This window comes from Nymphaea colorata, chromosome 2 (genome assembly GCF_008831285.2).
Source record: "Nymphaea colorata isolate Beijing-Zhang1983 chromosome 2, ASM883128v2, whole genome shotgun sequence".
Lineage (NCBI taxonomy): Eukaryota > Viridiplantae > Streptophyta > Magnoliopsida > Nymphaeales > Nymphaeaceae > Nymphaea > Nymphaea colorata.
Window position 1 is genome coordinate 21751371 of NC_045139.1, and position 72089 is coordinate 21823459.

Here is a 72089-nt window from a genome sequence, read left to right on the forward strand (position 1 = left end):
ACATTTTGTTGTTTTGGAAAATCATCTTTCAATTTCTTTCCATGTGAAATTGAGGAGGAGAAGAGAAAAAAAAAACTACTAAAAAAAAAACTACTATTAACAGTCCTGAAAAAAGTCTCTCAAATTTTCTACCATGTGCATCAAACATGATTAATTTTACCCTGTAAATGTGCATCAAACATGGTTAATTTTACTACGTTAAATTCTACCATGTCATTAAACAGGGCCTCAAATGAAAGATGAAGAAATTTCGTACATGGAAAAAAAATGAAGTGCCTTGTCACTACTATAAGAGGAGGTCTATTTATAGTGCTAAAAAATGAACTGTACAACATTCTTACAAAAGGGTGTACGTTTTCACATGAAGCATCATGTCTCTTGGCAAATTCAAAAGAGACTTGAAGTTGCAACCATTCACGAAACAAGTGTCTTTGAAAGTACCTTTTCATTTTAGATGCCGTTTCACTTTTTGGATATGGATTTTGAATATCAAATCCAAAATATATTACAAATTAATATTTTAACATCTCCCTTAATTTCAAATTCTCAGCAAAGATCTGAAATATTCAAACTTGTCTAAAGGTAATGGTCATGTAAATATATATGCTGCTTGTTTGTTGTTTGGCACAAATTCGAGCACGATTTCTTCTTTCTCCACTAATTTTCTGATGAAATGATGACAAATGTCTACGTAATTAGAGTGAACTTGGAAAGACGGAATTTTCAATCATCGCAATCCTGTCACAATTAATAATAATTAGTCCTACAAGCTTTTGTTGCAAATCTATAAGAATTCTTCTTAAGCTAAACCTGGCTTGCTATTGTAGTTGCTGCAATAGCTTCTGCTTTTGCAGTTGACAATGCAATTGTATTTTGCTTCTTTGATAGCTAAAAGATAACTTCCCAATGAAGAGGTGCTGGGAGTTAGGCTCCCCTCTTGATATTAACAAAAAATATGATATTTACAAGAAAAGAATGGGATGCATAGCATCAACCATTAACACCCAGGACGTGGCAGTCAGGGTGCCCAAAAAACAAGCAGCAGAAACACTACTGCTATAGACAACAAAAGAACCCCACAAGATAGAAGAATGCTAGAAAAACAGAGCCTAGTAAAGAACCTACCCAAACAAGAGAGCAGGGAAACAAGAAACAGATCACCCTACGTCAAGCTTACATCTAAGTAATCAATTTTGCAAACAACACGAACAGCTTCCAGGGAGGGTAGATCTTTAGAAATAACCATGTGGTTTAAAATGAGAGAAATGGAGGGCCATCTGGGCGACACATAGTGTCGTCCTTTTATAATGCCCTTTAACCTACGTTTCCAACTCCTATTGTAAGAGATGATATGAATTTGCCCCTTCTTGAAGGAGAGTTATCTGCCCATTAACTAAGAATCTTCATTTCTACAGCGTCACCTCCTCCTGAAGCCTCCACCACTACCGTGCCAAGGTCGTCCATGTTCTCCCTCTGAACTGCACCCACCCATTTTTTCTTGGCCAAAGAGAAGCTAATAATGTGAATCTCCTGCTGCATTCCAACTGAATCGGCTTCAGGCTGCACACAAGGCTTGTTTGGATCCAAGTTCTAATCAGCCATTTATCCTGGTCCTTCCGATTCATGGCAACAATAGCATCTTTACAGGAATTCCAGACCATAGACTTTATAGCCTTCTTGGGCATTACATTACATCTATCATGGGCCATCATATTTCGAAGAGCCCACAATTTCCAACAAACAATCTAGAAACAGATGCACCAACTCCTCCTGAGCCAACGAGTTTGAAAGGATACTTCATCTAGATTTTGAATTCAGCAATTACTCTTTGCCATGGAACACGGCTTTTATGGAACTTCCTCACTATCCAGTCCCAAGTACTTTGAGACACAGCACATGTAAAGAAAATGTGCTTGAATGCTTTCAACATCTTTCCTACATAAATGGCACCTGCTAGGAAAGGAAAAACCAAACTTATGAAGCCGATCCTGTGTTAAGAGTCATCTTGCACAAGCCACATAAAGAACCCAATACGTGCTTGCTGGAGCATCATTATTCCAAATCAAGCATCTCCAATCCTCAACATGGTCTGAGGTTCTAATGTGTCTCCAAAGGAATGCAATAGAAATAAGCATACTGTCATTAGCAGCCCACACCACATAGTCCTGATCATTTAGGTTCCTTTTATGTTGGAGACTGGTCCAAGCACCATAAGAAATATGTTCCCTAGTGGTAGCATTTCTGCTGGCCTCCTCTATGGAAATGTTTATTTTTCCGCAATAGACAAGTAAGAAAGGGCATCCATATGAAGGATCAAAGGGTGCTCAAACCATTTATCTAGCCATAATCTGACCCTGCTTCCACGGCCCACTTGCCACTTCATTTTATCTGCAACAAGGTTCCATCCCTAGACATAGCTTTACCAAGTCCATGACCCTTTCCATGGCTTTTTGATAAGCCACAGACTTCTATGACAGGAATGATACCTCTTACTCAACCAAGAGAATACAAAGAATAATTATTAATAGTCCTACAGAAGCCATTCACAAGGACTCTGTTTGCATTCTCTAGCTTACGGAGTCCAACTCCTCCATTAGTTGGCTTGCATATATTATTCCAAGCAATTAGATGCAACCTTCTGGCCCCTAGAGAATCAGCCCACAGGAAATCAGCCATCCAGTCTTCAATTTTGGAGATGGATCTCTTTGGAACACGAAAAGCCTGCATCCAATAATAAGTAAATGAAGCGACATTGTGCTTCATTAAGCGTAGACGACCATAATAAAGAGAGGAGATTTGCCTTCCACGAGGCCAATTTTTTCTCCAATTTTAAAAGAAGCTTGTCACAATGCTCCTCCTTAAGCTTCCCGTTAAATAGGGGAAGGCCAAGATAGGTAGTTGGAAAGGACCCTATAGACCATCCTAGGATGCTGTCAAGTTGTTGACCCATAGGCTCTGCCATTGCTAACAGAATCACCACGGACTTTTTACGATTGGCTTCAATACCCATTTTCTTCTCCATGTCATCCAGAAAGGCCTTGATGCCCCTAAGAGACTTCTTGGTAGCAGCACTGAAAATAAGCACATCATCAGCAAAGAGGAGAGTGGAGATGCTAGGAGTCCTGAGTTAATCTGGGGGACAGTAATCTTTTTTGCTACTAATGTGATGCTTGTAGCACCCGCTTCCCCTCAAAACTTCTACCTGCCATGCCGTTTATAATAATTGAATAGGAAGGAGATAAAACACATTTCATAACAAGATGTACCCATCTTGGGTGGTAGCCCAAACACAACATACTGTTAGAGAGGAAATACCTGGACAGTCTGTCGTAGGCCTTAGAATGATCCATCTTAAGAGCCATAGCCTTTTTCCTTGATTGAGCCAGTAGGTGAACTATATCATTTGCCATAGCAACCTGATCATGAATGAGCCTACTCTTCACGAAGACCCCTTGATTGGGCCCTATAATACGTTTGAGAGACTCCTGCATTTTCCCCACTATAGCTTAGGAAATAATTCTAAGGAGGCTATTTTGCACATAGTAATGGGCCTAAAGCCCTCTATTCTAGTTGCACCATTTTTTTTCCGAATCAGCATAAGATTTGTGTGATTAATGCTTCAGACCATCTTTCCCGTCCTAAAGAAGGAAGATATAGCTTCGACAGTATCATAACCAACCACTTCCCAAATTCCTGAAAGAAATAGTTAGCAAAGCCAACTGGGCCAGCAGCACTATCCTTGTCCATGCTTTTCACTACCTTTTATACCTCTGCAAAAGACACAGGCTTCAGAAATCCCTCATTTTTCTGAATCTGAAATAAGCTCACCTTCCCACACAAGTTGAGGAATGCAACCTTCTGCCCTGTCAGCCCCCAAAATAGAGGCAAAAAAGGTGGTGGATGCTTCCAGAATATCATTTTGGTTATCCTAGGTGGTGTTACCTATCTGCATCAAGGAGATTCTATTTCTGGCCTGTCTGCCCTTTGCCACTGCCCGAAAAAAAAGCAGTGTTTCGGTCTCCATCCCTAATCCACTTGGCCTTCGCACGGTCCTGCCACATAACTTCTTCCCTATTGAGGGCTGTTTCTAGTACATGTCTGATATGAGATTACTCTCTAGAGGCCTCAACATCTCCATACTCAACCTTACTTTGAGCATCTGCCAAGGAGTGATAGAGACATTGAATATTGTTTTCCAATCTACCGAATTCCATGTTATTCCATCTGCTCAGTTTTTTTGCACCCTCTCCATTTTCTTGAGTATTATAATAAAAGGACACCCCGAGTCCCTTACTGCCCATTCATGACTGACAATATCTCGACACTTAGGCTGCAGTAGCCAGGGCTTGAAGAAACGGAACCTGGTCTGGTTAAAGGAGGTACCACCCTGAGCAGAACATTCAAAAACCAAAGCTTTATGGTCAGAAGTTAGACGAACCAGAGTGATGAGCGAGCACCAATTTCCTATCTTTTCCAACCAAGCATGATTAACGAAGCACCAATCCAATTTGCAGTGGATGTGAGCCTCCGCTTGCCTTCTATTAGACCACATGAAGTTAGAATGGTCACCGACCTCCTTTAAATTACAGGCTGCAATGAATTGACGAAATGTTCTGCAAGAGAGGGGATTTGGAGAACGGCCAGTCTTGTTTGCAGGAGAAATCATAGCATTAAAGTCACCCATGAGTAAGCTAGCGAAGGCCGATCCCACAACATCTTCCAATTCAGCCAGGGCGTTGCGCAGATTGAGGTCGGTGGGCAGGTAGATGCCAAAAATTCTAACTGGGCACGGCCAACCTTCAACTCTGAATAGAGCATTAATCCACCATCTACTGAAGAAAAAATCAATAAGGGTAGCCTTCCTAGGGCACCAAAGGCAGAAAATATGCCCAATTTCATCAGGAGCATCAACATTGGCAATAACTAGTTACCAGTTCTTTTACTAATACTAGTTATAACTGGATTAGAGACTAAAGCATATAAAACAAAACTAATAGCAGGCTTAACATTTTTTATGAGAGAAATGAGGTCTGATTGTAACGCAGCCTGAGCAGCACCCCTCATATTCCAGCATATGATCTTATTCATTTAGACACTGGCCAGCCATCAGCCGCCCCTTGGTGACAGACGAGAGCTTTTATCTTGGCATCATTTTCCTTGTCCACCATTAGGAAGGATTCAAGATCAAATTCTTGACCTTTGCCTTTCCGTCTTTTTCGGCTAACAGTGATCGATCCATCTGAGTTAATGGACAGTGAATGAAATTTTGCGAGGGGCCCTTTGTTCACTTCTTGAACGACTTTCTGCCTCCCTTTTGGAGGTGCTTTAGCCTTTCGGTGATTACCTTTTTCCATAATGAGATCACGGGTAGTCGTATCCTTGGAAAGGATAGGCTGATCCTCGTCAACAGTGGCGGAGAAGGAGAAGCCTGGTGGTGGCCCCGGCTCTCCCTCCCCATCCTTTTCATGACTAAGAGCTTTAAAGGGGTTATGAATGGAGCAGAGGAAGATGTACCTTTTCCAGTTCCAGTCGGCTGAGGAGAGGAAGAAGCTCCCTGCAAATCCCAACATTCTTTGAGGGAGGGAGGCGTCTTCAACTCCTTTGAGCAGAGCTGCTCCGAGCCATCGCTCGCGTGCTTTGAAGAGTCCCTTTGTTTTCCCTGGCTTGAGTGGGTAACCTTCACATTCATATTTTTAACTTCACCCGAGCGTCTATCATGAGCGTTGGATTGTCCATTCTAGAGACCATGATGGGGAACAAACTTAGGAGCCTTAGAGAGAACCTTTACTTTACTCCATGGGCCCTCACGAGGGACATTCTTAACTAAAGGATCATTAGGAACTTTGCAGGCTGATGTCGAGTGGGTCATAGCACCACAAGAAGAGCAGCAAAGGATTTTTTATTCGTAAACGAGTTCCGGTTGCAGGAATCGGCCTTCCCCTAAGTTGATCTTCACCCCGGCCTTTGGGGAAAAACCTATCGACACCTCCATGGCTATGCGAGCATAGCCAAGCCTTTCCCATTTTTTTGTGCAGGTGTCTTCCGCCTTGTACATCCTCCCCACACCATAACTGATACCTTTAAAGACATAGTCATTCCATAGCATGGTGGAGAGTCCAGGCAGCTGTACCCAAATCGTCACAGCTGCCTCCTTCTTGATTCCCATTTCCTTCCCAGGTTGCCAATTGCTAGCAATCATTCTTCTATTGCCCACACTCCAAGCTACCTTGCGCAAGACGACTTGAAGTTCATCCTCCGATTCAACTCGAATAAGGAATCGACCATTACCTATAACGGAGAAGAGGGGATTTCCTACCGCAGTTCATTGTTTTCTTAACGACTCAAAGACGTAAGAGACAGTCCAAACCGGGCTTGGTGCTACTGCCCTGTAATCCTGCTACCGCAGCAAACTTGAAAGGCTCCATGAGGAGTGTTAGAGCTTCTGGGTGTAAAACCACATCCTCTCTTCCCCACCGTCACAAATCGTAGCTTCCGGTATGCTAGAGAGGTCTGGCTTCCCGTGGCCACCAACAATGTCAACCCACGATTGATACCGATGCCCATTCCCTGGAATCGAAGAATCCCCAACCTGCTGAGGAGCCTTGGTCGCCCTTTCTCCAACCACCACCTTGTCCCTTGGAAGTTGGAACCTCCTCGCACTCCCTCTCGATACTCCACGCACTCTCTCTCGATATTGTATATCTCCACGCACTCTCTCTCGATATTGTATATTAAATTTGGGGACGAGAGGTTTCTTATATACAAAAATTGAAAACAAAAAAAAGTTCATTAATTACACTAAAGGGCCTGCAGAGGAAATTTATTGTAAATTTTTTTTAAAAAAATTAATTCATGAAATGAAAAAAAAAATTGGACCGTTGGAGGTGATTCTAGAAATATATTTTCCAAAAAAAATTTTAACACAAGGGTGAAATTTTTTTTGGACATTTTTTTTTGACATTTGAAAGAAAAAGGGAGGAAAGAGGAGGAAGGAGGGAAGAAGAGGGAGGAAAGAAGAAGGGAAGGAGGGAGGAGGAATAATGGACGGGGAGAAAGAAGAAGAGAAGAAGGGAAGGAGAAGAGGGGAAGAGGGCATGGCGAGGAGGGAAGGAAAAAAGGGGAAGAGGGCACGGCGAGGAGGGGAGGGGAAAGGGGAAGAAGGGAAGGAGAAGAGAGGAAGAGGGCATGGCGAGGAAGGAAGGAAGGAGAAGAGGGGAAGAGGGCACGGCGAGGAAGGAGTAGGGAAGAAGGAAAGGAGAAGAGGGAAAGAAGGGAAAGAGAAGATGGGAAAAAGGGGAAGAGGGCATGGCGAGGAGGGAAGGAGAAGAGGGGAAGACGGTTTGGGTGAGGGTTTCAGGTGACGGTTTCTTCTCATCCTCCTTCTTCCTCCTCCTCTCTTCCCTTCCCTTCTTCATCCTCCTTCCTCCCTTTCCTTCTTCCTTCTCCTCCTCCTTTTCCTTCCCTTTCCTTCTTCCTTCTCCTCCTTCCTTCCCTTCCTCCTTCGCTCCCTTCTTCTTCCTCCCTTCTTCTTCCCTTCTTCCCTCCTTCCTCGTTCTTCCTCACCATTTCCACCAAACTAATAATTTTTCTTTTCAGAAAAATATTTCCTTTATAACAAAGAGAAGTTGGTTTTGGAAAAGGGGAAAATATTTCTCATTCTTTAATTCCAGAAATATATTTCTTTTTTAAAAAATATTTTTCTAGCCATCAAACGGCCATTAAGGGACTGCAAAATAAAAGCAAAGAGGAAATATACAATATAACTCACAAAAAACGAAATAAAAGGAATGGGAAAATAGTGGAAGGGCAAAACGACACTATCACCCAGCCACAGAAGGAGGACGATGCCGCAGCCGAATGGCAAAATGAATATCTCAATGCACAAGAAGGGCGACAGACTCCGGCAAAGAGAAGGTGCCCCTGAAGACCCTGTTATTGCGTTCTTCTCAAATGCACCACCAAGCTGAAATGAGCCATAACCTCCAAACACGACCTCATGAAATAGTCAAGTTGAGGGAATGACATAAGAGGAAAAGAAGATGAATGAAAGGTGGGTCTGGAAGAATACTAACAAGGGAAGGCCAAGAAGAGGTAAAGACACTAAAGAAGAAATGACAAGAAGTAAAAAGGTGAACCCGAGACTCAACCACGGCGAGACAGAAGAGATACTGGTTAGCTAAACTGATGCCAAGGTGCTATAAGTGATAAAAAATGTTGATGTGGCCAGAAAGAAGAAGCCATGCAAAAGCAATGACACGAGGAGAAGGGCCAGAGAACCAAAGGGATCGGGGTGGGAGCGACGCCACGGAAGAACCAAAGAAAGCCAGGTAGCAAGAAGAAAAAGTGAAACTCCAGGAAGGTGAAAGAGGCCAGGAAGGGGGTGCAAAGGATGAGAGATCAGCAAGGCGAACGAAAAGAGGAAAGGTGAAAAGCAGGTACACCAAAAGTGAGAGGGAGAGGTGTGAGAGATGAAACTACTCCAAACACTAGGGGAAGGCAGATCAAATTTGGAGCAAATGAATAGGGTGATGAGACAGTGCTCAGTTGCTAAACGCCACCACAAAAAACAAAGAGAAGACTCATAAGCCCAACTAAGGTTGGTAATCCCAGCACCCCCAATAAAATGCAGAAAGGCAACCATATCTCAGAGAGAAAGAGAGAGGGAAATCGTCCACTGTCGGTTACATACTTCACGCGTTGATTAGCTAAGAGATAACTTTGGAGCCAAGACAAAGACATATCCGTAAGTACTTTTTTGTTCATCAATTGAGCATGCCTAGTCACTGTTAGTGTAGCCAACAAGTCGAGCCTTCTTTCCGCAACATCCTTGATTCCAAAATTTTTTTATCTTGCAAATACTTCAAAATTCTTTTTACTCCTGCAAAATGAAGTGTGCTTGGTTCCTCATAAAAAGAGATAGAAGACTAACAACATTTATTGCTAGCTCTTTTATTAGTGAGGTAAATCAATGATCCGACCAACTTCGATACATAGAGGCATCAACATTTTTAGCACCATCATTTTTTGCTAGCATCTCATTAATACTCATTGGAGCTTCATCGTTTTGCAATTCAACATGTTACATTTTTTCAGCAATAATTCAAGATATTTTTCTTGAGAAATAGGCATCTCTTCCCTGTTCTGCTTCACATGTATTCCAAGGAAATATGTCATAATATTCAAATATGTCGTCTCATATTCCCTCATCATGTCTTCCTTAAACTTCCCACCAATTTTGAATTTGATCCAACACAAATCAAATGTACATACAAGCAAATAATTAAAAAATCTTCTTCATTTTTCTATATATAAAGTTGGCTCACTTTCCGAAATCCCTTCTTTTGAAATTATTGGTTGTTTTCATATTCCATGCTCACTGAGCTTGCTTTAAGCCATATAAAGCTTTTTTTAACCTATAGACTTTTTTCTTTACACGTTTTTTTACAAAACCAAGGAGTTGCTCAACGTACACAGTTCCTTATTAAGAAATGTTGATTTTACATCTAACTGATAGACGAGAACCATTAAATCAACTGCAATAGCTCGCACAACTCGGATGGTCTCCATTCTTATGATAGGGGTAAAAGTCTTATTGAAATCTATTCCAAATTTTTGTGAATATACTTTTGCTACAAATAGTGCTTTGTAGTTTTGAACTAAGCCACCTTCATTGAGTTTACTTCTGAAAACCCATTTTAGGCCCGCTGCATCTTTTCCTTTTCGTCTATCTACTAATTATCATGTATTATTTTTTTCAATTGCAAAAATCTCTTCATTCCAGCAGTTTTCCAAATGTTATGTTGACTAGTTTTTTTCGTAACTTTGGGGTTTGGTGGCTTCTTGAAGGATTCCCAGCCACACCCGTTAGTCACCAAAGAAGCAGCACTCCATGGCTGTCTTAAAGCTCCAACAGCCTTGGACAGGAGCCACCTCAGGTAGGGCAGGCGGCCCAGCTATGACTAACTAGCAAGTGATCTCCTCTATGGATGCCTCCAGCAGGCAAACCTTGGGCATGGCCCAAGTTCCCCTTTGGTCCAAGGGGTGGCTACTCATCGCGATCCTGGCTTTGCAACTTCAGCAGCTAGGGAGGTGCCCATGCAGATAATATTGGCTCATAGGGCACTCGGCCACGAAATTGCCACGACAAACACAGAGGAGCCCAACCTTGTTCACAAAAGTCATAAGAAGGGATTGCTGACCTTGGCTTTCTATTGTTGAAGTCTCTCCTACCACCACCGCACCCACAATTAAGGATGTTGCTAGCCTTGGCCTAGGGTTGCTGGCTGCTTGTTCACTCCCAATGAGTTCCTATCGAGAGGTTCCCCCAGCAATGGTCAGATTCTCATGTTTGCCCTGGTCACCCAAACCTTCCGTAACTCAGGCAACTGTTGCTCCTAAATAAGGGATTTCGACGGACCAGAGGTAGAACTGAATCTGATGAAATCTCGTGTTTTTGGTGTGTCTAATATTCTACCAATGAGTTTAGTTGGTTTTTTTTTTGTCTACTACTCTATTAGCGTTTCGTATTCTCCTTCAAGTTTCTTGCTCAGGCTGTGCATCTTTGTCTGCATCTCACAAACATAGAGGCAATGCTCGTAGCATGCACTTTTATGTGTTCGTTCCACACAGTGCAAACTGTGAGACATTTTTATTGTTGAGTGGCTTAAGCGGACTCTTGTACCAACTTGATGCAACTCGTGTAGGCGAATCGTTAAAAAAAATAATAATAAGCTACTACTACTGCACTACCAACAAGGAAGACTCTTATACAAGGGACAGAGAAACCTAAACTTCATTGGTCAATCCTTCAAGTTGCTCGAAAATTCATAAAAAACATGAATTTAAACAAGCAAGACTCAAATATACTTTGATGTAACTCATAACACAAGATGCAAACTCTAAAATACAAAATCCAGATATATCTAAAGGTACTGAGATAAATAAGTGCCAGACTTATTTACGACAAGGCCCTGCGTCACAAAGCCGGCAAGAAAAAACTCCACACTATACCCTTTTGTAAGTACAGATCATATACCAACATCCCAGAACAAAGTTGGGGAGGCGATCTTTTTTGGCATAAACTGGAAGAGATCTGTCTAACCTTTACTTGCCTCTCAAGAAAGGATTCATAAATTTGGACATGCAAATCATTGAGTTTGATACTCTCTGTTCAACCTTCTCTTACCTCCAGAAAAACGTTCAACAAATTTGGACTTGGAGGTCGTTCTTGGATTTTCTCAAAACGTCTCAGCTCAAGTTATATGTTCACCAACTTTCGGCAGCCTTTATAATCCAAGTCATCTTTACTTTTATTTTAGCCGAACTGGAGATAAGTGGGTTGGCCGATGTGTAGGGTTGGGTTGACCCATAATGACCCGGCAGGCATATAAGAGCCTGAACAAAGCGCACCCATGGACTAAACCAAGCTTGAGATTGTACAGTTCATGGGCACGACAATTTGACTAGTACCCATCAGATTCAATTTAAATAGACTTTCAGATTCAATTTGATCACCTAGCAAATGTTCAAGTGTGCTGTCAAATGCGCCAAACTTGAGCATGTATGGATAGAATAGTCCCTACCTTAAAACTTTTGGACAGACTTCTAAATTTTTTTTCAAAATGCACTCAGCAAACAGGGGTGCTTTGGACTTTTAGCATAACGCTGGCTAAATACTGATGGTGTTGTGAGGACGAGGGAAAATAGTATGTAAAGCTCTCAGAAAGGAATGCGTCAGGGCCCAGACCACTTAATGACCCACATCCCAGGCAAGCCCCCACATCCCATCCTTCCACGAAAAAAAGGGAAACAGAAAAAAAGGGGTTTGCTTCTTAAAGTGGTCAGCATCCATAAAATAAGGTAGTTATGGCTTTCACATATTATAAAATCTAGTAAATCGCATGTCCTCTATAGAAACCCAGAAAGAGTGAAACAACACAGCGCATCCTTTCTTCTAAATAACATCATGCATCTTTAAAACTGGCTACACGATGGTAGGCAACAAACAAGTGTTAAAACCCCAGTGTCCATGTCAGTCCATCATCTATCTTTATTGACAGCAAAAGGTGCGACCTGTTTGACAGACATGAAATTAAATGAGGGCAGGTATTACAACCAAATGATATGGACATCAAATTGTACTTTCCAGATGCGGTGAATGATATGAACGGCGCCTCAGTTGCGATTCTTGCGTTGACTGCTGCAAGAAAATCCTAGTTGGATCGTTTGGATCAATATACCTGTAATAAAGATACAAGAATTACAAACTCAAGAAGTCAAAAGGCCCTCTACCATTTGTTTATGCAGTAAACTAGGAGGTGCACCCTTCCAACTACTGAAACCAGGATCCATGGAAAATTAAAGAGGAAAAGGTTGGAAAAAAAAAAGGTTGGTAATAGTAGGATAAACAGTGAAACTGGTGGAATTAAAGAGGGATAATAGCAGCCTCATGTGGCAATGCAGATGAAATGAATGATCAGACGGTGAAGATGTTTTCAACATAGTCACAAATAACGTTTCAAAGTTTTAAACAAATGAATTATCATACGTTGAAGATGTTTTCAGCATAGTCACAAATAACGTTTCGAAGTTTTAAACGGTGAGGTTTTTTTCGAGTATAATACGACGAGCTTGAAAAAAGAGAGAAAAATACGGTAAAATTTTAAAATAAAAAAACTAAAAATAGGAAAAAAATAAAATAAGTGATAAACTAATAACACAAACATCAAAAGATAAGTAGATTTGCAACAAATAAAAAATAGAAAATGAAAAAAACTGTTTGGCATTAAAAAGATAAAAATATAAAAAATATGAAAAAGGTGAAATAAATGTGAAAAAAACACATTAAAAACGCATTTAAAATGTATTTGTTTTCGTTTTTAACGTTTTTTTAAAAATCGTTTTTTTAAGTTTTAAACAGCAATTTAATTTATCACTTTTTTTTTTTGGAAAAAAACATGTTTTTTGTGACTATGCTCTTTTCAGTAATGATACAAATACTGATGGTGATAACGGTTGCATAAAGGAAATGATGTTGATAAACAATAGTAGTCATGAGGGCAGTTTCATCAATGATCACTGTGTAGAACGGGCAATGGTAATAAAGCACTGAAAAAATAGAAATAGACTTGGTGATGGAAGGTCTTAAGAGTGGAAGACAAGACACATAACATGAAACTATGAAAGACATAAAATAAGGTGGAAGGAGAGAGAGAGAGAGAGAGAGAGAGAGAGAGAGAGAGCATTCCACCACCATCAACCCACCCCCTACTCCTAAAACCTAATAAAAGCCTTCAGAAGGTTTCATGTAAGCCTGTTGGAGGATAGGCGTCCATCCATTCACTACTGAAAAACCAACAAAATCGCTAGAGCAAAAAAAACATAGCATATTGGATCTCTGAGGATGAAACCCCCATTGGAATTCATTAATATCAAAATAATTATTTTCAGTACAATGATAGGAGGAGTATACTCCTAGTAGTACACAAGTGGGGTTGATGATCCTGGTCATCAAGTCAAGGTGAGAATGGTTTAAATGGTGACAAGGAGCTTTGGGAAGGATGATGCTGCCTGGTCATACTGAAAGCAAGTAATAGCGATGGCAAATGAAATACTGATGACATTGTCACTAGTTATGGTGCTCGAAAAATTCTGGGATTGTGTGGAAGGATGAAAGATAATTAGTAAGTGAAAAGAAAAACATAGATCGCTACAACCTCCTTTTTAAGGTAAATTTCAAGTGTAAGAAAAATTTGCAACAGCACAAAAATTTGCCATCTCAAATAAATATTAATAAACAGCCAGAAGGAACAAAACACAGGTCATTAATCCACTTACGCATGTCTCATCATTTCATCAACTGGAGTCTGAGAAGCTTGTAAAGGATCTACATGCTGCATATTATGAGAGGTCGCATTTGCAAAGTGCTGGTTATACTGTCTCACAGATGAGATCAGATTGAAAAAGAGGGGCACAAATGTTCCGCAACCACCTTCTTTAAATAGTATCTTGAATGAGTGGGTAGAGTAAAGGGCCTGGTGCTCACCCTCTGGCACTACCTAAAAACACAAGCCTTTTGAGATAAAGAGTGATATATGAATTATGACACTGGATGGAGGAAGAAAAAATTGTACTGAATGAGATAAAGAAGATTTTAAAAGGTTAAAATGGAAGATAGATTTCCTATGCTGATCAAACCCAATTCTTTGCCTCACTCGTATTGCAATCCCCAGGATTTTGATCTTCCATCAAATCTATTTACCTTTAATCAACCAAAAAGCTGGAAATTTATGAATCACATCAAAATCCAACCAAATGAAAGTAATCCTGGATGAATACATAAATTTGAAAAAAAAAAGATGCACAATAAATGGGCCAACACACTCAATGTTTTACTTGCTTTTGAAAGTTATTGGTTACCCGAACGAAGATGCTAGGTGACTTACTGGCTCAACCTGCCCAGAGATATTGTTGCAGAAGAATATCGGCTGATTGAATTTCTCATTATGAACATAAAGCTGAAAAGGAAAAAGAACCAAAATATCACATTCAGAAGGCAAAATAGTCACAATATTGGTCTGTATATGCTTAACAAGTCATTAGCCAAGATGAAATGCTCAATTTTCCATTTTCAGTTCAGCTGTAACATGTAATTGCTAATAAGATTGAGCTGAAAAGGAAAAAGAACCAAAATCTCACATTCAGAAGGCAAAAGAATTAAAAATATTGGTCTGGATAATATATGCTTAACAAGTCATTAGCCAGGCTGTGCTGCTCAATTCTCCATTTTTAGTTCAGCTGAACCATGTAACTGCTAATAAGATTGAAGGAGCTTGCACCTTGACAGGCACCAAAAAGATCATGCTATATTAAAAATGAAATCAAGGTATCTAGTATAGCATGCAACATGCATCAGGGACCACTCATGTCCCCTCCAGGCTTGTCGGTATACTGATTCCAGTAACCATCCAGGTAGTATGTGGCTCACGCAGGTGACCTGACCTACACTACCACATCATACTAAACATAGATCTTCAAGAAAAATTTTACAATTTTAAGCTTAAAAAATTCAGCAACAATTAGACTTGTTGGCCTAAACAAGTCCACAGTTTTTTATAGGATTCCATGTCAAGCTACAAAGCAAATTTGTCTCCACAAGTGAACCAAGTCCCAACCACAATTTTCTTTTCCTGTCACCTGTTGAGTAGGCAGAGGGGTACCTCCCTGTTTCATTGAAGAGCACCAGGCATTTTCTGTCCACCTATTGAGCAGGCAAAGGATAACTCTCCTTTTTATTGACTATTTTGTTAAAACAGCACCCGGATGCTTCCTGTTACATGTTGAGTTGGCAGAGAATGCACAATCCGTTTCATTGACCATCTAGCTAAAGATGTACCTTATCTTACATTTGAGCTCCACTAGGCCCCTAGCCTTGGCTGATTATATTCTTAGGCAGCATCCCATTTCAAAATGCCTAGGGCATCTTACTGCCTAGGCTTGCTGATGGATGTCCCTTAAAAATGTGAGAGGCTACCAGCATCATGACGGCCTAATAGAGATTCAGCTTCCCGAAAACAACAGCACGTTTGGCGAAGGCAAAGGATTGTAGGCAGGCATAGGAGATGATGCGCAGGTCAAAGAGCCTACAGGGCACTCTGCCAAGGATTAGGCAGCCCGACATTGGCGAGGTATAGTGAAAAAGGAGGTCACTTGCCAAGAGAAGCGGCTACCGACGGTTGAGGGCCTGAGCAAGTCAAGATGGCAGCATGTAGCTGCAGGGGACTTGAGGGCTGAGACGAACGATCGGTTGCCAAATGTGTGGCTGAAGCTTACAGAGATATTGCATGAGGGTGGTTGACACTATCGAGAGCTCAAAGCCCACAATTGCCGAGAAGGCATAAAAGAAGGATGCCACTGGTAGACACAAGTGGTTGTCTAAGTCACATGGGCATTGGGTAGGGGGGACATTTCCCCATACCCATGTAAGTACACTGGTACGAGGAGGAGATATATCCTTGACACACATTTTTTTGGTTAAAAAAAATGGATGGATGGTTTTCAAGAAGGGAGGGCGGGAGGGAGGGAGAAGAGAGAGAGAGAGGGAGCGTACAAAGAGAGAGAGAGAGAGAGAGAGAGAGGAAGCATACCTTGTGGCGCCTCTTTCTTTCTCTTCTTTTTAGCTTTTTAAATTTTTCTTAAGTCCATTAAGACTTAAGTTTATTAATATTAGAAAAAAATTATTCAGATTACACAAAAAAACTTAAATATTTAAAACCAGTGTCACAGATATCGCGAGATTTCTGCAAATCTAGCGATATTTATGAGAAAATACAATAAAACAAAAAAGGAGAAAAAAATAGCAACATTTTGAAAATCTCTCCAAAAAATGAAATTCTCATGAATTTATCACGAGATTTAATATTTTCTAGTTTTTGAATTTTTTAAACATTTTATGATTTTTATTGTTTTTAAAATTTTTTAAAACTTGTCGAGATTTTCCCAAGATCTACTAGAAAACAAAACTTTTCCGAAAAAAAACCCAAGAAAATCTTCACCAAGATTTCTCTTGAGAGCGATATTTTTGACGATCTTTAACACTAACTAACTAATACAACAAAATTATAAGTTTCACAAAGCTTTGCTCTCTCTCTCTCTCTCTCTCTGTGTGTGTGTGTATATGTGTGTGTGTGTGTGTGTATATATATATATATATACACTCTCCCGTGACCCCGGACTCATGTTTTCTAAGATTGCCATGTCTGTACCTGCATCGTTGTACCCATACCCAAACATGTACACCAGTACCCATGTGACTTAAGTGTCTGTGAAGGCTGACATTAGACGACATCAAGCCAAAGGCCAAGAGAGTGATTTTGCATAAATTTATAATTATAGTTCCAGTTGTAATTAATATACATTATACATCACGTTTGTATGTCAATTCAAATTTTAAACTATTTTTCATCATATGTTCATCTTTTTATTTTTATTTTTTGTTGATTATAATTACACTAGAAGACAATTTTATGAAAAGCAATGTAAACATGGATATGATCATGTTGAGGGTCTATGTTCCATCGTTTTTCTTCATTTAGAATAGTACTTTTAGGTTTTTGTTTACAACCTGTTTGGATGGAGAGAGAGGGAGGGAAAGGAATGGAAAGAAAGGTCTTTCCTGTGACTAATTAATATGGAGGGAAAGGAAGAGAGAACTAATAACAGTGTTTGGATACAAGGGAGAGGAAAGGGAGGGGAAGGAAATAAGTTTTTAATCTAATTCCAATCTCTCCGAAAATAGAGAGATTGGAAGGGAAAGGAATGGATTATCATTCCCTTTCCTTTCTTCTCCTTTCCCTCCCCATTCCCTTCCCTTCCTTTCCCTCTCTTTCCCTTCATCCAAACAAAGCCTTGGACTTTTAGGTTTTAAAAATTTGAATTAAGAGTTGGTATCTAGGAAATTATAAGATTTTACATGGTCTATAGCATCAGAGCTTATTGTGTTAAAATCATGCATTTGCTTTCTATGTTACACGAGTTCTAGACTTTAATTGCAGACCTTTATTAAATATGATCTTTCGAACTTCTAATTTTGTTTATCATCATGTTATGAAATGCTTAATGTGTTAGTGCCATCACAAATATTTGACTGTTTTGTTGCACTGATTAATAAGCATGTGTTTTCTTTTGACAAAGTTCAACTTTGTTGTTAATTTTAACAATTAATATTGCATTTTAGCAATTTCCCTTTTTTAAAGGAAATAATTAATGTGCCTAGTTCCACACAGGGTTAGGCTCAATTTACTTCCTAGGCTGCACCAAGCACTTTTGGCAGCATAGCTTATGCTTGTACAACCATTGGAGCAAAGGAAGAATAACTGTGGATGGAGCACAATAACTAGTACTGGATAGTCAAGACATAAAATATGCATATAAGAGACAGAAGACATAAGGAAAGGAAACCAAAATAAAAAAAAATGGAGAAAGAAGCAAAAAAGGGAAGACGGAAAAAAATAAGGGGGGAGAAAGGAAAACTAGAACAAGAGGAAAAGTAAGGAAAAAACACTTTCTTAAAACATTCTTTTTTCATTTAGTGCCAATTTAAGTCTAGGAGGTGCCCAGGTGGCTACCTAGATACAACAGCCCACTCGGAAAGGGGGCCACCCAATGCCCAGGCACACCTATATGTGCATCTAGGCATCCTTCTGACTAATGCAGTATACAGTCCGCAAAGATCAGAAAGGTAGATGAGATCACTAAATCAATCAAATCAAAAACTATTCCAGTGCACATGATACATGCTCAAGGCGTTCTGCAGCCTTGCTTGCACAAGGGACGCGGGCAGAAATGAGTTGGTTTCATCACCACCTTTGTAAAGTTTTGACTTCTGTGCAAATTAATTAAACACAATGGAATCCTTAAGAGTCATTTAGCAGACTCTCCAACAAGTATGTCAACCGTATACTTATATTTGATATTGATTGAAAAGAGGCAACGGCTTTGTTCCATAAACACAGGAAGTAGGACTCTTACCTCAACTACTGTTACCTGGGTCTTCCCACAACTTGCTGTACTATATCTTGCATTTTTTTCATCATTAATTTAGGAATATTTGCTCAATAGTAAAGCAACCAACCGGAACAAATGTTAGATTTTGATATCAATGTGAAATTGCTCACTATTAGTTCTGGAAAGTACGTCGTTGGTTTTACACAACATATCTTGTCGCTGGCAACTCTAGGCATGCATCTGGTTGAAAGAAAATAGCATTTAGATGCCTGATTTCAGTTTTGGACTATGCATTACTTTTTGCTCAGGAAGCTCACTTCAATCCACATGGTTTCTGGTGGCCAGCTTCACCCATATGTAACCTTCTCTATGTTCATGATCTCAAAGGGGGAAACAAAAAGAACCGATAAGCTAAAAAGAGATTGCATGACTGGTGCTATTGGGCCATATAGACACGAAAACTGACTGAAGCCATATGGGTTCCTGGATCAAAAGTTATAGGGCCATGACAGCCAGATGGTGGCTGATCTAGCCTTAAATAACAAATGTCACATAGGTACGGGTGCAGGTGCCGGTATGAGTACCAGTGCAGGTACGGGTGCAGACTATTTTCAAAAAACTTGGGTGCATGTTAACTTACTAAGAAATGATAAACAAGTAAACAACATAAAAGTATCTATGACAAGCAAACAACACAGAAAACATATATCAACATAAACAGTCAACAACACAGTGAATACAGAAGATATATACCAAGGGCAGTGTGTTTAAGAAACCTATGAAAAACTTTAAGCATATGGACAAAAATACATATCAATCTCAAAGTAATCTTCTGCATATATTGCAAAGTTGCAATGGAATGAGGAAAATCATCTATCAAACAACTAAGCAGCCCCTTAGAAAGTCAAATACGAACCACAACTCAGCATTGTGGAACTGGAATCTAAGTCTTAAATGCCGAAATGGAACAGGTTATAGGAGCATGCAAGACGCACAATTATCTAAAAAAAATTGTTGCATATAAATGTAAAAGAGAAAGGGCGGACAATATGTTTTTCGAAGAAGAAAAAGAAAAATAGTTGATGTAGGTCATAGAAGAAGGGCAGGTGATTCTAAACCTGCGCTCGAAGTAAACGGATAGACTGCTGGACAATAAGAGACTGCTGGAAAAAAAAAGAAGCATAAATATGAAGCTTTAACAAAAATGGCCAAAACAGTCTCTGGAGAAGTCGTTGAACAACAACAGCTACGTCGCATTAGCCGGAGACATTGCCTCTCCCTGAAAACTGCTGAAACGAATCGACAGAGCAGCCAACGTCGCTGGAGAACTCCACATGCGCTACTGCTGTGGGTAATACCCTTGACAAAAGTCGAGGGTTTGCGTTGTGTTGAAAAGGAAAAAAAAAAAAACCTAATTTAAAGACAGTTTTGGACTCAGTCAACTTTGACCCTATCTAACACGGGTACCGCAATACCGGTACGGGTAAGGGTGCGGCCATGGGTGTGGCCGGGGTATGCCGTTGACGTACCTGAGGTCGAATCCGACCATTTTTGGACTCGGTCAAAGTTGACCAAGTCCAAAAATGTTCGATTTAGGTTTTTAATGTAGTTTACATTTTAACGCGGTTTACATTTTTCACATTAAAAATATCATAACCATTAAGTTTTTCATCGACGGTTTTGCTTTATCACTTCGTCACCGACGACGGGAGGCGAATGGCAAGCGGCTAGTGGTGATTCACCTCGATGTTTCTGCTTCTTCCTCTTCAACGAGCTCTTTCTTTTGATCTTGCTTGGTTTTTAGGGTTTTCGAATGCAGTAATTGGTTTCATCTAAAGGATCTTTCGTTGTTTTGTGAAGATCGAGTTCTTTTCTTCATTTTTTGTTCTTTCGTTTTCTCATATGTGCCTATGTACTTGTCTGAAGAGTTTTAGAGCGTCGTAGTTATTTTTTGTTTTCTCTCATTTGTTTTGTGATGGTTTTGCTTATTTCCGAAGGGTTTGTTTCTTTGTTTCTTTCAAGGGTTCGTTTCTTTGTTTAAATCTTTTCAATAATGAAATTTCTACAACATTCTATATGCAAATATGATTTCCATTTGTTTGGTAGATCATTTGTTTTTTGTGTTTTTCTTCCATGTGTGCTTGCACGGTTTTCTGGTAGATCATCTCTTTTTTTTTTACGTGCTTGAATTGTTGATATATATTTTTAGTTATTGGTTATAGTCTATGTCACACAGGTACTTCTTTTTATGAGGAGTACCTGCACGGTACTGGTACGGTACCGGTATGGGTACCGGTATGGGTCTAGGTATGGCAAAAATATGGTCAACGAAGCACCGGGTACGGTCAACGTACCCGGATTATTTTTGTCCATTTTTGGACTCGGTCAGCTTTGACCGAGTCCAAAGTTGTCCATTTTTGAACAGTCAAAAACCCTAACCCCTTCTCGAGTGCCCGACTTCCTTGCCTTCCTCCTGGTTCGGCCTGCCACACTAGACAATGAATGGGCAAGTTCAGGTAGCTCGCCCAAGACAACGCCCTTCTTCTGCCGAGATTAGGCACCAAGATCAACTCCAGCGAAGGCCTTGGTCGACTTCTTTCTAGATCGAGCAGGGGCGCTAGAAGAGGTGTCGATGAGGTTGATGAGCTCGGCCAACGCGGCGCGTGTCTTCTGCGGAGGAACGGTGGTAGCAGAGGAGTCAGCGGTTCTTTTGGCCCTTGCCCACGTGACTGGTACTCGGTTTTCTTGGTCGCTGGACATGGCTATGGCGGTCGGGTGACTCTACCAAGAGCAAGAAGAAGGGGAGAAGAGTGGAGGAAAGGAGAGAGATGGCCTCCTTTTGAATGCTCGTAGATCGAGCGAGGGCCCGTACGAAGGAAATGGCGCTCCTTTTCATTTCATCAAATTTTTTGTTTCCCACCTCATTTCATCAAATTTTTTGTTTCCCACCCGCCACTTCAATTGATCTGGCCAGTTCCTGAAATAAAACAAGATTTCGGGTCTGGATCAGACCTAGGTCTTCCGGGTCTTGGAATTGTTTCCAGTTTTGAGTGGGAATTGCTCAATCTGCCCACGTTTTTTAGTTATAAATTAAAAATCCCCCTCTCTTTTCCTATTACCCTTTTCACTCTAAACATTTCTTGTATTCCTCACAACTTTTCATTTTCATACTGTGTTTTGGATCATAATTTATGAATTGTTTGAATTATATATATATATATATATATCCACGTGTGTACGGCCGTACCCCCGCACCCAAATTTTTTGAAAATGTTCCATACCCGCACCCGTACCCGTACCTATGTGACATAGGTTATAGTTTTTTGCTTTTCAAATATAAGTTGTAATGGCTGATAAAGGAAAAGGAACGATACCTATAAGTGGAAGTGGAAATATGGCAAGAAGCAGTAGACTGTAGTAGTGTTAATACCGCTGCTGCAGTAGAAATGGATTCATCTCAGCCTCTTTGGTGCTATGTCAAAAAACTAGGAAAAGCTAGTGGTGGGGGTAGGAATATAATTTTTTTCTTGCAATTTCTGTAATAATCATTTTACTGGCTCTTATACACGTCACAAGGCACATTTATTGCATATCAAAGGCCATGGAATTAATCCATGTGAAAAAATTAGCAAAGAATCGATGAAGGTATTGAAAAAAGAACAAGATGCAGCTGAGACAAAAAAATATTCAACCAAGTCAAGTGAACTATCTATTCCTCTTTATGCAATAAGGTGAAGATGCTTCAAAGAAAAGACAAAAAAAACATGGGCGATTGGACCTACCAAAACATTAGCACAAAGCATTCAAAAATATGGGAAGGGTAGAGATGGATAGAAGGATCAGAAGGTTCTTTTTTGCAAGTTCACTTCCTTTTAATGTAGTCAGAACTCTTTATTGGAAAGATGTTGTTACAGATTTGGCTAATAGCAGTTTGGTTGGTTATGTAACCTCAAGTTCAGAGAAGTTGAGAACAATAATTATTGCATAAGAGAATGCAAACATCAAAAAATTATTAGAGAAAAAGAAATTTTCATGGACACAATATGGAGTATCCATTGTTTCTGACGATGGACTGATATACAAAGACGACCACTGATAAATTTTATTGCTTATTCGCTTAATGGACCAATCTTTTTGAAATGTGTTGATGCATTTGGGGAGTACAAAGACGTTGAGTATTTAAAAGGGCTATTCATAGAAGTCATCAAAGAAGTAGGTGAAGACAATGTTGTGCAAATTATTACTGATAATGCTCTAGTTTGCCAACAAGCAGGGATGAATTTGGCAAGTGATCCCAAGTATAGTCACATATTTTGGACTCCTTGTATGGCACACAGTATAAATCTAGCACTTAAAAAGTGTTTGCAACCCATCAAAAGAAGATACAAACACTGTTAAATTTTATTCATGGATTGAGGAGCTTGAGCATGATGTCAGAAACATCCGAAATTTTGTTGTAAACCACCACAAAGCTCTTACTATATTTAATAAGCATTCTGATTTGAAATTGTTGAAGGTAGCATAGACTCATTTTGCATCCATTATTGTAATGATGAAAAGAATAAAGCAGGTGAAACATGCATTAACACTTATGGTGATTGACAATGATTGGGAGTTTTATCGGAATGATGACATTGTGAAGGGTCAAGAAATGAAAAAATGTATTTTAGATGATGAATGATAACAATGGTTGGATAAGATTACATATTTTCTGCAGTTTACAGAGCTTATTTGACAGATGCTGAGAGAAGTTGATAAAGAAGGGGCCATGCTTCATAGAGTTTATGATATGTGGAATAACATGATTGAAAAAATTCAAAACATCATTTTTAGACATGAGAAGAAGAATGCTGCACTTGATGATTCTGAGTTTTTCGATCATGTGCATAAAATTTTAGTAAGAAGATGGAATAGAAGCAACAACCCTTTGCATTGTATGACACACTCCTTAAATCCCAAATATTATGAACAAACATGGTTGGCAGGAGGTACTGGTCGTGTTCCTCCTAATCGAGATCCAGAAATATCAAACAATAGGGAGATATGTTTGTGAAGACTATTTTCCAATTCTCATCGGTTGAAGACAATAAATAATGAGTTTGCGAGCTTCTCTGGTGGAAGAAGTGATTCATTACAAGCTGAAATGGCAAGAGATGAAGAAAATCATGTTAATTGGTGGTTATGTTTTGGGGCATCGACACCAAATCTCCAACAACTTGCGTTGAAGTTATTATCTCAACCTGCAACCTCTTTATGTTGTGAAAGAAACTAGAGCACTTATTCTCAAATTCACAACATCAAAAGAAATAAGCTAACTAGTAAGCGAGCAAAAGATTTAGTTTTTAGTTTATGTCCACTCCAACCTACCGCTTACTTTCACATACTTCAGATGATTACAAGTATTTCTTTTTTTTTTTTTCATCTTTAATATGTATACATATGTATTAATGTATATTATGTTGGTTGTTTAAAGTTAATATTAACTTAAATTATATTGTGATTTTGTTGCAACTTGAAGTTCAGGATCATCCAAGTATTGGTATGTTAATCCGGAAGACATTGACGTGAAACTTGAAGGAGAACATGATTTGAATGCTCTTAATATGGACCTTAAAGAACTGTTGTTCCTTTTAATCTTGATGATGCGACTAAGGAGAATCAAGAAAGCTGATATATTTTGTATGTTAATTACTTCCATACTTTGTTTATTAGTATGATAGTATCTATAAATTTTGGATCATGATTTATGAATATGTTATTCTATATATATATATATATATGTGTGTGTGTGTGTACGGCCGTACCCTGCACCTAAGTTTTTTGAAAATGGTCTGTACCCGTACCCATACCTATGTAACATAGCTTTGACCGAGTCCAAAAAATGCCAAATACGTAACTGGGTACGTTGCCCATACCCGATAAGGTCAAACAAGTACCCAAGCCACACCCAAGTGTGTACTGGTACCCGTACGGGTATCGTACCAGTACGGAGCTGGTACTGCTCCCGTGTAACAGAGTAAATAACCAATTACCAACAGTGGTTCAACTTATAAAAACCAAATACAAGTTGCCCAGCTCTTACAAACTTGACAAGGCTACTGAAACAATTGAAAGAAATCAAGGCTCACATTAGCAAAGTATTGGGCACTGACATCATTGGCGGTGCTGGTCAGCCGCAGGAAAGGTTGGCATTCAGTTTCCAGGAACCTAATTCATGATTGTATGATAAGGATGGACTATCAAACACTGGAAAGATCATTGGTTTAGTTGTGTTGGAGTTGGATCTAACTGCATGCAGATCCACATGTCCTCATTTGTAAAAAATGTATTTTAGAGGGAATTTTCATTTGGTGTATATATATATATGTATATATATATATATATTGTTACCCTTATATATTTTACTGAAAATTAGGCAAGTTCTATCTGAGACTGATGAGATCTGTTGCAGTGTCCTCTTCTGTACCCTTTCTTCTTCATCTACTCTGCCTAGTGAAGCTGCAGCAACAGCAAGTTTTTCATGGTATAAGAGCCAGGTTAGCAGGCTCCAGATTTTGAAAAGGTATGTCCAAGTAAATCTGCAATTAAAATTTCAGTCAAACTGTTTCTTCCATTCTCAAACCTCTTCCTCAAAGATTCTCTCTCTCTTTTTAAACCTGTTTCCTTCTCTGTTCATCCCTCAAAAATCTGTCACAGTATGAGCACTGATGACCCTCGTACTAAACATGTCTGATTTTTCTTTTCCTTTTTGTAAAGTCAGATCTGAAATAATTTTCGTTCTACTTCATCCTCTCTGAAAATCTATTCCTGATTTGCAATTTTTCATTTTGCACTTCTTTGTTCCAATTTGCAGATTTTAGCACTGATGTCAGGTCTGCAAGTACAAACCTGGACACTACATTTGATATTGAAATAAATCTGAAAGTTTCTAGGCCAACTGAAATTATTACTTAATCGGAGGTGATTTACTTTTTATTACTCTATGTTCCCTTGGGGTTTTCCTTTTCAATGTTTTCTTGTGACTGATTTCATCAAATGTAAAGGGCATCATGAGCCCTGATATTGTCTTAAGCCGTCAGAAGAAATAGGGGGAGAAAAGCAAAAAAGGGGTTCAACACCTCACACAAGGTTGATGCATCAAAATACAGCTGTGCTTTTGAAATCTGGGATCTTCTTCTCTTATTCTTATTCTTCTTACATCTAAAATCTTCTATCCTTTTATATTCCTACTGAAAAAAGGCTGGAACTGGAAGCCTCTTCCTTTCACTCGGTTCTGTTTTCCAATTTCTCGAGTCAGCTTGTGTCAGAAAAACTTAACCCTTCTAACTTTTTTACTTCAAAAGGGCAATCCTTTTATAGGGATCAAGACCTTTCTGTTTCTGGACATGGCAATAGATCATATCTAGCCCACCTCAGTCCCTTACACAATGGAAAAAAAAAAAGGATGACAAAGGGAATGCTTCAGCTAGGTTTGTGTGCAAAACTTAGTTTACAACGTAGATGAAACAGGATTAGATTTTGGTTGCATTCATTCAATCCACCCTATCTCACGAAGTGAATCTCTAATTTTAAATTGTAAAACCCAAAAATCAAAATTACTCATCAAATTAGAAATAAAGAAACGACATAAAAATTTCAACCTAATCATGCCTTACGCATTAAGTATAAACATTAAACATTGCCTTAATACATTGCTTGGGCCCTTTATTAGAACTTTGATAAACAAGATAAATGGTTAGGTTGATCAGGAAATACACAGACACACACATAGGTGTGTGCATATGTGTATGTACGTGTGTCTATATATATATATATACAAGAAAAAGAAGAAACAAAAACACATCCATGGGTGCTTAGGCATATAGCCATTTTCATATGGCAGGTCACCTAAGAATGGGCAGCCTAGCCAACTGGGCGAAACCCTGGGGCCAATGTAGTAAAAAGTATATCGTAAGCCGTATCAGTCTAGCTTTAAGATATGCCGTATCGTAAAATATCGTAACATATCGTAACCGTATCATTTTTTATTAAATAAATCAGAAAAAATAAGAAAAAAAATCGAAAAATTCATAAAAAATAGTAAAAATCAAGAATAATATGTTCTTCATAAAAAACATGTTTAGAGAATGACAGACTTATTATTGCTATAAAGTTACGGTTCATCATTCGTAAACATCAAAATTCATAACAATATCAATCTAGAAAGCACAACAAATCAACAATTACATAACGTATATCATGATTTTATAACCATAGATTCATAAGTCATAAGGTCCATAAGTCTATGAGATACCACATCAAAAGCAAGTTTGAAATGTTATATATTACTTCACAAGATGATAATGAAATTGTGAAAATGTTCAATGTATTAACATATAAAATGAAAGCACTCTCGACTCTCATTCATAATCTTCATCACATTCATTCTCATCCTCATCTCCATCTTCTTCTTCATCTTCATCTTTATGATTTAAAAAAACCCCTTTCCTCCCAACATGAATAAGCCACCCACGCACAAATCCATGGTTTAATCAATGATTTCATGGTGAAATCGATTATTTCATGGTGGAAATCGATGACTCTCCTCCAAGGCAGCACAATCTCTAGGTTAGAAATAAAGAAGGTGCGGGTTTTTATGAAGAAAACTCAAAAAATGGGGGTTCAGGCCCCTCTTTTTTGAAATCAGCCTGTATCGTACGATACGGAGGTGTATCGCACCGTATCGTACGATACGGAGGCCTATACCGTATGTATCATACGATACAAGTACAATACACCCTCATTTACGATACAGGGGGGCTATCGTATCGTATTTCCTAAATGATACGTATCGTACGGTACGGCTCCGTATCGTACGATATGTACAACACTGCCTGGGGCCTACGCACAAATGTTTGATAACATAGTTGTAGATTGATTGAATTATGTAACATGCTGAACGCACAGAAGCATGACTACTGTTAGTGGGCTCATTTGCCTTGACCAAAAAGGAATACTTTATGAAGAACTCCAGCTTGTCTTCTAATTACACATGCAAGTGGGTTACCTTGCATTAGATTGGATTCTCAAGGATTTGACAGGATAACCAAACATAATCTTGCTTAGACTTCAGGCCTACATTTCTAACGTTTTTTTTGGCAGCTCCTGTAATCATTACATCCTTATTTCACAATGTATAATGAATACCAGAAGTCAAAAGGTAGGTCCTACGTGAATGAATGTGTAATCGCATGTGTACGATTGCATGTGCTTGTGCATAGTATTTACAAATTACAAAGTAATCAAGATCCTGTGTGATACCTGTACTGCATGAAACTAAAAATCATCAAAATTAAGATGGCCAACAAAATAGAGGTAGCCAAAAAATGCAAAACTGGTTTAATTTCTAAAAGACCATGATTCTGTTAAAAGGAATTTTTCCCCACATGATTAATAGGAGTTGGAAGATAACATACCAGAGGCATGTCAAAAGCCATAAAGTTGCCAACTTGTTGACTTGTTACAAACACGATCCTTACATTTGACAAGAAAATGGTCCCCCTTGCCTTTACTTTACCTTCCCTAGCACTAGCAGAATTAAAACAAAAAGACAAGATCAAATGATGGTTCCTGCAAAAAAAAAGAACAGGCATGCATGTATTTGCATTTCCAAGGCCTTACATGACTAAACGAAAGCATGTTAGCCTATAAAATTTGTACACACAATTCATGAAAAGTTTCTGGAATGAACATATTTGTCGGATTAGAGTTTGTTTAGAATTACAAGACCAAATTTACAGACTCTGCAACCTTCGGACTTCCATTAAGGCTTGTCCTGTACAAAGCCTAGTCTTGAACAATAGTGACTACAAAGCAAAGAGAATGAATGATAGAAGCACTGTGCATAACAGAAGCAGGACGTCTAAAAAACTGTGGAACTTAGGAACAGGGACGCGAGTTTTCTTGGTAATTATGGAACTTAGAAATGAATGAAATTGAGAAAGTACTCCCAATCATCAGCATCATAATAGATGCCAGAATTTCATAAAACACTTCCTCTTTTATAAGAATCATGCTAGTTGGAATATATACTTGTCCAATGAAAAATGCTGAATGGATGAGTACTTTTTGTTCTGTACTTTTGAAGGACTCTATGAAAATAACATGCTCCGTCTAGATGACGCATGACGCATGTCTAGTGCATCGTATTATCTACTTTATCATTCATCAGCTGGATGGAAAAAGTTTACAAGAGACCAGAAACAGAAAGAATGCATTATCTTTAACAAGTGTTTGATGACAAAGGCTAGTCTGCCATAAAATCATCAGAGGAACCCGAAATAGCACACACGGAAACATATTAAAGAAAATAGGGAAATAACTTACGAGGGGATCTTATCGATCTCAAACTCCACACCGTCGCGTGACAAGACGAACATCTCGTTAGTGAAAGGCACTGGGCGGCCGTCGCCAAATAACTGTGGATTAAGGGCCATAGGCTCCTTTACTCTTTCCCTCTTCTTGTAAGATTGCGCGAAGGGGCAACTGACGAACAGACAGGTGAAGTGAAGGCATAAGGATGACGAAGGGTTGACAAGGGAAGGAGAAAACATAAGAAAGGAAACTACGCCGCTTACCCGCGTTGTGATTCGTTCTCAAACCCCCAGCCGTCCGACCGTCCGTCCGCCGGCCGATCTGCTTCCTTTACACACTCTTTCTTCCTTCCCTCAACCCACGTCTCTGGCAACGAACTTTCGCGTGATGATGCCAACTGCAGAGCGCCAACCCGAACAGCCCCGCTTCTCGAACCCACTCGACCGCTTTATCTCTGCACCGTCTCCGAATGACCCCCTTCTTCTTCGGGATTTGCTTTTGAAGACACCCCTCCCCTCCTCGTCCATGGACAGACAGCAAGTCAAAAGGCCGTGTTGCGTGTTAGGCTCGTAAACGCCAAGCGGGATTCAATGCCAAGGTAACTTCCCGAAGGCCACATCACCTATGGACTCCACGTCCTCATTGTGTGGGTCCCATCCCAGAGATGGGACCCAAGCAGAACCCTTCATCAACAAATTTCCAGGGCGATTCCAGCCTTTCGGACCCAAACCTCCTCAACGACAACTCTGCCTCCAGTCTAACCTGCCCCTGCCACCGCTTTAAGTCTTACGATGATTGGGCGATTCTAACCTTGACATGACCCCTTCAAACCTCCACAACGTTGGGTTTGTTTGCATTCCCGTCCGAGCAAACGAGGAAACCAGACCGTAAGCAGCCAAATGATGCAAATGAGTTTCTGTCCAGCTCAGTGAGTAAGAGCTTTTTGGCTGGTAAAATGAAGACATTTTCGTAGATTTTCTTTTTGTATGCTCGTGCACAACGTTGATTTTGTAGTTTGTATATTCGCGATCTTGTTGGCAAGGAGAGTAAAGGAGACGACGAAACATCTTAAGATGGTTAAGACGAAGAAGAATACTCTAAAACCAGTGTGGAAGTCAGAAAATCCAGAAGACATGGCTATTATTGACGAGTACCACGATTGCGAGTTTAGCAAAACGTTAAAGAAAGAACATTTGTGGCTGCACATAACTGTGAGCTGTATGTAGGGTCAGAGTCAAAAAATCCTGGGTAAGGGGTACTGAGGAAAATTGCTTAGAAATATCAATATGAAAAATAAGAAGTACTTTGGGTTCTAGCTCACACCTGCATTTAGAAGTGGAATTCGGCGTCCTTTAAACACTTCAAACCTGTCCATCCCTCGGCCGTCTACCCCTATTTCAAGTTGTTTTCTAAACGGTTTATGAATCATTTTCTTATCGTTTTGAATCACCTAACGTTATTCAAATATTCGGACCAATCTTAGCTCTTTACTCGAAAATGGTTTTAACCTATCCTTTCGTGTCTCCCCCTGCACTTAAGTCACCCCAGAGCCTGTAGATTGCCAAACCAATAGGTCGATGTCTTATGTCATTTTACCATTAACAACGATTCAACTTCAAATAGGAATATTTTGTATGCACCTTATGTAGAGGAAGCATTATTTTTAGCTCACTGCTGTCTAGCTCAATTCATGTCAACTCAATCCAGCTCAATAAGACTCGACAGAGCCTGTTTCCTTAGAAATAGTGTATTTCCGGCTCAATTCCGCACATGTAACCTTTATCAAGCTTATAGTAAGTTTGTCATATCTCATTTAACTTAACCTACCTTCCATGACTTACATTACCTGGTTTCAGTTCCAACAAAGTTGGACCATGTCTCTAGATAGGTTTGACTGCCACTTATGAAAGGTCTAACTCAAATTTAGGTCAGCAGATTGGAGTTAGCTCAGACCAAGCTTGGAGCAAGGTTATCATTCTCAGATCGACCTAGACTGAGTTCAATTTAACTTGAATTGCCCCTTTATCTCTAATCAATCCCTAGATGTAAATCTTCAATGCAAACCCAAGAACTATGATCCACAATGTATTATAAATCTGAATGTTCATATCACATCTTGATTTAGATTACAAATCCGATCCTTCTTTCAGTAACACATGTTTGGTCTGGATCTTCAATCTTGATTGAGAGATAAATATGGATAGAGAGATGAATGTAGATGAAGATGTTAATATGGATGTTGAGACATTAAAAATGATTCAATAAAGCCTCATATATCTCAAAGTTGTCAAAACAGTTACTCTGACCAAATACGAAAGGACATGCCTAAACGGGATGGGTTTGGTCCTAGTTCAGGTGGATGGCCCCCTACATATGAACTGTCTTTAGAAAATTTAGTTCAACAGCCCTTGGAGTTTTCTGATAGGGTTTGACAAGCGATGCATGGTCTCTCACCTTTGGATAGAAGAACTTAGTTCTTTGATATGTGATCTAATTTGTTTGATTTGGAGTCTCAATTCAATCTTTAATCCAGTATCACTTGTCTGATAACTGTTCCTTTGGACAAAACAGACACAAGGTCCTGTCTACCACATCCCTGTCTTATCGGTCCTATCATTGATGTTCTCTGTCTATTGTTTGGTGGTTTTAAGAACAAAACATCATGTTCATTCTGTTTGGCATTTGTTTTTATTGTTTTTTGTCTTGTCCATCTTGTCTGTTGTGTCCAACCTTTGATTTATATTTTGTCCATTTTTGTATGTTCTGTCCAGTGTTTGCATCATGTACAATCTGTTATATCTGTTATGTTTGATGTTTGATAACTTGAACATTATGTTTGTTGGTTTTGCTTGTTTTGTTTATTGTTTTTAGAGTGTAGAGATGTCATACAAAGTTACAGCCCACAAAACTAAACTCATTCCTCATTTTTATGTTTGATGGCAAGAGTATGTTATATCAGTCTTATTAAAAATTCATAACAAAAGCTGTTAAATCAAAATCAACATGTTCAATAACTTAACTTGATCCTGTTAAAGCAAGATAATACATAGAACACCAAAATATCAAAATGAATTTCATAACTTAAAAAAAAACATTATCAATGTTAGATGTTCAAAGGTTCAAATAAATACTATCAATTATACCCATAATGAATCAAATACAAACTATTGAGGGCCACAAGTTCGCATACATCGATATAAAAATGTTCACAAAGGTCCATAACCTAGACAGTAAGAGTAGTCCTACTACCAATACAAGCTACCATGCCAACTCCCAGCAATTGGCCATCTAGCTCACTATAACTGCTAAAATGTAGATGACAAGGTGCCCATGTGTTGTATGTGCCTCATCTTTTTCTAGTTCATTGTAACTAGGATGAAACATCATCTTTTAGTTTTTGCATGTCATGAAAATAAAAAGTTAAAGAAACAATTAGATTACATGTATGAAGCATGAAATTAGTCTAGTATAGTTGAAATAATGACATAACATAATGAATATATAGCACAGTGAGAATATCTTACTTGAAATAAAATCCTACATAAATTTTCTGGACTAGATTTTAGGTAAAATAGTAAGAAAAGCTTGATGCATATATTTAAGAAAGTAAATTGCCTAATTAAGAATACAAAATCATGCCTTGAGATGCATGAATCATCATGACCTTAAGCAAATCTACCATATTTACTACCATTTGCTATGAAAATTATGCATATTGCAGAATAATGGGATTCTTGGATGTCGCCACCTACAAGGTTAAAATTTTGGGCAAATCTCAGGGCATTTCAAAGGGTCTCCCTACAACATGTATGTAGACAAATTCCACTATGAGGCCCCATATCTTAGTGGCATCATGCTACAAAACAACTAATGAACATATCCAAAACACTGACTTGAAAATCCAGAGTTTCCATTGGGGATTCCATAGAGATGTGAGAGATGTCAAACATGTTTGAGCCCCTTTGAGTATGCTACGTTTGATCTCCATATAGTCATCTTCCACGTGACGTATACTTATTTGTGTGGTTCATTAAAAGAAAATATGAAAACCAAGGGTAATGTTACTTGGAAGGTATAGGGCAAAAAAATCTTTGACAAAAATTAGCATCAAGACAAACATTACTTGGAATATTTTCTATTGCATCATGTGAAAACTTTCTTTGAACATTGGTGTTAGTGGCAATCAAACATATGCCTAATTAACCCCGCAGACTCTAAGATGTGGTGAGAAACAAAGGCAACCCCAAATTGAAGTTTTTAGAGCTTGCATAAGCAAAAGAAACAACCAAATGGCCAAAACCATAACAAACAAGCTGTCAAAATGAAGCTAGAATGTTTCTAGCACTGTACAATATACATGTAATATAGTTATTGGTAAACTTGCATTATTAAATTACTACAAAGATCATTTCAACATTCAATGAAATTTCACAAGTACCATGATTTGGCTTTTAACATTTTAACATTTACAACAAATTGAGAGATTCATCGTTAGCAGTACATTCAAATTGTTAGGTAGTTTTTTGGCCAATGGTCTACAAACTTTTGGCTATTACCAAAACCTAAAGTTGTGAAATACCAGTTCATACAAGATGTTCAATGATATAGTGATCATTAGATGTGAGCTCAACATTCGTAGGTCATTTTTCACTTGGATGAACCTAAAACTAGCTTACTAGGGTACCAATTTAAGAAACCCCCAAAAGGATATACTTTTACAAACAAGAAAAACAAATGGTATTGTTTCAAAGTAATGCCTACAAGAGACTTGTTGAAAAGTAAATGTAAAGGAATTTATGAAGTAGTGCAATCTAAATAACTTCTCTAAAACCATTTGAACTATTAAGCATATATAGCTAATTGAACATAAACAAATTCAATGAGAAAAGAAAATAAAAATTTGTCTATGAGGGAGCTTCCAATTCAGCCAATTCATCTCCCTCCTGATAGCCTTTTGCTTCAGCATGAAGCTAAAAGCTAAGTGGAGTTTAATTTTCATTGCCAACTTGAAGAAAAGTGCTACAACAACAATTAAGGTTTCCCTCTACAGCCATGCAAATCACTTGACAAGGAGATAGAAAGTACCTAAAATACAATTCTCAATCCAAATTTGAAACAAAAGAAGAACAAATTGATCAATGGTCCATCTTTATCCTCCCAAAACAAACTATAAGCGCTCCAAGTCCACAAAGAGTTATAGACCATCAAAGCATCACAATAAAGTTCAAGTAGCATTACACATGGGATGTCAACTTTCATGTATGTGATACAAAAACTAAGCCATTAAGAAGTATAATACATTGTCAATAAAGATTAGAAACATACACAAGAGTTGTACTATAATCAAAGTTTTGAACCAACAAGCAGACAATGAGCCAGCCACCTAACTTAGGCTTGGCCTGTGAACAACAACACCCCAAAGAGAGGAAGCAAGAGCTGGCATGCAATGATCTCCAAAATGGTTAGCCAATCTGTAATTGGTGTGTTTTCAATCTCAAGCGAGCAGCATTCTCTATGAAAGAAAAGTCTAGACATGTAGAACAACTATCATATCCTAGAGTCTCTGTAACTGTAAGAGCTCAAACAAAGTAGATCCAAGTTGTCAGATCTATGTGCTTGAATTGAGTTATTGAAGCTCTAGTGTTAGAATATCAGAGCTAAAGGTTAAATTGACTGTCAACATAAAAATGATTGACTTTTAGTTTTGCTTTCTTTAGGATACAATACAATTTGATGTTGGTTATGTTAGTTGTGATATATTTCATGCACTACTCTTTGTTTTAGTTTATGTGAAACAAAACCCTAAAGCATATGAAACCTTATTGTTTGAACAACCATAGATAACAACATAACATTTTAAAGCGAGCGATGAAAAGAAGCAAACTAAGTGGTTACACACAAGGTTTCAGAGCTAGACAACATATTTCATGCTTCTGATTGAAACTTTTGTTTTGGTTTCTGTAACACAATTTTAAAATCTATCACGCCTTCTTTTGCTGAACGATGACCATGAGGTACACATCAATATAGGTTCAAAACTAAGGGATGAAAATAAACGAATCAAGTGATTGTGCAAATCAACCACAAATTAGGATGACAATCAATCACAAAAGGATTTTCATTCCTTGCACTAAAAATATGATTTCAGAAAGCCCTATTTGGGTCAATTTAAAGCAAATAATATCACAAAACTCATGAAAACATGGATTAGCCTTAAAAAACAATCAAACTCCAAAATTTTTAAGATAATTAGAACAAAAAAAACCAATCGAGAAATTTTAAGGGGAAGGGCAAACCAAGCCACCACAACAAACACAATGACAAAAAAGAACATCAAGTCGAGAGACACTAAATCACAAAAGAAATCCTCAACCATTGAGTTGCCTAGACACATAACAACAGATGGGAAAAAATTGCACAATCAACCTTCAGAGGTGAGAAAGAAAGGGAGGGAGGCTACTTGTGGGAAGGAGGGAGAGATAGAGAGATGGAAGAGAAGGGAATTGCACAAATTAGGAATGCAAATCATTCATGTGGCCATGAACGACACAAATAGTAAAGTACTGAGAGTGAGATAAAGAGTGAGCGAGGAAAAGAATGTTCATACCTACAAAAGGGGGAACCACCATCAATTTTAGTTGAAGAAGAGGGAAGACACAAGAAAAGGGGCTGCATGGGAGATCATAAGCATTCCACGAGCTGTATGGTCTGAGAAGCGGCTTGCCTTGAGTGTTGTTTGTGATATGAGCAATGAGTGAGCCAGTGCAGTGAGCAGAGATTCTTCGAGAGGGAAAGGAAGAGCGAGTAGAGATTCTTTGAGAGGGAAAGGAAGATGGCTGCATGAAAGAGATTTCCAAGAGGTGCGAAAGAGAACTATAAGAGGGAAGAAAGGAAGCAGGGTTTCATCAAAAGCTTGAGTAGAGGGATTCCATGGGTGTTTGTTCCATGGCACGGAACACCATGGGACAAGTAGGGTTTTATACCCCATGTTCTGGTGTCTGCTTTATCCCAACCGTCTATTGCCCAACATTTGTGTTGGCAACAACGAAAATGAAACAAAGTGTTTTGTTCCATGGTGTTCCAATGAATTCAAACACCCTTTTAGGAATGTTGCCTCCTTAGCTTCATCCAAGCTAAAAGTCATATAAGAAGAAGAAGGAAAAGGGGGGAATGAAGGAGCAAGAGTGTGTGGGCATGGTAGGTCTCCTTCTCCATAAATTACTCTTTTCTATATTTCTAGAAATATATTTAATATTTTTAGCTTCTGTAGAAGCTAAGGTGCATTTATTTTGGCATAGCTTTTGCATAAACTATACCCTTTTCCTTTGTTGAATTGTTTTGTTAAGTATGACATAATCTAGCTTTCATAGAAAACGAATCATATCGACATGAGGTTTCTATAGAAATCATGTTGATCGCAACATGTTCTCATCATTTAAGAACATATTTTTGTTTGTTTAATAAACAACTAGGGGCTCATTTCATCTTTGAAATAGATGGAGCTCAATAAAAGACTGAAATATATAAAATGTTTCCTTGTTAATAACATCCATGCATATAGATTTACCTGTGATAGTTATTGTTCTTCAATTCTATCAAGCACATAGTTTATCTTCACACAAGAATATTTCATTTTTCTGGGTTGCATTTCACCAAAACATGAGCAAGTAGAATTAGTTCCCAATTGTTTTTCAGAATAGGACATCTTGTAGAAACATAGGAATTTTCAATCAAGTTTGGAAAGCATATCTTTACACCTAAGGCAAAGTTTTCAATTCCACAAAAGTACAACTCTCGAGTACATGTTTAGTTTCACTCAATACCTTAAAAATCCAATATGTTTTGACCCTTCTGCCATCCGTTTGACACAAACATATTTTTCTATACAATGTAGAATCCGAATTTCAGAATTCACCTTAATTTCTTGGTGTAATAAGTTAGGATCTATGTCGAGTTTTCTCAGTACGTTAAAATGGGCATTTTCTCTTAATGCATCTATATGTTTCTAACCAAGTTTCATCAATTTTGAAGTCATTTTGATACCCTCGTAGTCGTTTCATTAGAACATGCTTTCTGTATCTGGATTTTTATAAGTTCTATAATGTAAATGATTCTTTAACTTTCAGATGTCATAAGTTTGAACCTGAAAGGGTTTTGCAAATTTGTAAAAAAAGATTCTCTTCTAGGATATACCAGGTGTCAACTTCCCTAGGTTTGAGTCCAATATGACCCTATTAGACCAATCTCTCATCTATCCCAAAATCACAGTTTGAAATATGTTTTTTTGTTTTAGTTTCAACATAAATTTAAGTTTTTGAAACAAATTCATTTAGATCATATCTTCCATTTTAGATCAAATTTTTTAGTTGCGATAGTTTCTAGAAAACCAAAATTTCACAGTATATCTTCCAGTCCATGATACATTTTTCAATTCTTTCAATTGGGTGTTGTTCATACATGGTTTTAGTATCTTAGGATCAATTATTATGTTAATTAAAGCTCATTTGATAGGCTTACTAGGCTAATGTAGCAAACTAGTTTTATGAAAAAAATCCTTTTTTTGTAATGCCTATGCTTCTCAAAAAATTTAAGGTTTTATATCACAAATTATGTGAAGGATTTTCCAATTCTATTAATTGGAATAGGTTTCAGAAGTGTCTAGATAGTGTCCATCATGTTTCATTCCATTTGGAAGTCAGTGCCCTTGTCAATTTGGTCCTAACCAAAAGTTATTTCTACAAGCAAATACATGTCTCTAAGATAGAGTATGCATATAAGTAGGGATGTCAACGGATCGGATTCGGATCGGATACATCTTTAATCATATCCGCTTTTTCGGTATATTTGGATTTGGATTCAGATTCGAATTCGAATAAATCAAAGTCATATCTGAATCCGAATCCAAAATCCGATTTTACAATCCGAATCCGATTTTTTATTTATATCCGAATCCGAATCCAAATTTTGAACCGAATTTTGCCATTTTCTAAGTATTAGATAGAGGATATTTGTCTAAAAATGAATCCGATCCGAATCCGAATCTGAATCCGATCCGATATTCATGTATATCCGAATCTGAATCCAAATCCGATCGGATGTCATTTATTAAATCCGAATCCGATCCGATTTCTTAATCGGATATTAAATTTTTATCCATATCCGTTTTTTTTGGATCGGATCGGTCGGATATCCGATTCAAATTGGATATATTGACATCCCTACGTATAAGGGAGGTGTTAAAAGCAGAATGCTTGGGCGCACACTTTCAATGATCCAATGCAGTTAAGTCTGCCCTAGGTTGCATACGCTACTAACTTCTTTGTTATTTGTTGGAGGGCATTATTTCTTTTCTTTTACAGTTCAATTTGGTGTATAATGTAAAAATGCCAAATAGGATAGTGGAACTTGGTTTTGTGCTTTAGCATAAATGACATTGCATATGGTTTACTTCAACCATGCACACTGCCCAATCTTCAATGTATTGCTTATCTTCAATTGTTGATCATCTAGGACACAAATTTTAAAATTTGAACCATTTAATTCAGGAATAGTACTCAAATTTACAAATATATGGAAGCAGAACTCACTATACAAAGAACAAACAAAAATACCAAACATGCTCACAATCAATACATATACATAAATTAAATAACAAATATAAATGAATTTAAATACAATAGCCTAAATCTCATCACAAGGTATTGGTGCAATATTAATATTCAATCTTTGGATTGGAATATTAACTGCAAGTGATATTCTTGGTCAACAATGAATGTAGATAATTAGCCCTATTAAATAACGAGCCTATCTTTGGATTGACTCACTATTCACATGAAAACCTGAAAATTATCACATATTCATTGTCATATATACTTAAACGTGACCAAGCAACAATCTTCCTTTGGGTTGATCATTATCCGCATGGATTAAGTAGACTATCATCTAATGTTCGAAACAGGCAAATTCGTACAACAAAGGTCACTTTAGCGACATAAAATATAAATATACTCATTTTGAACAATAGACATAGCCAAAGATCAAATTCATAATCCAAATATTCATCTATGGTACACCCATAATTTTAATAACATGCAAAACATGATACATATATTAAAATTTACATACAAAATTGTCTTACATTGAATCCAAAACTAAATTATTCAATGAAATAGGCCCAAAAGAGTCCAAAATTTTATATACCGGTACCATAATTGTGCTTAAGTGGGTCAAGAACTATTGAATCAGCTTTAAAATGGCCCGTTCTTAAACCACAACTAAAACATCCACATGGCCTTAAATGGGGCTGAACCAGTTTAAAAATTGGACAAACTGATCAAAATTAGAACGAATCGGTTCTAAAAAACACTGAACCTGTTTGAAAATGGCTAAAATCGGTATAAAAACTGAATGAATCGGACTGAAGAACCCTGAATCGGTCTGAAAATTGACTAAACCAGTCTAAAAAACAATTGAACTGGTTTGAAAAACAACTAAACCGGTCTGAAAAGGGTCCGAATCGGTAAGAACCATTTTAATTTTGAACTGAATCGGCTTCAAAAAAGTACGAACCGGTTCTGAATTGAGTCAAATCGCTAAACCAAATGAACGGTTCGATTCTCTTCAGAATCGGTTTAGAAAAGAACCATTTTACAAAGTTTAAACCGTATAGATACGGGTCGGGTCAGACATGGCCCGACCCGGATCCGACATAACCCTATTTTCAAAATTTAAACCCGACCCGGATCCGACATAACCCTATTTTCAAAATTTAAACCGTATGGATACGGGTCAGGTCCGACATAACTCGACCCAGATCTGAAAGAACCGTATAGATACGGGTGGGGTCTGATGTGACCCGACCGAGATCCGAAATTCAAAATCGGTAACCATATGGATACGGGTCGGGTCCAACATGACCTTACCCGAATCCGAAAGAACTGTATGGATACGTGTCGGGTCCGACGTGAACCGACCTGGATCTGAAATACTAAACCGGATGGATACGGGTCGGGTCCGACAGGAACCAACCCGGATCCGAAGGAACCGTATGGTACGGGCTGGGTCCGACAAAACCCGACCCGGATCCGAAAATTCTTAAACGCAAGCGGGCGCGGGCAGCAAAAAGAATTTTTTTTTTTATTTTGATGGACCCGAATCGGGTCTATTATGACCCGACCTGGGTCCGCCCGCCCGCTCGACCACGCAAGCGGTTCGTAGGCTGCGTCTCCACCGCTCGCGGTGGTGTTCCACCGGCAGGCCACCCAACAGCATGAGTGGCCACCGGCGGGTTGCGTTTGGACGGCCAGAGGCCTACCGTCGCCCGCCATAATGGCCGGAAACCGGTCATCCCCTTCCCCTTTCCTTTTTCCCTTTTCTGTGGCTTCGAAGGAGAGCGATCGCGACGCCCGTCTTGGCCAACGCCAGCCAAGACGGCCGAAAACCGGCCGCCCCCTTCCCTTTCTCTTATGTGGCTGCGACGGAAGCGCGACGGCTTCCATCGCCCATGCCGTTTTTTTTTTTTTTTAATCTTGCAGCCAAAGAAAGGGGATGGTACGAAAGGAAAGAACGAACAAAAAATTCTTCCAAAAAAATCTAATGATTTAACAATAAATATAGGGCTTTGATACCAATTGATGGGAAGATTTCCTCATGCATACACAAAAACGAATGTGCCTTAAACAAGATAATGTTTATGCTAAATCATCGAATTGAAACTTTAAGTTGTAGCAGAAGCGTACCTAAATCTATCTGAACGGCACAGACGGTAGATCGCAGTAGGATCTTTCAGGGTCTGTGTGGCGCACGTGCGGTCTCTCTCAGATGGGGAAAAGACAACCTTAGAAATAATGTTTCAAGTAACCATTGCATGACGTTAGGGACCACTATCCTTTTATATTATGAGCAATTACGGATTCAACTCATCAAAGATAATTACGTACAGGTATCTATACATTATAAAATTGTCTCATACTATATAAAATGGCGTAATATCCCAAAGTGCAATCACTTAAGCATATATTTACATTAAGACAGCCATAATGTATGAAATTCCTCATTGACATATAACGGCCCACCAAATGATCCTTACAGTGGCTTGTATAAGACTAGGACATTAAAAGACAACTTCAAATTATTTGTAATCTCCGTTATGGAGATTTCATTATCATACCTATATTCTAATTTGATGTTCTTATTGTAATGGTTCTTCAGTCTTTTTCTTCTTCCAATTTCATGTGTTTAAACTTGTGTCTATACGGGTCCATGCTATGCGAGTGTGTTCCACCATCTTCTGTGTGCACTTAACCATAATGAATATTCAATAGGAATGTGGTGATAGCTATGGGATTGATGGTTTTGATGTGGATCTCCATTCATTGTACAGAATGAAGTTTTAACCTTTAAGCTTGAGTCATGGTAGAATAAGCAAATATTGGAGTCACCTATTTTCTTTTTTGTCAAGAAGAGCGAAATCTACACCGGTGAAACAAATCACTGCTCAGTCTAAACGAACCACCACCCTCGTAAGTTGGCTGCATAGGTTCCATTCCATTATGTACCTGTGAAGCAAGTCACTATTATATTCTTATACAGTGCTATGGGGTTCCTAGCTTTTGACCACTAGACTTCTGGCACCAAATTGGTTCCATGAATGGTTTGGTAAAATAAAAAATCATGCAATTTTCATAAAATCAAGGACTTTCAACCCTCATACCTAAACAAAGAAAAAAAATTATTGGTTCATTGAAACCAAAAGAAACAAGTGAACAAAGATTCTTTTGTAACAAACACGATGACCATAAAAGGAAGTGATTCCTCCTATATAAGGTCAAGTCGACTTCCTCTATAAAGTGAATAGGCTTGTTGATTTTCCCAAATTAGCAAAGATAAAAGTAAGCAATAACAATTAGTAGCAACTTAGCACCAAGGCTCAAGTCAAAATACTGCTCCTCTTAAGAATCACCAAAAACCATTTCAAAGACATAAGTAGCTTCATAAGCCATCAACCTTTTTCTAGCTTTTACATTGAATGTGCATCTGGCACCACAGGTATAGATGGATAGTAAATAAAAAGGAGCATAATTCTCAATGTAAATAAGCTAAATACAACAAATATCAAACCTCCTTTGTTCTGTTATTTAGTACTAAGTTGTGCAATAAACCACAAAACGGTCAGTCCTTATTTTTAGAACAAAAGAAAAGATGATGCACTAATGCAGATGAACATACCCAAAATAAATGAAGCATTCATCCAAATAAATAAGGCACAATATCAAACTTGTAAAACTATTCTTTAAATTCCAGACAATGCACTTTACAACTTGACACCTCGAGTTTTGCTGTCACTAAGGGAGGAGGATAATTGACCATTTTCGCAGAATCAATCCCGCAATCTACCAATTCTATTCATATTCCAACGTCTTCTTCATTTACCTACTAATCTATTGCTATGCCCTAAGATATTTATAGGCTAACACTCCATCTGATGGCCTCTAATAACTTGTTGCACCTAAGAAACCATTCTTAGGTAAGGCAACTCATGATCATTTACTGCACAACCTATATTAACTGCAGTACAAATCACTGTTATGCATAGCAATGACTTTAAAAATCCCTAAGGTATTTCTGCAACCCTAATTAGTTGGGCACATGTACAACTCACAAATAAAAAACCAACAACAGAAAAAAAAAACATTGGGAATGCATCGGCCAAGGGGCTGATGCATACCAGCCATGAGGAGCTGCTGGAGAGTGAAGGGCAGCCCTATTCAGCATGCAGACACATTTTGGGAATGAGATTTTGGTGAGGAGTTCTGGTGGGTCGAGAGATGGTAGCATATGGCTTCTGATTGCTAACGTAAGTATAATGTATATACTTATATACTTTATATATGTACTAATATACATATAGTTATTATATATATATAATATGTTGTTACAACTCAGTAAAATAACTATAATTGAGCAAATGAATAAGTAAAATTCCATTCATATTTATACGAACTTGAAATAATGTTACATATAATATATACACACTAATGTATATAATAATGTTTTCCATTATTATGTTATCCAATTATATGCAACACGTCTACTTCATTTTGTTTCATCGGTAACTAAATGTGTATGGTTGATCATGCCATGCAGCCTAAAGTAAACATCCTGTTCAAATGACCTAACTTGCTAGTTGTGCGTGCTCTATTATACTATCATTACATTGTAAAGCATTCAAAATTACCTGAAGTTTTGAAGTTATATAACATAAAAAGGCAAGTTTGTAATTCAACATCACTGCTTTCTTTTGAGCATGAAAAAACTTCTAATTTCTTCCTAAATCTCTAATTCCAATTTTTAAAACTTAAAAAATATAAAACAAAGCCCAAAATTACTAACTGAATGTTAAGAAATGGAGGAATAGTATAAACTCTCAACATAATGACAACATCCATGTTAACTTTACTTGACATACGACAGTTATCTATCATGATTATACAAAAAAAAAAAGTATCAAGACGATGCATCCACTGACACATTCGCATACACATGCAAAGTGATTAAAAACTTAAAACAACATACAAATGAGTTACAAAAATTGGTTCCTAAGCCAAATCAACAGGGTTGCCGATTCCGTGAATTAGCTTGGATCAACAAAAAATATTGATTATAAAAAATCATTGAAGGGCAATATAATCCTCAACATAATGACAACTTCCATATTTACATTTCTTGATACAAAATTGTCTCTATAATTCAAAAAGAATTAAGAAGAATCATATGTGTGTGTCTATAGTTGTTTGGTGTGGTCTGGTGTAGTGATACCAGCAAGATCACTAAAAGGGCTTGGCCCTTACTGCGTTTTGCATCATCATTGGAAAAAAGAAATTATGTGTTGATTGAGAATTAAAACGAATGGTGGGTTACCAGATTAATTCATGCCCTTAACGAAATTAGTGAATTGAAATTTTTTATTCAATTTTCTCATATTTAGGTTTGGAAGAATGGATAAGCGATATTGATACTAAATGTAACGTGTGATTGGAATCTTTGCAGATGTGCACATGCACATATATGATGTCTAAGTAGGTTATGCAGACTCGCCTAGCCACATACCCCTCGTTGGACCATGCGTAGCAAGCTTGACATAAGCAAAGAAATTGGTGTTCTCAAGCATCCGTCAAATTTGAAGAAGGGTCCAAAGTGATCATTAAGAGAAGATCCGGGCATGAACCATTATTTACATGCAAGGAAGAGAGGGGAGTAACACATCTCTCACTTTCTCACTTTGTTTTTTGTCTTTGTCATTAATATCGTGATATTTTTAAAATGTCGCAATATTATGTCGATGTTTAACACATCTTCCAATGGAATGGTTTTGTTGTTGGCCTAAAAATTTAGCAGGTGACGAAGGTCATATGGGTACAACTTTTCTTTCCAAGATCCCACTTGATGTCATGTTGATGTCACAACCAGTATTATTTTTTACTTTTCAAAAATAATACCCTCAAGGCTTACTATATTCAGCTACAATTTTACATGACGGGAAAGTGGAAAACACTGACAAAAGATGAACATGGGTTAAAGCAGAAATTTGAAGGGCATCTTTCAAGATTTGGCCCAACGAATGCACAGCCCTTCTGCATAGTTCTTGACTTTCTGGTTGATCGTATGCATATGTTTAGGGAACAATTTTGGCTCCTTACTTTCCAGTTTAGCTGATTTTGAATTTAAGGATGGGCAGGAATGCCCACACCTATAACAATTTTCATTTTCTTGCTATTTTGTTTTGGAAGGGGTGGGTATGCCTACACCTTTATGTAAACAATTTCATTTGTGCTACATAATCACTTTTTGAGATTGTTAAACAAAATCGAGTGTTGGTTAATTTCTTTTCTAGTGGTGAAAACCACCGAGCTCTTGGCCTCCTCTTCCATATATGTCAATTCCAAAATGCATATAGCTTGAAAAAGAATGCATATGCCATAGTCCTCAACAATTTGCACTATCGGGCATCAAGCTCTACTCAATGTAGTAGAATCGTATTGGGTATATTGGTGCATGAGCCCAATTTATTGTTTTAAAATTTTAACAGGGGCCAAAATAAAAATTTTCAAATGTTTTATATATATTAAACTAAAATTTTTATACATTTAAATTTTTGAATTTTTTAAAATATGAAAAGGGGCCAAGGCCCCTGCCAGCCCCCTTGCATCCGCCCCTGCTTGGATGTCTTCAACACCTAGCTCTTGGCATCGTGGAAAGAGCTCATCTCGTCCTTGACAACTGGGTCCTAACAGCCGAGCCCTCCCAAGCAATGGCTGGCATTCCTACTGCCATCAACATTCTCTACCTGCCAAGTCTTTTCTGAATGACCCACAACTATGCTGTCATAGCTTGCACCCTCATTTATCAAACCGGCGACTTTATAGGGCCACATGCAACGAAGAAAGAATAAGAGAAGGAAACATGCAAGGAGGGAATATCATGGTGTCATATTAGAAAGAAACAAAGAAAAAAAGGAACAACTAGAAGTCTCTAATGTGTGGCAGATCAGGGGTTTCCAACGTCACTCCTTAGGAAGAAAATTGCGCAACGTATGTGGCTCTAGTACCATGTCGGATCTATATGTGCAGAATTGTTCACTTGTGAAAGCCAAGAAAACACGAGAGGAAAAATGGATTCTTCAACGTTGCAATGGCAGCCTCAAGTGTATCATGTGCGCCCTAATTATGATTAATAATAAGATAAACCTTGTCCAAGTGGTGTAATGTAGAATACAAAAACTGCAAGACTGCCACTGTTTACACACACAAAGGAAAATGCACTACAAAAAAGTTAACACAAAAAAAAAACGTCAAAAAGAATGTTGGAAATGTCTGTAAGACTTCCAACGACATTTTCATCTATGCGACCGCAGACGTTAGAGAAGGTGTAATCAGTATAACTTCACAGGCAAAACGTGGATGTCAGTAATTTTCTTTTTAAGAAGGCTTGGAGAAAGTGATCTTAAAAGAGTGTTTGTGGATGTGCTCTTTCTTTTAGTGCCAAAAAGGGAAACTTCAAGTTTTGAGCCTTCTTTTTCCTCTTTCATAGTTGCATTTTACTTTGACTTCCTTCGAAATTTAAAAAAAGGGCACTGCATGCATGAGCAGACCACCAAAATTGCATGTTTGATGCTTTAGTTTTTTTATTAGTTTCCTTTTTTTCCACTTCATGCCAAGAGATCGAGAAGCCTGGGGAACCTTTTTTTCATAGACTCAGTTCAGCCATTGTGGGTTTTTCAAGAGATCGCCTGGGACACCTTAACTCTCTGGTGTTTCAACTAGTTTTTTCAAGTTTTACCCCTTTTTTTTCCCAAATTCTGCATTGCAGCCACTGAAGTTTTAGGCATGTAACTTTTTTGTTGTACAAAGTAGAGTTTGAGGCAGTAAGTAGTTTAAGTTTAATCTTTGATTACATTATTTATCATCATTTCTAACATCAGGAAAACATCATTTTTATAAGTTTAACATTCCAGATGGACGTTTTTTCATGTCTCATTATTTTTTCAGTGTTTTATTTTTACCTAACTTTTATTTTTTTTAAATTGCCAATAATTTCTCAAGTTAGTCCATAAAATAATAATTGTAGATCCCCCAATCAATAACTAATGAAGTGTTGCCCTTAATTGCTTGGTCATCATTACCTAAGAGTCATCCTTGAAGTAGCAAGACAAAACCCAAGAAGAATATATATATATATATATATATATATATATATATATGTCCACATAGGTACCTGATCTGCATCTACCAAAGTCTAGGCACGTAACCTTTTTTATGTACAATACATGCTTGTGAATAAGAGATTTGATCCGATCAAGCTATCCTAACTATACTTGCTATCTGCCTAAATTCTTGTCCTAATATATATATATATATATATATATATATATATATATTAGGACAAGATTTTAGGCAGATAGCAAGTATAGTTAGGATAGCTTGATCGGATCAATAAGAGGTCATTTCCGATCAGCCTATCCTAACTATACATATTTAAAACATTCATTATCTATGCCGAATATAAGCAAGATAATACTTACCATGTGTTGAATACAAAAGCTCCATTTAAGATCTGCAATACACAGTCAGCAGTGGCGGATCCATAATATTTTACACTTGCATTGATGATACAAATTTGGTGTGGGCAGTTCTGCATATAATTTTAGAATCACATCAACGTGATGTTGAGACACCGTAATGTGATTTTTGATGGGCTGGTGTGGGCAATGGCCCACCTCGGCCAACAAGTAGCTCCCCTAATGACAGCCAGAGGGATTAGTCATCATCTCAAAGAAAGCTAAAAATTAATCAAAAATCAAACATCATGCACTTGAAATTGGCAAAAATTACAAGCCATATCAAAACTATACAAATAAAAAAAATAACAAAAGAAAGTGTAGAAGAAGAAAAAGAACAAGAAGAATAGATGAAGACTTTGGATCTCCATGCACATCGGAAAGTAGTGGCCAAGGGGAAAAAAACGGTTAGTCGTTAAGTCAGGTTAGCTTTGGAGAGGTTGCATAATGCAATATCTCTTGTCCTTAGCATGCCCATACTAATGTAAGTTATTAGATTTACTGTTTAAAGCTAAGTGGCTTCTCTTGAGAAATTTCTTTTGATAGAACTAATGGCCCTTCAATAAAAGAAGTGGAGGTGCATACTGAAAAAACTAACGAGGGAATCATTAACAATAACGTGATCAGGTGAGTCCGATATGCTTTTGTATTTCTTGAACAAAATTTAATTAGTCTACTCTCACCTTCTAAAAAACCAGGATAGTGTCAGATTTTTCCAGTCAAGATCTAACAACTAGCAGTATCTTAGTTGAGTTAGGAACATGAATGTAAAACAACCCGTATAATTTAAGGAGCAATTTTAGACATGTTTTGTTCAAATTACATGGAAAATGTTCAACGACGAATCTCTAGCAGAGAGTGCATATGCTTTCCTGTTCTTTCGTAGGTGATACCCATGGTTATCACATGGTGTTGTTTGTTTGATCTGTTTTTAGTCATTCAGTTATGTACGGGCAACACACACATCGCACATTGATATATTTGATCACTCTTTGAGGTCATTTCAGTGACATGCATGACGCTGTGACATAATCATTGGTACGGTGTTGTAGTGAGGTATATGTTTTTCCCTATTTGTCAAAGGAAGGTGAAACTAGGGGGAATGCATCTTAACATTTTTGGCCCATTTTCGCCACGCATAAACCACATTTAACTCTTTAATGTCATCTCGATCTAATGCCTCCATTGCATGGCGATAGAGAACTACATTAAATTCAAACTCTCCATAGGAGCATTGAAGTGTGGTGCTTATTCCATTGCATTTCAAAACACATCATCCAATATAATAATTCCACATCTTGTCCTCGCAAGAAATTGCATCCACTAAATAGTTGATGCGTGCAACAACTTCAATTTTAACCCACTCGAACATGGTGGGCATGTACACGTCTACAGCATGCATCAATAGCATGATTCTCATTGTCATGTGACCTAAAGAAAATGTTTTGCAATTTTGTTGTAGATCATTCCTTCTAAGATTCTCTAAAAACAATTTATATTGCTTAAGCAATCCAAATATTGTTTATATATATATATATTCATTCATTGTTCTTAATATATATTGTCGGCCCTCTGCGTGTTCATAATGTCTGTGCAGAAATACATTGAACCATATGCTAGTGCCCACTTCTTTTTTAAACCTTATACAATCTCTGTAACCACAAGCTGGCTTATAATTGGTTTTGTTAATCATTTCCATCTATGAAGGCAAAAAAGACTCTTTATACTTCAATATGCGATTTGAGGGACACTCCTTGAATTCATATTTTGGGTTAAAAATGTGCCTTTAATTTTTTTCAGCTTTTTGGAATACGTGTCGCAAGCAAAGAAGGTGATATGTGTTTGGCCACACCTACGCTATGGCACTTACAATGGCATTATCTCCATACATCAAAACCACATGAGCATGCATCCCTATTCATTGTCTCGATAAACTATGTGGACAACCATACAAAAACTTTGAAGAGTCTCCACTAGATGCAATTATTCGGGCTCATAAACTGTTAAAAGGGTCATTCGTAAATCTTGATCTTCACTATAATGTCGATGAGAAAAATATCATTGAAGCCCTTATAATCGAGTCATCTACCCAAAATATGTTTGTTATATGTCATTCTCATCCAATTGATGGGTACTCTAAAAACCGGCATCTATGCTCAATTTCTTTTGGAGACAACTTGCATCGACATATGTTCTGTAGCTGTCACACCCCAACCTTTTGACCCTCAAACAAAGTTTTTTTTTTTTTCTAAACATAAATCATTGAGATGCGACTACACAACAATTCAAAAATGAGGGAGCTATGTCTTTCGAAACAATGAGGCAACTCTCATTTATATAACAATTTCAATTCATACAAAGTCACATCTATGTGTATGACAAAAATGCCCCAAACCATAACTTTGATGCCTAACAAAAATAAGACATCAAAGAGACCAAACCATGACGCCGGCACTACCAAAGACCCAAAACTTCTCCAGTAGGATGTGAGTGAAGCCATTTGATCAACCTGCTGCCCCGGGTCCGCCAAAACCTGAAAAAAGAAACAATTGATGGCTTAGCCTTTGCAGTATGACAACAAGCCAAGAAAATTCCAAACCCTCTTAGGTAGGGCTCAAATCTGAGAACAATCATAAAAACAATCTATCGTCATGTCAGAGCATAAACACACCATTTGCCAAGAAAACCCTTAACACAGACCACGACATGAAAAGGCCACAATACCGCAATCTCAATCACATGCAAGGCATGCTTAAACATTCCATTTCAGTCATAACATTCACATGCTCATCAATCACATACATTCGTTCACACACATTTCATTTACATACATTCATTTTCATTAGCTTTAGTGAATTGACAGTTCCTGTGGGTGCAAACACAGGCACGTGCACACCGCGGGTGGCCCATAGCCGAGAGACAACCCCCGTGGTGGCCCAGAACAGTATGGATCCATTCATCCGCTGCAGCGGTAGAGCACTCATCCATGGATGTGTGAATTCCAAGGAGAGATACTCAGCCTTCTCTAAGACAGCCAAGTTGGGAAGGCGGGAGCCCAACACTCCAAGCACATCACACAACAGTACCCTAAGGCCTTGCACTACCTACGCTTCGAACAAGCGAGACCAGTGGCGAAAGCGGGACGTCTCCCAAACACATAGCCACATCTCACTGGCCTCTCATCTCTTATTCTTTCATTATTATCATTATAAAAGCACATTCACAAAATGACTGGCTAGCTCATGAGGTTGGTACACTTCACGAGTGCACTCACACTTCCAATTGCCTCCACACGAGGGTCACACATAACATTACATTCTTAGCTAGCTGTCATACAATACAGGTACAACTACCCTCCAATTCATTCATTTACATCATTGTCCGCGACAATGTATATGCAACAATTCACAGTATTCACATTCATAAGCACTCACATCTTATCAAACACATCATTCATATCTTCCAAAACTTAGTCAAATCCCGAAGAGTAGTCTCGATCTGTGATGGCTCGTAGCTGTCCTATGCAATTATCATTCTATGATGCTCTCTAATGCACAATCGGGGTCGAGGAGACACTCGACTCGATACCTCACCTCATCTGTCCTAAACAGTTATCAATTATAGCATGCACATGCAAATGCATAACAATTTTCAAAACAAGCTTCTTTCCAAAACAGAACTTGTCACATGACAAATCATTCACAATCGCACACATCAGTCACACTTTACAAAATTTAGCCAAACCATAGAGAGTAGTCTCGATTCGTGATTGGCTCGTATCTGTCCTAGACAATTATCATTCTAGGATGCTTTCTAATGCATAATTAGGGTCGAGGAGACACTCGACTCGATACCCCACCTCATCTGTCCTAAACAGTTATCAATTCTAGCATGCACATGCAAATGCGTAACATTTTCAAAACATGCTTCTCATAGCCTTTCAAAACAAATCATATCATATATCAACAATTTGCATACATACACACATTTGTTCACAAAACAATCCATCAATCACATCACAATCCTAGGATCCCACAATCCTAGGAACACACATTCACTTCATTGCCCAGGCAGGGATTTGCCTGGAATGCCGTCATACCTATCGCGCGTCCACTAAACACCTCTAACTACGACCCACGTTCCTCAAGGCCTACTTGACGTGTCCGGTGTACCTGCAAACATAACCAAATGGTAAGTTCTTTACTTGTTTCGCTTACAATCGATACAAATCTGAAAATACCATCATCGAGGCATGTCTTCGCCTCAAATTGGTGTCGACCCACGAAGCCCTCCAAAAAAGGTCTTTTCCCAACCCTCGAGGTTACCACCAATGATTAGAACTCAAACTTATATTCGACTTATCACATGTGCGATTCTCACTTGTTTTTCATAGTTGAGGCGTCTTCCCCACCATTAAGATTTTCAACATACAACGCATATGTACATCAATAGAAGCCTATTTCCCAAGCTTGCTAAAACGGTTCTAAACCTTCACCACAACATCACAATCTCTACCATGCTTCCTGCTTCGAAGATCAACACACCATGCTAGAAAAACACTTATACACATAGATCCTCGTCCATCTCAAAATGGGCATAAACTTCCTCAAAATAGCAACATCTCTAGCATGCCTTCTAAATCATCAATTTCTAATTCTAGCATGCTCAAACAATAATTATACGTACTCCAATAGAAAATTTACAACAATCTAAGCTCGATTAGGCCTTTCTCACCCCAATCTTAGAATTCAAACTATCGTAGTGTTCCCGGCAGCCACTTTAAGAGTTCGGTTGAGTAACAATGCCCAAAATTGATCGCTGCCTCCACCTCCAATGCGTTCTAGCCACTGTTATGAGGGGAGGAACGCGTCCCCAAACTGCAATCCAATCCAACAGCCACACACACAAGTGAAAATCAACGAGAAATAATGCAAGAGAAGGGTCTACCATAGAATAGGGCCTCCGGCAGAGAGGGAGCTGAAGAGCGTAAACAAAGAGAAGGGTCGGGCAAAGAAAGAGAGAGAGTAGACAAAAGGGGGAAAAGAGGAGGCAGATAGAGGGAGAGCTCTAGCATGGAGAACGTGTGTAAAGGGGAGCACTGACAGAGAGAGACAGACAGAAGAGAGAGAGCGAGAGAGACGAGAGGGCAAGAGAGAATGGAGGTAGAGAGAGAGGGGGGGGGTCGAAAAAAAAGGGAACAACACGGGAGAGGAAGGGAACGATGCGGTGAAGGGTGAGGGAGAAGAAGGAGAAAGAAAAGACAGGGAAGGATCGGCGTTTCTTACCTGTGTGCCGCCACCGTTAACCTCTATTGCCGCTGCTAAATCCTCCACCTTCATCTTCTTTGCGCTCTATGCAACCCAACGGGACAAGAGAGTGAAAAAGGGAGAGACGTTGAAGCAAACGAGGGAGAAAAGGGAAAGACGAGAGAAAAGGCATCGGGCTCCTCTTCAAGTGGAGCTCGGGTCTGGGTTTGGACCCTGATCCGACCCGACCTGCCCAGAAGTCCGTAACGTTACAGTAGCTCTTCATGACACTCTCCTTCATTGAAGGTGGGTTTTAGGTGTGTGAATAATACATTTTGTCAATCTACCACCCAACCTGTTGATGTAGTTCCATGTCTTTCCCTAAACCGATAACAACATTGACTCTAACTTTCTAATTGTTGCATGAAAATATGTTACCTTTTAATATGACCTCAACATGTGGGTAACTATATGAAGAGTCGATGGGTGGTTGTAATCAACAATGAATGTCCTAACAACAAATTTGTCAATAAAGCATCCTAATTACCATCTTTGTAGAGCACCTACATGACTACATCTCTATGCCACTCTATAAATATTTTGCTTTACTATGCTTTTAAAAATCCTTCGCACGTACAAATGTCCTTCTTATAATAATCTCTTTCTTATTTTTTCTTAGTCATCCTTTCTTACACTAAACTCATGGGTGAGTGCAAATTTTTTATAAAAGTTGAGGCGTCTTCATTGTTATTAAGCTTTATTCCTTCATGTGTGACATCAAAATCATCACTTTCCTCTTAAAAAATGTGCATATGTACTAAAATACTTTTCGTTGCTCCATGTGCATAGGCATGAAACAATGAGTCAAGCATTTCAAGTTCGACTCTTTAAAGCTTGGCTCAAAGTCGAGTTTGAGCCAACCTTTTTCTTAAACGAGCCGAGCTAGAATTTACATTAAAACTTGAATATGTAAACGAGCCGAGATCAACTTGAAACTAAAACTTGAGCTCGACTCGTATAAGCTCGAGTCAGCTCGTTTACCTTATTTCCAAAATATGAAAAAACAGTTTCAAATTTGCAAAAAGAAAAGTTGCAAAGGATAAAAGTTTAGGTCATTTTGAAATTAAATGGTATAAAAGCTCTCACTTCACCCTCAACCCTCATTTTCTTCTTTTATTTCTCTTTCTCTTCACTCCTCTTCTCCCAAAACATGGAGCTCCATAACCCTCCCAGCATCTCCAGTGGTTAGCATGCCACCGACGTAAGGCTGCAACCCACCATAGCAGAACGAACACGGTTAACTCACGGTGAGTTTTCAAAATCTTTATTGTTTATTTATTAATTTTATTTTTTCCCCCTTTTGGTTCAGGGTTCTGGTGGATGGAGACAGATTCTGCCTTCTCTAGCGAGGGCACCAGCGACCCACCATATATGATGACAGCTCACCCAGGATAAACCTTTCATGTCGTTGCAGCCTGCATTGATGAACCCAATCATTTTCTCTAAAATGTCATTTCTGTTTGTTTTTGAGGTTTTCAGAAACCCCATTTAAAAAATTGAGTTACACAAGCTTAAACGGGGTCACTGCTCTTTGCTTGTAGGATTTTTAGAAACTCCATCTGAGAAATCAAGTTACACGAGTTTGAATGGGGCCATTCCTCTCTGTTTTTTGGGTTTTCAAAGCTCCAATTTGAGAAATCAAGTTACACGAGCTTAAACGAGTTGAGCTTGAGCTAGAAACTGACTGTTGAGTCGAGCTGGAGCTCACCTTGAAGAGCACTCTTCGAGATTGAGTCAAGCTCAAGCCAAACAAAAATCAGTCAAGTTGAGCTTGAGCTGCTTGACTTGTCTCGTGTTCACCCATAATGTGCATCAAGGTCAAACCCACATGCATAAACTCACAACTGGCATGTACATGCATAAGCGCATCTACTAGAACATTTCCCTCTAGTCTGTGTATATCAAGATTATTATCACATGTAAAACAATGTTCACTATTACAACCTTCCTTCATGGTATATCTGTAGTGACACCTTTCCTGTATGCGTCAAACTCACAGTAGGCTTGTTTATGCATGTGCACATTTATTGGAAAAATTCCCTATGCTCTATGTGCATCAAGATGAATCTCGCATGCAGAATCGAGGTCACCACTATGATGTTTGTCCTGTAAGCATTATTTGAACTCTTTTCTGGCATGCAACAAACTCACCACTTTCTATTCTTGCATGCACAAATCTACTAAAACACTTTTTCATCTACTCCATGTATGTCATAATAATCATCATTTTGGTGTCCATGAACACTTCACGTTATATCTACTAGAATATTTCTCTCTATTTCATGTGCATCAATATGATTCTCACAAGCAAAATCATAATGTTTCTGCATGCGCACATCTAGTGAAACATTTTCTTCACATGCATAATAGTCACTACTGCCCCTATTCATACATGCGGATATCAATTAGAACACATTCCTCTTCTCCATGAGCATCGCCAAAATTGCTGTCATATTCGACATCACTTTCAATAACAACTGCTTGGTTTACACGTTTTTCAACCATCGTCTTTTATGTGTTGGCATAAGAATTTGTCTTCCAATTACCAGTAGTACTATCATGACCAATCAATATTATATTGCTCCACTTAAACTATCAATCATAACAACATCCTTGATTTTCCACTCTTCAAATGTGTTCCCTACATTATTGAATCAAAATAAAATAAAATTACATGTGCCAGATTGTAGAGCAATACAAGAACTTTTTTTCATGCATAAATTCAATACATATGTACCTAACCATTTTGTTTATAGGAAGAGTGTAGATTGCTGAATATGAAAGCCCAGGAGGATGGATATTTAGTCACTTTTGTTCCATAACAGTTGGATGTTTCCTTCATTCGGATGAGTTGGATGAAAGGAGTTATATGTTTGATAAACAACTCTCAAAATAAAAAAGGGAATAAAATTTGCTAAATAAATGGGGTAAGTGCGAGGGCAAACATTTTGTTATGAAAATTTGATAAGAGCATTTTTGGAATGCCTGCTTCACATTTGGTGTTTCAACACCCAAGTTCAAGGGCACTTGTGGAATGCCCCTTTTACACCAAGTTGAGTACTCGATGGGTTATTGGGTAACCAGTTTGTCATCGGCTGAACCTAGGCTATACTTGCAGTCCATAAGTGAACCCAACCTATTTTTATGCCGGGTCAACCTGCTCCAGACCGGGCATTGGGGCCCAACCTGACCCAATTCCCATTCCCTTCTTTGTTGGCACTCTCTCCTTCCATGTTACCTCCCTTCTTTCTCATCCTTTGAGCCTGTTTCGTGTTTCACTGACATTGGACTGGCCACCGATGTGCAAGGTGGGCCCCGATTATATATATATATATATATATATATATATATCAAGGTTTCTTGTTTTTTTTATACCCCAACGTCCTCGGAGCTGTAACCTGTTTTCTTTTTCTTTTTTTTTTGCTGACAAGGTCGGGCTCCTAACGACTGTGCCATTCTGGGCCGGGCTGCAAAGGTTGGCTGGGTCAAAAATTTAGGGCTTCGTTGGGCTCAGGCCGGCCCATGCGTTGCGCAACATTCGTCACTAAGCGTGGGCAACGGGCTTGCGTACTCGATGAGTACTCGGTACTCAATTCGATCGGGTTCAAGTCCGAAACCAAAAAGGCCGATCTGATAATATGTCGTGTCGGTCTTCGGTATTAGGTAATCGGACTCGAACTCGGTTTCAAGCGTCGAGCGACCCGTGCCCGACTATTGTCGGGCTCGGCCCGGCCGGATGCCCAGCGTGACCGGAACTCAATGGGATTTATGGAAGGGCTTTCGATGTCAGCCGGCCGGATGAATTACCTGTCAAATGAACAACAAAGGGTCAGGCAGGCGGCATATTCGACTGCTGAGCAATAGAGTGGTGGTAGGGGCGGTGGGCGGGGGTTGGGTGCCAGGCATGGATCTCCTCCCCCGCGCACGGCTGTGGTTCCCCTTGACCCTGTTTCTATTGTTTCTGGCGCTGTCGTGGGTGGGTGATACAGCCAGTAATAAGTCATCTTCAGTGGGGGGGATGTTTTGGGCAACGGCCAAGGATGAGTTGTCACAGGTGGAGAGGTCGGACGCCGAGGAACCTGCGGCGGTGGAACCGGATGAGATGGAAGAAGGAGGATTCTCCTCCGTTGAGAGCATGCTCCAATGGGCCATCGGTGAGTCGTCCGTCGCCCTTCCTTCACGATCTTCTTGTTGCGGGTTTAACGTCCTCTCCTTTTCGTTACTTTCATTTTCTTCTCAACTTGATCATGAAGTTGTTTCTGTATATTGTTCGAAGCCGACTAGGCAATCATCCGATACATTCGCAAAAGCAGCATGACATTAAAAATGTTGAGTGAACTTGACTTCTTACCACACGAAAGAAATTTCTTCAAAACCCAATCCACCCACCCCAAACTCTGGGATATTATGTGCCTATTCGGAGAAAAAAATGGTTGGGGTCAGTGTTACAACTCATTTCTGTTCTGGGCTTATATCACTACGGGGAAATTATGTCTCTGCTATCTTTAACCTTATTTGTTGCAATTTAGACGTTGCTTTTTCTCTTCGACGTAGAACCCTTTGTTCTTACATTGTAGTCATGGTTATGTTCGCCAACCGGCTAGTGATCTCTGCGAGGCACAAGTAGGAGAATTTGCTTAGAACAACCTTTGAAAATTAACACCTGTAATTGCTGAGGTAGAAAGGACGGACCAAATTTAGGATTTGTATGTGGGGATCTTTTTATAAAGTAACGTGAACAACCTGTCCATTCAGCAGCGAGTCATGTTCAGGGACTTGGAGCTCAACTTGCAAGGGTGCGTGTCCTTTAAGAGGTTGTTTGACTGAGGTTGCTGGAATGCTACTGGAGTCTGAACGTTCTATTTCTTGCGATATACAAACGACCCTCCAAATGAAAGATGTTCCATGTTACACATCTAGTTTGGATCTGTGTTCGTGTGGAGCGTCAAGGCACAATCCAATTTATACTGGGTCTATCTGTTCTGCTTTTCCATGCATTTGGGTAGAATTCGAAATTCATAATGCTGTGGCCGGCATCAATCAATTGGGCATGGACCCCACCCATTTATGGAACTCCAGGATTGAAGGACCATAATATCACGTATAATTTTACAAGGGGCAGGAACCATTTTGTTAACATGCTAAAAAGCAACAAGAACTTTCTATTTTGGGACAATATACTGAAACTGAAGTACGAAGGGTTGGCCAACTCATGTCAAATCAAGGGAAAGGGTGAAGTGACAAAACCAGATCAAATTGTTTGTGAACTGGGAGAAAATGTAGTTGACGCATAAGCAGTGGCTGACAAACCAGGAGTATAAACAAGGTTTTGTGCTCATCCATCTGCTAAGAAATAGGCTAGGTGTATGCATCTTCCTGGGAAGCAGTGTTTGCTGCAATCAAACAAGCTCTAAATAAAGATTGTGGCTTGCAGTAGGTAGTGGCTTGAGAACAATCCTATATTTATGACATTGAGATGTGTTGATGATCATATATATTCATTCTGGCTTGGCTGCAAACTGACATCTGTTTTCAATTACATCATTATTCATTATGGTTGATAGAAAAGCCATCTTAAATGTTCAGATATCTGGTCCAACACATGCAGATTGCATGTTCCCTAAAGGGGTGACGGTAACATTTTGAATATAAATACGTCTTTGAGAGAAGTCCCATTTCTAAGAGTTTGAAGTATGTCAATGGATGTATATGCCTTTTCAATAGTATGTGCCTATGTGGTATTTTGGTCTGACCTTCCTTTGGAGACAAAAACTGAAGCTGACTACGAGAGGATTAGGACCTGTCTTCTATTCCACATGCTTTGGGTTACTTTTGGTCTTGGTTATTGGCTTCTTGCAACCTTGATAAGGCACCTTATGAGAATAAGACCTAGAAAACGGGAAGTCCAAGTGCAGACAATTAATAAGCCACTAAAGTAGCATTACATGCTCACACCCATTGGTTGATTGATCTTACAGTGGTGAAAACTACTCAAAATAATGCTGATGTTATGCAATTCGATATAAGTTCCCTGGATGATGATTTGAGTGAAACTGTAATTCATTATGAGATCTAGGAGTAACAGGAGCCTGCTCGAGATTTTAAAAAATGAATAAACTGAAACTTTTATAGTTAATGTTAAAAATAAAACAATTGTACAAGCAATTGATTCCTTGCTAAATAGAAAACCCAAAAAGTGGCAAGAAATAGGCCAATTACTTTTTAGGTGGCAATCTATGTTATTAACTAGCTACTAGTCATTCTGACGAGTCAACCAGTCATTCTATCAACTGACTAGTTCTTGACATGAAATTGCAAAGGCACAGTTTAGGTCATCTAGTCACCAAGTTGGTTTGAGTGCCTACCATTGGCTATCCTAGTTGGTCAGTCTGACTAGTAGACTAGTCATTCTGGTTGGTTGTTAGTTGACTATTTCTTGGCCTAAAAATTGCTAAGGCATGGTTTAGGTCAGCTAGTCACTGATTTGGTCTGACTGCCTAGCATTTAGTAACATTAGTTATATACATGTGTGTGTGTGTGTATGTGTATTTTAACTTTATTTTCTGTTGTTGTTTAGCAAGGCTTGTAATGTTCGTGTGTACGGCTTTATCATATGTTTATGTATACACACAAGCAGAAACATATACACTCACCAAAAAAGAAGCAGAAACAAAGAAACACGCACTGACATACATATATACATTCGCCAAAAAGTGAGAAAATCCCTATTCCACTCCCTTTGTTGTGCTAGTTATTTTATATGTAAGTTCTTAGCTTTTAAGCAGTGTTAGGTCTTAGATTTCAATTGACCATCGCATTTGTCTGGTGCAGTGGATGAACTATGAGGTTACATAAACATAATGATATGTCTTTTTATTCTTTTGACACTTCAAATTTTGTGATCTTGTATTTTAGTCAACCGATTTGCACCGATTAGTCTTGGCTAGTCATTTAGGGCCTTGACCAACCTGTGTTAGATGTTCGGCTCAAGCAGCTATCAGAGACACTTGTATGCAGAACTAATGAGTAGGGGGCCTAGGGAGGTTCTTCTTACAGGTTTTGACTACATCCCATAAGAATTATTAACTGAAAAAAATCATACTTATTAAGTTCTGGATAATGTAAATTTATCTATACAATGTTAAAACTTAGACTGAAGTTGAAGCTTCATCAGTTAATGTCGTTGCATGGTAACATGTCGTGCTTTCAGTACGAAAAATCACAATAATCTATGAAAGCAGATCATTATGTTTATACTTTGTATTACAGAAAGATCACTTTTTCAATTGGGCTGTATTACTAACAGAACCATCAGTTGCTCTCTTAAACGTTGTTTTTCATATTATTTTCTAATGCATTTTTTGAGTACTTTGCACATTTTTTAATGGTTTCTTTTCATCTCTAAAGTCTGACCATATTTTCTTTAAAAATGATCAGAATGCCATTATGACCAACCCTCTTGATCTTCGGTGCAATTGAGGAAGCCTCTTGTTCCATCTTTGACAAGTATGCAGTTTTTTCTTAACGTCTGAAAGAAAATTAGTTGTCATGACTGGAGGAATGAAACTCATGGTAGAACCGTAGAAGTAGAAAAGCTTTAGCACATGGTTGGCACAACTTTCACCAATGAAGCATTGAAAGTGCTTTGACAACTTTAACACATTTACAAAAAAATATTATCAACCCCAACAGTTTTATCTAATTTTGAAGTAGTGAAGGAATCCAATTTTACACAAAAATCCTTTGAAAAATGGAAAAATAAAGTTTGAAATATTCATTGTCATGATGGAGTATCTACGTACTTAATTTTCCTGAGTTTTGAACTTTCTTAGGATGATATGTTCTTGATCTGTATGTTTTTCATTTTAATTTGCTTGGTAAATGCTTGTATATGCTGTACACTGCGAAATGATTGTCCAATCAAACAGCAATCAAATGACTGTGAAAAGATTTTGTGAACCAGGGCATTCTGATCCAGCTAAGCTAAGGGAGGCAGCCCAGGATGTGAAGCATTTGCCTTCTAGTGAAATAAAGAAGCGGCAGGCTGAACTACAGGTTCAATTTAATTGATCCTTCTTTTCCTTTTTTTTTTTTAAGAAACTATCTAGAGATTCTTTATCATTAACATAAGCGTGTATGTTACCCAAATATTGCACAATTCCCTATTCACAAATAAAACCATTGCCTACTTTTTTGGTAATAACAGCATGACACCTTTATGTGTGTAAGCAGAGTTTTGAATGTTTCAATGTTCTTCCATCTCACTTTCCAATCTTCAAATCTGAGATGTCACTTGAAAAGGGAGGGTGACCATGACTACGATTCTTGCATGCTGGCTGTAGACTTGTAATTGTAGTTGGTCCCTCTCTCTGTCATATCAAAGACGACCTGCATGAGTCTTTTCATGGTTGCCCACCAACACCACTCCCTCACCCCACACACACACACAGACCACCCACCACCAAAAAAAAAAAAAGAAACACAGCTGTCACAATTTATTTCTTGCATTTTGGTAACATGCCATCGTTGTTTATCTGCAGTCTTTTACTTGTTGCTCCTGGCCTTGCCTTCAAATTTTGAGATGATCCTGTCTTTTTTTTTTTTTACTTGATCAATTGTCTAGTGGTGATCAACTTGCCTTTCATCTTTATTGTCTTATCTCCCAGATTTGCCTTCTGCCTGTTTGATTATAAGTCCTTTATTTGATTTATATCCATTTCTTCAGAAAGCTGCTGGCCAGTTTGTGGTTGTTCCTCACAGTCACATTGGTGTTTAACTAATCTTGTTACAAAAGTGACAAATGAACCATTGTAACTTGGCCATATTTTTATACAGTTTGCCAGTTGGGCTTCAGATCGACATATATTTTCTCAAGGAAACCGTCCAAGTCTCATTATTGTGGTTTGGGATGTTCCTTTACCATAAGTGCGAGATTTTGCTCATTTAAAATATGCTATTCCTTTTAGTCTCTTTACTTCTAGGTTTGGAATCCTATACTTCACACATCCAAAATGTTGCTTTTGGACTTTGACCTGTTGTAGAAAAATCAAGGTGCATAAGTACTAAGCCTAAGGATTTGCTCATTCATGAAACATTTCTTTACTGTGTGTGTGATGTGACAAGAACTCTCGAGCTGGATGTGTTTTTCCTACGCTTCAGATTTCTTGTTACACTATAGAATATAGTGCCCTATTCAGGTTCTTTTTGACTTTGTGTCAATTTATTCTTGTGATAGTGAAATTGTAGTTGGTCCTCTCATTTTGTTGAGCGAGTACTATAGTTCAATCTCATTTACTGCTAGGGTATGTAGAAATAGCTCTCGTACACACAAAAATCAAATTCAAATTCTGAACTTGATGAATAACATTGAAGAGTGAAGCTCTCATATCCGTCACACACAACATAAACAAGAATGACTTTATTAAGGTCAAATGCTTAGAGAAGCATAGCCATGAACGGGGAGAACCCCTAAATGTATACAGCTTGAAAGCTTTCTGAGCTAGCCGTTGGGCCAGTTCCAAATGGTTAATCATGCTGCTATTGGAGCTAGCTCAGTCCTGGTCAAAGGCTATAAATGATCAGCAACTGAGTTAGACATACATAAAAATAGAAAAATTACAGAAAAGACCAAAAAAATTGAAAGGTTATATTTGAACCTATGTATGGAATATGTTTGCAAACATGCGCAAGCGCACACACACATGTGTATATGTTTCCGTAGGATTTCTAGCAGGGTGAAGCAGATCTCTTTACTGTTAAAGATCCCCCTTTCTCTTGCTTATCGTATCGTGTTTGCCATGTTCTTGGTGTTCCTGTGGTTCTATGTCTGTGTCTCAGTCTTCTATTTGTATGTGTGTGTCTGTTTTTGGTGTATATGCAAGCATGAGGTGTGTCCTCTCTGAAGCAGAGTATCAAAATTTGTATTATTTTCAAGTACATCCAGTGGGTTGAATACAGAGACAAGTCAAACTTTTTAGGGAAATTCTATGGACTTAGTTTAAGCAGCAGTTCTGCATTTGTCACTCAATGTGGTGCGTCAGAGCTGCAAGCAGAGTTGACTTATAGATTCTGTAATATTTTTGTATTGGTGTACTTCCTTTCATTGTACTACTTCATTGTACTTACAGTGATGTGTTCTATAATATGTTTGTATCGGATGTATTTCTTATTATTGTACTTCGGTGATGTTCATTATATGTTTTTCTCAATTTTTTTTCTTGTAAAGTACCTCATTTCTTACAGTGATAGTTCAACTGAAAACAGCTTTCTGATTTCATTATGTTGATTTACTTTGTGGTTGATTCTAGGATTTGATGGAAAAACTGAAGATGCCATCAGATGCAGACTTAATGAAAGTGGCTATAGCAGACCTCAATAACTCTTCTCTTTCATTTGATGAAAGATATCGTGCCCTAAATGAGCTTCTTATCCTTGTTGAACCAATCGACAATGCAAATGGTATGATTGGTGCTATGAAAGATTTTATTTCTAGAGCTGATTTCAGTTCTGTAGTTGTTTTATCCTTCACTTTTATCTTCCAGATGGAATAATATTCTAATAGGCACTATATTCCATATAATAGTTTATTACTTTTCTTATGCAATGAAAGTAGATGTGGAACATGCAGTTTGTCCATTCACTGGAGTTTACTTGAGATTGTTGTTGTGCTTCAAATTCCTTAAACTTCTGTTATGAAATATTTTTATGGGTAGGAGTGACTTTCCTGAGAATTCTTTGTTTTCATTTGTCTCATCTCATTTACATCAATTTTGGTCTATGTTGCTAAAAACATGTCTAGGCAACCTGCCATAGAGAAACACTTAGGTTGTTGTCTAAGGCACCTAGGCTCACCTAGACACTCAACAGCCTAGTTTTTTCCTCTTTGACAAATGACAACCTGGTTCTTTTCTCTTTATATTTTCTTCTTTCTGTCTAAGACAAATTCTTTTGATCAAAGGTTGAAGTGTTTGAACAAGCTGGGAGATAGAAGCTTGCTTTCCTCCTATAGACACTTTAATTGCACCAATGACACCAATGACAATTCTTCTTTATTTTCCATTCTTGTAACTTTTTTTTTCTTTTTGTTTCTTCTTCAATTTGGGACACTTAGGTCTATTATGTCCTGGTTGTTTGTGATGATAACATACAACATTCTTGTGGAACTCCTCATTGTTTGCTTGTTGAAGTGAGGTTGTCTATAAGGTATAACATTGTGCATGTTAGATCTTGAATGTCTAAATTTGTTATTGGTAAAAGAAAGAGAAGACAAGAAGCAATAAGGGAGTTATCTAACTGGAAGATGGCAACCACAATGCTTTAGGCATGCCCCAATCTCATTAATAGTAAAACATGTTAATGATGGACAAAAGAGTGTAACAAACTAAGTCACATGGGTACTTCAGTAAGGTCTACGTACCTGTGTCGCCGTACCCATACCCAAAATGGGTACTTTGACACTGGGGTACCTATAGATCCAAACTGTTTAATTTTACATTGATTTAATTTTTTTCACCTTACTTTTTATTCTATTCTTTGGATGTGAAAATTCGATTGATGTTTATATTTGACTAAGGGGCTGCTTGGTTGTCCATACGTCTAAAGTTTTTCATAGGTTTCTTAAACACTGCTGCAAGAGCCGTTGATATATATTTTCTATGTTATTTATTTGTTTATGTTGATGGATATTCTTTATTTTGATACATATTTTTTAAGTATTTCTTATTGTTTATATATATGTATGGCCGTACCCCCACACCCAAGTTTTTTTGAAAATGGTCAGTACCCGCACCAGCACCGTACCCGTACCTATGTGACATAGGTAACAAGACATAAAATCACAAAGTTGGTGTACAATATAAAATTCATGTTAAAATAAATGTCTAGATTAGGCCTGATCCAAATCCATATACAAAATAATAGAATACATATTTTCACCCTCCCTAAGTTGTACATGATTTTGAACCACGAGCAACTTGTTTTTTAGCATCCAAATTTGTCCTTAGTAAGACGCTTGGTGAATAGATTGGCAACCTGTCTTTTGTTCCAGCAAATTTAGGGTCTATCTCCTTTTCTTCAACCTTGTGCCTTAAAAGATGTTGATTAATTTCAATATGCTTGGTTGGCCTACTATGGTGAATGAGGTTGAACAACGTATTTATAGAGCTTTGGTTATCACAAAATAAAAGAGAGCAGGTGATTCCCTAACCCACCTCGGTCAACAAATGTCGAACCCAAGTGATTGTAAACTTTACTCACTAGAGTCAAGAAAAATATTCTCTCATTGATGAACAAAACACTGCGCTTCAAGAGCTTTCAAAAGAGAAAGAAAAGATACAATAAATGAATAAATAGAGGAGAACAAGAGCCCTTGGTGTAACACCCCAGAAGTTTATTCCTGTATCGAAGATTGTGAGGGAACTTCAAGGGCATATAAAAGGAGGCCATGAATGAGATGATTGTCCTGGTTCCTAGCCTTTTTCAGGTTGGAGCCGAAACTGCTAGGGGGGCGGGTTGGGATCCGCCGAACCAGGGGCCCGAGCCCAGGAGTGGGTCGGGTTGTTACAGTGGTATCAGAGCCAGTTCAACACTCGGACCTGGGGTCCCACACGCGCGGACGCGTGTGCCTTAAGGGGGGTGGATTGTAACACCCTAGAAGTTTAGTCCCGTATCGAAGATTGTGAGGGATCTTCAAGGGCATATAAAGGGAGGCCATGAATGAGATGATTGTCCTGGTTCCTAGCCTTTTTCAGGTTGGAGCCGAAACTGCTAGGGGGGCAGGTTGGGATCCGCCGAACCAGGGGCCCGAGCCCAGGAGTGGGTCGGGTTGGAGTCTCCAATGGCCAGAAATCTAGCCGTTGGAGAGTCCAACGGCTGAATAAAGTTAGCCATATCTTTGGCTGAAAAATAAAATGAAAATACAGAAATAAAAATGTAGAAGGAAAATAATAAAAGAAGTGAATCTAACCTATTACAAGATAAATCTATTCTATCAAGTTAATTGAAGAAAAACATAGTCTTCTAACACCCCTCCTCAAACTTGCGGTGATATCACTGAAAGTTTGCTAAGAAGAAATTAGAATCTTGCAGCTCCAAGTCCTTTGGTGAAGAAATCAGCAAGTTGAAACTTTGAAGGCACGTATGGAAGTTTAATATGTTTCTTAAGAAATTCTTCTCTCTCAAAATGACAATATATCTCGATATGCTTAGTTCTTTCATGAAATGTATGATGGTTTTTAGTTATGTAAACAACACCCTTGTTGTCACAACATAGCTTGACTGATTCTTCAATGACTATTCCCATGTCCTTAATAAGATTTTTCAACCAGGTGATCTCTATAGTAGTGGCAGCCATGGCTCAATACTTTGCCTCCGTGGATGATAGAGATCTTTTGCTGCTTCTTCCATCTCCACGAGATCAAGGAATCCCCTAGCCCTAGAAACACACAAAAGCTAGTAGTTGAGTATGTATCATTGGGATATCCTCCCCAATCAGCATTTGTATATGCAATTAAGTTAAATGTAGACGAAGCAGGAAGAAAGACTCCCTTGTTGATTGTATTCTTGATGTATTTGACTATTCTCATGACTGCACCCATGTGAATTGTGGTAAGTGCATGTTGGAACTAACTAGCAACATGCATAACATGAGATATGTCAGGATGCGTGCTCCTACACATTGTCGATATGATGTGGGATTGTCTATCAATTCCCCATCATCTCCTCATCTTCACTCCAAGTGCCTCAGGATTCTCTACTATCTTCTCATTTGTCAAACTTGATCTTTCAACAATATCTGTAGCAAACTTTATCTAAGACTGCAAATATCCTTTCCTTGAAAAGTATATTTCAATGCCAAGAAAGTATGTCAAAAAAACTCAAATCAGTCATGTCAAAATTTTTTTGCAAGTTTGTTTAATTAAACTTACCTCTTCATCATCACTACTTGTGATTATCTTATCATCAACATAAAGAAGAAATATAACAATACCTTTGGTTGTACTTTTGACAAAAAAGTGAAGTGTCAAAAGTAGCGAGATTTAAAATTGCTTTCTATCATAGCTTTACTAAATCTGTCATACCAAGCTTTAGGGGGTTGTTTCAGCCCATAAAGAGCTTTCTTAAATCTGAGAACCATACCAATTGATTCTTCATAATCTTCTGGAGGAATCATGTAGACTTCTTCCTCAAGATCTTCAATTAGAAAAACATTTTTAACGTCCATTTGAAAAGTAGACCAATTTTTAACAGCAACTATATGTTTGAGGGTTGTAACAGAAGTCATACGAGTTACTGGAGCAAAGGTTTCTTCATAATCTATGCCATATTCCTGAGAATATTCCTTAGCAACCAATCTAGTCTTGTAATGCTCAAGTGATCCATCACTCATAGTTTTGATTTTGAATACCCATTTGCACCCTCTGGCTTTTTTCCCTTGGGGCAAGGATCCTATTTCCAAGGTTCTACATTTGTTCAATGCTTCTAGTTCAACATCCATTGCCTTTCTACTGTTAGGATCTTCAAAAGCATCCTCATAGAAAGTTGGTTTAGAATATCAGCGTATAGCAATGTCACATAGGTACTTGTAACATAAATTAGGTTATATTAATGACAAGAAGGAAGGGCCATGGTTGCTGCGCTCTTTTCTTTTCTCTCTCTCTATTGCACGTGCAGTCACCTCCTCCTCTTCTCCTCTTGCATCTACAAAAGATTTCGTCCAATGGTTTGGCGTTATATCTCAAAATCTTACAATCATGATACGTACGTGCATTCACATAAACAGTCATTATAGTCCCTTACATATTCCACAATATAGAGGGATGACTGAATAGTCACAATCAACGCACTTATTAGTCATATTCAATTTATGCACATTCACATTCATTTCAAGAAACATTTGATTCAGTGAACTAACAGTTCCTGTGGGTGCTGTAGAAATAATAGACGCACAAGAACCGAAGATCGAACATAGATGTAACGTGGAAAACCCTCAACTAGAGGGAAAAAACCACGGGTGAGGAGGTCTGGTGCCCACTAGCCGCCAGACTCTCTCTCTCTTAGAAACTTCATTAACTTGCAAGATTAGGGTTTACAATGGTATAAGTATGCCCAAACCAGGACACAATGGATCGGGTCCAGACCTGGACCCATACACCAAGATCCGTCAACACTCCCCCTCAAGTTGGGCATACATATCAAACATGCCCAACTTGGATACATTTCTCTCAAATGGAGTTACATGTAAAGCTCTAGTTAGAATATCAGCAGTTTGGTCTTCAGACTTTATGTATGGTAATGTTAACTCCCTGGCATCAATTCTTTCTCTGATGAAGTGCGGTCAATCTCAACATGCTTTGTTCGATCATGAAGCACTGGATTGTTAGCCAAGTTAATCGCAGACTTGTTATCACAATACATCCTCATAGGCCCTTCAATCTTTATCCCAATATCAGTCAACAAGATCTTTAGCCACAACGACTCTGATACTCCAGTAGCAACTGCCTTATATTCAGCCTATGTACTTGAGCGGGAACAGACATCTTGTCTCTTGCTTCTCCAAATAACTAGATTTCCCCCCAAGTAAACACAGTATCCTGAAGTAGATCTTCTGGTGTCAAACACAGCCTGCCCAGTCTGCGTCAGAATACCCTTCAATTTCTATAGACCTTTGTTTCACATATAGAAGTCCCTTGCCAGGATTCTTCTTCAAGTAACACAGGATTCTATCTACAGCCTTCAAGTGCGCATCCGTAGGTGCATGCATAAACTGGCTCATCACATTTACAACAAAAGTGATATCCGGTCTAGTCAGAGTGAGGTATATCAATCTACCAACTTGACGTTGATATTTCCCTTTAGCTTCTTCACACAAAAGTTCTTCATCCTTGCTACCGAGTTTATGCCTAGCATCCAGAGGAGTAGAAACTGGTTTGCGTCCCAGTTTTCCTGTCTCCTTTAGTAAATCCAAGGTATATTTCCTTTGATTAAGCATAAGAGTTGTACCTGATCTGGCAATTTCAATACCAAGGAAATACTTCAGCTTGCCAAGGTCCTTGAGATCAAATTCAGCCGATAGTAAACCCTTTAATCTTGCTATCTCTTCTTCATCATCACCTGTAACAATCATATCATCAAAATAAACCAACAGTTGAGTAACTTTACCCTCTATCCTCTTTACAAATAGGGTATGATCTCCATTTCCTTGTTTGTAACCATGCTTCTTCATAACAAGTCTGAGACGTTCAAACCATGCCCGGGGAGACTGTTTGAGCCCATACAAAGCCTTCTTCAATTTACAGCATTTTTCAGGTTTCTCAAAACCCGAGGGCATACACATATATACTTCCTCTTCGAGATCTCCGTTGAGAAAGACATTTTTAACATCGAGTTGGCACATCTCCCAACCCTTCAGCACCACCGAAGAAATAATAACTCTAACAGTCTTCATCTTCGCAATTGGGGCAAACGTCTCTAAGTAGTCGATCCCATATTTCTAACTGAATCCCTTAGCCACCAGACGTGCTTTGTATCTCTCAATGTTCACATCTGGTTTGTAGTTAATGGTGTAAACCCACTTTGACCCAACCAAATGAACTGCTTCAGGAATCTCTACCACCTCCCATGTTTGATTTCTGTCTAAGGCCTCCATCTCTTCTTGCATAGCATGAGTCCACTTGGGTCACTCTGAGCCTCTGTAACATTCCTGGGAATCATAGCCACAGACAAGGAGGATACAAAACATTTGTAGTCAGTGCTCAATCTAGAGTAAGATACAAAGTTACCAATAGGGTGTTGGGTACATGACCTGACACCCTTTCTCAAGACAATGGGAAGATCTTCCTTTTCATTTTCTGTTTGACTTTCTCTCTCAACAGGTTGCTTCTGAGCATGACTTGGGTCATCCAAGGAAGAAGTAGGATTGGGATTCAGAGTGGACTTCTCACCATCAATCATCTTGTTAGTACAAACTCTTCTCCTAAAATACACCTGCCCAAACAGACGATTGCATTCTTTTTCTGTTTCCATAGGACACTCTCCCTCTTTTCCCTGTTCACGTACCTCAATAGACGTCCCATCTTCTTCTTTTCCAAGCACCTCGACAGATGGATTCTCTTCGCGCCTGTAATCCAGAAAATTTGTAAACTGAATTTCCTGACTTGGAGAATACTCTTCCTTAGACATTGAATTCTCACCAAAATAAGAGACATGTTCTAAGAATGTGACATCCTTGGTAATGTGAACTCGACCAGTGGTGGGTTCTAGACATTTATGCCCCTTTTGAGTAGGAGAATACCCAAGAAATATTCTCTTAATTGATTTGGGGTCAAGTTTTTCACATTTGGGCTGTGATTATGAATGAAACACACATCCAATGACTCGAGGAGGGAGGTGAAAAGGTTGGCTACTCCCTGGAAGCATGGAGTAGGGTGTACGACGATTTAGCTCTCGACTAGGCATGCGATTAATCAAATAAGCACTAGTAATGACCGCATCTCCCCAATAATATTTTGGAAGATTCCTTTGGAACAATAAAGCTCTGGTGACATTTAGTAACTGACGGTTTTTTCTCTCAGCAACTCCATTTTGAGGGGGTGTATAATTACATGATGTCTCATGAACAATCCCCCTCTTTCGAAGGAATTCCTCGACAGTGAGACACATATACTCACGAGCATTATCAGACTGGAATGTCTTGACAGACTCACCATACTTTTTTTCCACTAGGAGGATGAAGGTTTCTATAATATGAGGTACTTCGCTACGGTCTTTCAACAGATAAACAAAAGTACACCTTGAATAGTCATCTATGAAAGTCATAAAGTACTGAAAACCATCACGAGAATGAATGCCTGAAGGCCCCCACACATCAGAATGAATCAAGGAGAAAGCTTTATTAGCACGACTATTTGAAATTGGATACGAAACTCTAACATGCTTCGCAAACTGACACACATCACAAGATAATATGGAAATGTTTAAACTGGAACATAATTCAGGAAACAATTGTTTCAAAATCCCAAAAGGGAGATGACCAAGTTGTTCATGCCAATACAAAAATAACTGACGACACTCTTCCTTCTTCTCTGTCCTGCTGACTGCTGACATAAGGGCTGTGGCAACACGTATATGTAGCCGATATAAACCATCAGACACCAAACCAATTCCAATCTTCTTCCCTGTCACCAAGTCCTGCAAAACACAACGGTTTTCAGAAAATATAAGTTCACAATTCAGTTCCTTGGTAATCTTGCTAACAGATAAAAGATTTAATGGAAGATGGGGAACATGCAGGGCACCATGCACTAAAAAATTGCTCAACAAAGAAAGACTCCCTTTCCCTGCCACAGAGGTAAAGGAGCCATCGACAAGGGATACACGTTCCTTTCCCGAGGATAGCTTGTAGTCATGAAAGAGTTTGGGGTTGCCAGTCATGTGATGAGTGGCACCGCTATCGACAATCCACTCTTCCATGCAAGAAGTACCTTGTTCCCCTGAAACAGCCAGTGCCTGATTGACCTTCATCTCATCTGACGTGTTTGCCTGACCAACATCAATCTGGCTCAAATATGCTCGCAGCTCACGAACTGTTCTGCAGAAATAGAAACTTTACCATTACTAGGATTCGTTGCATTCTATGTCACACGGATACGGCAGCCTGGGCCACGTACCGGCGTCGACATGCCGACACGCGGATCCCGACACTTGGACACGGCCGGATACCTTTTGGATCGGGTCTGGGTCAAACCCGATCCGAACCACTTTCATAACCTGTTTTAACTTTAGTCTTTAACCCTCGACACTCGTTTTACGCTCGACGCTCGACCCTCAACTCCTTGCGGTGACAGCAGAGTAGGCAATGGCGGATTACGGCGACGGCAACAAGCTCCGGCGATCGACGGCGGCAGACAGGTAAGTGTTTTTTCTTTCTTTTAGAAGTTAGGTTTTCAACTTTTGCTGATTTGGGGATTTGGGGATTTTGCCAATTTGTTCCATCTATTTCATTCCTTTTCTTTCTTATTTTGTTCTTCCGTTTCAGAGTTCTTCCTTTTATCTTTGTGTTTTCTTTGCCGTAACGAACTGCCGTTTCAGAGTTCATGCCCTCGGTGCCATCGTTTTTTCTCCTTAACTTATTATTTTGTTTATTGGATATGTCCTTCTATATTTGAAGAGTTGAATCCATTAAACATGTTATTGAAGTCACAATCTGAAGTCTCTTTGTGTATTTGACTGGTTCTAGCTTTCTTGATGCACAATCTGAAGTCTCTTCTTTTGTTGTTGAATCTCGTTTTTACATTAAACTGCATTTCTTTTTGTCTTTCTAATTTCCTGCCTTATGATTAACTGAATATGTATTTCTTTTCCTGAACTGGAAGTCTGGAATTCTTTGATATGATTAACTGAATATGTATTTCTTCTCCTGAACTGGAAGTCTGGAATTCTTTGATCTGCCTTATGAGATTGGTAATGAAAAAACAATGTTTTGTTTGAGACTTTTTTTCGTATGATTTATGAGATTGTAAGAGTGAATTATTAATTGCATTTTTTTTATTATCATTTTTAATTTTTTTGAATATAATATTTGCCGTATCCGCGTATCCTAAAATTTTTGAAAATTTCCGTGTCCCCGTACCCTTAGGATACCCGTACCCGTATCCGTGTGACATAGGTTGCATTCGAAACAGGTTTCTTCCCACCAGAAGACCTCCCCCTACTATTCTTCTTCTCTGGATGCAAGTCCCAACAAAAGTCCATAGTATTACCAAGTTTTTTGCAGTGTGTACATTTACGGGAAGAACAGGTAGTTCCCACAGAGG

At 38.5% G+C, this 72089-nt stretch overlaps 2 protein-coding genes across 3 annotated transcripts in view; one reads left to right on the plus strand and one right to left on the minus strand.

The window, feature by feature from the left end:
- Positions 1-11850: 11850 nt before the first annotated feature.
- Positions 11851-29381, minus strand: LOC116247664 (uncharacterized). The gene is made up of 6 exons (XM_031619903.2): positions 29121-29381; positions 28870-29028; positions 27960-28071; positions 14445-14516; positions 13837-14057; positions 11851-12239 (listed from the first exon to the last, which is right to left on the minus strand). Exons 2-6 carry the CDS (start codon positions 28977-28979, stop codon positions 12131-12133), a joined length of 624 nt encoding a protein of 207 aa, XP_031475763.1. The 5' UTR covers positions 28980-29028; positions 29121-29381; the 3' UTR covers positions 11851-12130.
- A 26615-nt stretch (positions 29382-55996) lies between these two features.
- LOC116248482 (uncharacterized) overlaps positions 55997-72089 on the plus strand; it is a 21693-nt gene continuing 5600 nt past the window's right edge. Inside the window, exons 1-3 of one of the 2 annotated variants that reach the window (XM_031621288.2) lie at positions 55997-56432; positions 60242-60333; positions 62586-62736. In XM_031621288.2, coding sequence (XP_031477148.1) covers positions 56093-56432; positions 60242-60333; positions 62586-62736 — 583 coding nt within the window. In that variant the 5' untranslated portion in view covers positions 55997-56092. The remainder of the gene's footprint in view (positions 56433-60241; positions 60334-62585; positions 62737-72089) is intronic. The other variant, XM_031621287.2, reaches the window with a different exon arrangement.

Excerpts from the sequence above, each read along its gene's own strand:
- LOC116247664 (XM_031619903.2), bottom strand. The coding sequence starts at position 28,979 with ATGGCCCTTAATCCACAGTTATTTGGCGACGGCCGCCCAGTGCCTTTC. Across the intron at positions 28,072-28,869 it reads GAGATCGATAAGATCCCCTC|TGCTAGGGAAGGTAAAGTAA; the intron begins GTAAGTTATTTC and ends TAATTCTGCTAG. Across the intron at positions 14,517-27,959 it reads TGGCTTTTGACATGCCTCTG|CTTTATGTTCATAATGAGAA; the intron begins GTATGTTATCTT and ends TTTCCTTTTCAG.